The sequence below is a fragment of the Hordeum vulgare genome, chromosome 1H, assembly GCF_904849725.1.
Source record: "Hordeum vulgare subsp. vulgare chromosome 1H, MorexV3_pseudomolecules_assembly, whole genome shotgun sequence".
NCBI classification, from domain to species: domain Eukaryota; kingdom Viridiplantae; phylum Streptophyta; class Magnoliopsida; order Poales; family Poaceae; genus Hordeum; species Hordeum vulgare.
Genome location: NC_058518.1, coordinates 264999888 through 265071976, shown reverse-complemented (window position 1 = coordinate 265071976; position 72089 = coordinate 264999888). Strand labels below are relative to the sequence as shown.

General features: G+C 43.4%; 2 protein-coding genes across 2 annotated transcripts; one reads left to right on the top strand and one right to left on the bottom strand.

Annotated features, from left to right (window-relative positions):
* Positions 1–25272: 25272 nt before the first annotated feature.
* On the top strand, positions 25273–38315 carry LOC123409473. Its single transcript, XM_045102365.1, has 3 exons — positions 25273–25310; positions 25404–25548; positions 38049–38315. Exons 1-3 carry the CDS (start codon positions 25273–25275, stop codon positions 38313–38315), a joined length of 450 nt encoding a protein of 149 aa, XP_044958300.1.
* An 862-nt stretch (positions 38316–39177) lies between these two features.
* On the bottom strand, positions 39178–50791 carry LOC123430611 (acyltransferase-like protein At1g54570, chloroplastic). The gene is made up of 13 exons (XM_045114465.1): positions 50334–50791; positions 50112–50163; positions 48769–48824; positions 46679–46837; positions 46382–46486; positions 46004–46110; positions 45326–45447; positions 45115–45223; positions 44863–44996; positions 44418–44787; positions 43867–43980; positions 39816–39901; positions 39178–39709 (listed from the first exon to the last, which is right to left on the bottom strand). The coding sequence occupies exons 1-13, from the start codon at positions 50683–50685 to the stop codon at positions 39409–39411; spliced, it is 2067 nt and encodes a 688-aa protein (XP_044970400.1). The 5' UTR covers positions 50686–50791; the 3' UTR covers positions 39178–39408.
* Between the last annotated feature and the right edge of the window lie 21298 nt (positions 50792–72089).

Sequence of the window (72089 nt, the reverse complement as noted above, 5' to 3'; positions counted from 1 at the left end):
CTATATGTGCCTCACTTAGACCTTTTAGAGCATGGCGGTGCGTGACTTGGTAGTTGGCTTGTCCTATGAAAGTAGTCCCAAAGGTGATAGGTACCCAAAGAGGATACAAAAACCTCCATCTTCATGTGCATTGAGTAGAAAGAGAAGTTTTGATTCCTCTCAATTAGTTTTGAGACGTGGATTTGGTAATATTAAGAGTTATGTTAGTAGGGTGCTATGAATCTAGAAATACTTGTGTTGAAGTTAGTGATTCCCGTAGCATGCACATATCATGAACCGCTATGTTAGGAAGTCGGGGCATAATTGATCTATTGATTGTCATCCTTTGTGTTTCGGTCGGGATCGCGCGATGGTTAACACCTACCAACCCTTCCCCTAGGAGTATGCGTTTAGCACTTTGTTTCGATTACTAATAAAAACTTCTGCAACAAGTATGTGAGTTCTTCATGACTAATGTGAGTCCATGGTATAGATGCACTTTCACCTTCCACCATTGCTAGCCTCTCTAGTGTCGCGCAATTCTCGCCGGTGCACAAACCCACCATATGCCTTCCTCAAAACAGCCACCATACCAACCTACTATGGCACTTTCATAGCCATTCCGAGATATATTGTCATGCAACTCCCACCGTTCCGTCTCATGACTTGTGTCTTCACTCTCATATTGCCATTGCATGATCGTAAGATAGCTAGCGAGATGTTTCAACGTCATACGCCAAGCTAGATCGTTGCACATCCCGGTACACTGCCGGAGGCATTTCCTATAGAGTCATCATCGTTCTGAGCTTTGAGCTGTGAGTAAATAAAAGTGTGATGATCATCATTATTAGAGCATTGTCCCATGTGAGGAAATAAAAAAAAGCCAAAGAGCCCAAATAAAAAAGAGAAAAAAAGAGGCCCAAGAGCCCAAAAAAATGAGAGAGAAAAAGAGAGAAGGGACAATTCGACTATCTTTTTCCACACTTGTGCTTCATAATAGCACCATGTTCTTCATGATTGAGAGCCTCTTGTTTCGTCACCACCATATGCTAGTGGGAATCTTCATTATATACCTTGGCTTGTATATTCCAATGATGGGCTTCCTCAAAATTGCCCTAGGTCTTCGTGAGCAAGCAAGTTGGATGCACACCCACTAGTTCTCCTTTTGAGCTTTCACATACTTATAGCTCTAGTGCATCCTTTGTATGGCAATCCCTACTCATTCACATTGATATCTATTAATGGGCATCTCCATAGCCCTTTGATACGCCGAGTCACTGTGACCATCTCCTCCCTTTTTGTCTCACAACCACCACCACACTCTATTCCACTTATAGTGCTATATCCATGGCTCACACTCATGTATTGCGTGATGGTTATAAAAAGTTTGAGAAAGTAAGAGTGCAAAAACAATTACTTGGCCAATACCGGGGTTGTGCATGATTTAAATTAGTTGTGTGAGGATGATGGAGCATAGCCAGACTATATGATTTTGTAGGCATAACTTTCTTTGGCCTTGTTATTTCGAAAGTTCATGATTACCTTGCTAGTTTGCTTGAAGTATTATTGTTTTCATGTCAATAGCAAACTATTGTTTTGAATCTTATAGATCTGAACATTCATGTCACACGAAAGAAGTTGCAAAGGACAACTATGCTAGGTAGCATTACACATCAAAAATTCAGTCTTTATCACTTCCCTACTCGAGGACGAGCAGGAGTTAAGCTTGGGGATGCTTGATACGTCTCCAACGTATCTATAATTTTTTATGGTTTCATGCTATTATCCTGTCAAACTTTGGATGTTTTGTATGCCTTTTATATCTTTTTGGGACTAACTTATTAACTCAGTGCCAAGTGCTAGTTCCTGTTTTTTCCGTGTTTTTGACCCCTTTCAGAGGAGGATTTTAAACGGAGTCCAAACGGAACGAAACTTCCAAAAAGATTTTTTCAGAAACAAAAGAAGATCGGGAAACATGAGAACCAAGGCAGGGGGGCACCACAGACCCCACAAGCCCCCTACCAAGGCCAGGGGGGCCCGCGCCTCCCAGGCTTGTGCGCTCCATGGGCCACCTCTGCCCTAGGTCTTTCGCCTATATATTCCCAATAATTCCAGAAAAATCAGGAGACCATCTAAAGTACTTTTCCGCCGCCGCAAGCTTCTGTCTCTGCAAGATCCCATCTGGCGCATGTTCTGGTGCCCTGTCGGAGGGGGGATTCAGATACGGAGGGCTTCTTCATCAACACCATGACTTCTCCGATGATGCGTGACTAGTTCACCATAGACCTACGAGTCCATAGCTAGTAGCTAGATGGCTTCTTCTCTCTCTTGGATCTTCAATACAAAGTTCTCCATGATCTTCATGGAGATCTATCCGATGTAATCTTCTTTTGCGGTTTGTTTGTCGAGATCCAATGAATTGTGGATTTATGATCAGATTATCTATGAATCTTATTTGAGTTTCTACTGATATCTCTTATGCATGATTTCATATCCTTGTAATTCTCTTCGAGTTGTGGGTTTTGTTTGGCCAGCTTGATCTATGATTCTTGCAATGGGAGAAGTGCTTGGTTTTGGGTTCATACCGTGCGGTGACCTCACCCAGTGACAGAAGGGGTAGCGAGGCACGCATCGTGTTGTTGCCATCAAGGGTAAAAAGATGGGGTTTTCATCATTGGTTTGAGTTTATCCCTCTACATCATGTCATCTTGCTTAAGGCGTTACTCTGTTCGTCATGAACTCAATACACTAGATGAATGCTGGATAGCGGTCGATGTGTGGAGTAATAGTAGTAGATGCAGAAAGTATCGGTCTACTTGTCTTGGACGTGGTGCCTATATGTATGATCATTGCCTTAGATATCGTCATGACTTTGCGAGGTTCTATCAATTGCTCAATAGTAATTTGTTCACCCACCGTAATATTTGCTATTTTGAGAGAAGCCTCTAGTGAATACTATGGCCCCGGGGTCTACTTCACACCATATTTCCAGCCTTACACTTCTTCTTCCTTGCACTTTCCTCCTTCAGATCTCACTTTGATATCAATCTTGAAGGGATTGACAACCCCTTTGTAGTGTTGGCTGCAAGCTCTTTTGTGTTTGTGCAGGTACTCTGGACTTGACGAGATTCTCCTACTAGATTGATACCTTGGTTCTCAAACTGAGGGAAATACTTATTGCTCCTGTGCTGCATCGCCCTTTCCTCTTCAAGGGAAAAACCAACGCAAGCTCAAGAGACGACAGAAGATTTCTGTCGCTGTAGTAGGGATGTGCTTGTTGCCACCAGGGAAAAAACAACGGTGCTTGTGACCAAGGTTGCAAGGATTGTTTACGTTACGCATAGTTCGTTAATGCAGTTGTCCGTTGCTTTGAGTTTACACTTTGGGTGGGGCTCGCTACCGAAGAGATTTTCTGGATAGATATCTCAAGGTGGATGATTAGTAAGTAGATGCTGATTAATAAACGGTCTACTTGTCTCGGCGTATTGCCCATTACTATTGAACCTCTAACTATCAAGGAGCATAATTAGCATTGCGGTGCGATCATAATTCTGTCAATTGCCCAACTGTCATTTGTTTACCCTAGAATAGTTGTTTATCGTCTTTGGGAGAGAGACATCACTAGTGAACGTCATGTCACTCCGGTCCATATCACCATCATTGCCTACACCTCCACTATTTACCGATTTATTTACTTTTCCGTTGCAATCACTATTACCTTCCCCTTGTGTATTGATCCTTTGCAAACTTTAAAGTGCGTCATATCGACTAGAGGGGGGTGAACAAGAGATTTTTAGAATTTCATCACTGAGGAAATTCCTTTTGAGGAAATTCCTCACTGATGAATATCTTGCAGCGGAACAACAAACGATCAGGGGTGCAAAGTATCACTACAGCAGTTTTTAAGATGAGGAATATGAAAAATAGTTTGCACAGTAAGAAGGTGATGATTAACTCGCGTGAAGAATTTGAGGTTGACGAAATTCAGAGAAAGTCTTCAGCAAATTCTTCAAACAGTCACAATGAAAATATTCAACATACAATATTGAAGAATTGAAAGAGTTGAAGAAATAGAACCCGTATCAGAATGAAGACTGTGGTTGATGACTCAGTTCCAACTGTTGTGATAGTTGTACATCTGGTTTGGAGCGGCTTGGTATTCAAACCAAAAGACACACAGTCCCTACCGTATTCTCCTTGAGCAAAGGACACACAGTTCTCACTCAACTCTCGTGGTAAGTCTTCAGGGCAGACTTCCAAACCCTCACAAACTTGGTCACCTGGCGATCCACAATTGACTGTTCTATTGCTCTAGACCATGACGCCAAACCGTGTGGAGGATGCACAGTCCTCAAAGGTAAAAGGCTTCAGTTCCACACAGGAACAAATTCTTCATGATGCTCAATCACTTGGTTTTTGGTTTGTGGTTTGGTATTTGGGGTATTTCCTCACACATGATTTAGTCTCGAATACTCTGTGGAATTTGGGTTGCTCTCAATGACAAGTGTCAGTTTCTCGTGGAGCAGCCAACCAGCTAATGCTTGTCGGGGCGGCTATTTATAGCCTGGGAGCATCCCGACATGATTTGACATTAATGCCCTTAAATAATATCACTGTTGGTGTGTATAAGATCGGTGATGTGGCGCGAATTGCGGCAACGGTCGAGACCCTCAACTATGAGAGTCATCATGTCTCTCATATTCCTCACTTGAGGCTTTTGGTAGGATTAGGCTCGGGTTGAGCATCATGAGGAAATTCATTCTGAAGAGTTACCTCGACCCACTTTAACAGTACGGTGTTCCTATGACTCAAGAGTGAAGAAAATGAAACAGAAAGAATAAATCTTCACCCTTCAAAGTCTTCGGATCGTTTTTCTTGAAGACACACCGAATTCCTCGTCTTCAATATCTTCATGAGGAATATCAATTTCATCGCAATTTCTTCGTGATCAAAATCTTCAGCAGAAGACCAATTTCTTCAGCCAAAGATATACATTTTTAGGGGTCGATATTCATCGTATATTTCAAACTCCTCGACGACTTATAGATCTTGTGTACACTCATGAACACATTAGATACTTAACCTATAAGTCTTCAAACCACCAAAATCACTAAGGGGCACTAGATGCACTTACAATCTCCCCCTTTTTGGTGGTTGATGAGAATTAGGTTAAGTCTTCGATGGGAATAAAAATATGAAGTGTAAATACTCATTTTGAGGAATTTGAAATCAAGATACTGAGAGACACCCCCTGAAGATGTGCATATTTTGAGGAATTTGCTTTTCACAGCAAATGCACATTGATGATTTATATCATGGAGATCTCCCTTGTATCTTGTAAGTCATGCATACATTTGACATATAACATGAGGAATTTGAGAATGCATGATGACAGATGGTATCTGACGAATTTCAGCATGCTTGCATTAAAATTTTGAGAAATAAGCATGTGAAGAAAAACGTTCAAAAGCGTCAGAGTACCATCGGGTTTAAGTTACAACTCATTACCTAAACACTTCAGAAGAGCCAAGAGTTTGTAACTTAATAAAGTTCATAAGCCCCAAAATATATCCCGCGTGAAGACTAACTCTTAGATTCCCCCCCCCCCTTTGTCATCAAGTGACGAAAAGGGACAAAACTGAGGACTAACACCCCTTGAAGACTTTCACTTCTTGGCTTATAAAGAAGACATGTGAGGATTCTTGGGGACGGGCTTCCTCCTTGGGCCAGTGGCAGTGTCTTCTGGTTCTTCATCAGATTCTGCAGTGCGGAATGAAGAGAAAGAACTGTCCTCAAGGTCTAGAACTGGAATTGGCTTGAATTTCCTCTTGGGAGGCCACGACCAGTCGAAGTCCTGAGTAAACTCCAATTCATCAAGTTCTTCTTGAGTCTTTAGATGAGCCAGAGTGGCCCAGGTGCGATCAAAAACCTCATGAAGATAGTAGTGACTTCTTCACTGCATTCTGAGTCTCATTGAGGGTTTTCACAATGGCACTGAATTGACGTTTGACCCATTTGTGATTGCGATCGACCTTCTCATGAAGACTGAGGAGTAGTTCTCTGTTAGTCATCACCCTTGGGGCAACTGGGCTAGGCGACTCCTGAGTTTCAGTATCATCCCATGAAGAATATGCATCTAGTTCATGAAACTGGCCATCAAGGGGTCGACTACCTTCATCGATGATAGATTTTCCTTTTCCTTCAACAGGCTCAAAAGTCTTCTTGTTGACTCTGATAGGAGGCATATATCCAATGCGGTTGTTGAAATCACCATGATAGTTGATGCCTGACTTGCGTCTAATGAATCTCATGATCCATGGAGCGTAAATCTTCAGGTCGAAGAGTGACATAGCATTGTCAGCCAGAGTCCTCAAGAAGAAGTCATGAAGGTTTATTAGGATGCCATGGATGATGTTGAAGAGGATATTCTTCATGATGGCTACAACATCTTCTTCATCATCATGGCCCTTGATTGGAGCGATGACACTGCACAGAATCCTGTAGACAGTCCTAGGTTCATACTTCAAGTCTTGAACCAGAAAAGTCGTTCTTGGAGGTTGATCCTTGGCCAAAGGCTTCATGAGGACTTCCATCAGTTTGTTGGGCAACTCCCGTTCATCATACATTATCACAACATGTTCTGAGGGAATTGAAACCGGAAGCAATCGTAGCAGCTCAGTAGCAGGGGCTTTGTAATGTGTGTGTTGAGTCATCTAGTCCAGCACCCAAGTGTTGATATCCTTCGGGTCTCCAGAGATATGCAAAGTAGCATAAAACTAAAGAATGATATTAGTGCGGAGAGGCAGCAGTCCGGCTTCATGAAGAACGTTGAGGACTGGGGCGAAGCAAGGGATTTCTTCTAACTCAACATGAGGAATATGCATGTGCTGAAAGATTTGGTTTCTTCCACAGAGCACAGAGGCATAGTAGTTGAGCTGAGTCCTTGTCCAAAACTTCCTGTGCCTGATGCGAAGCTTGTCATATGGATTGTCGCTGATGAAATACATTCGTTCTTCATAAAATGCTTCCTTCTGAAGCTTTGGCCTCTTTGAGAAAGGCTGATTTTCCATTGGCTGAAGATTATGCTGCTTCTCTTGAGGAGATACTATCATTGCAGTCTCAGTGTTGGCCACCACAATAGCAGTTTAAGTATTGGTTGCACGCGCATTTTCTTCAGCCTGTACCTCAGGTTGAGGATTTTCTTCAGCCTGTGCCTCGGGTTGAGGATTTTCTTCAGGTTGAGGGTTTTCCTCAGGTTGAGGATTTTCCTCGGGCTGAGGATTTTCTTCTGGGTTTTCCTCAGCTTGAGGAATTTGCTTGGAGGAGGAGGCAAAATCTTCAGCTGTTGCAACTGATCCTTGAGCAGGTTCATGAGACGTTTTGAGAGGAATGAAGGACTGAGGAATATCATCAATTTGAATTTCATCATCCATAGTTTCTTCAGAATCATCATCTTTCATTTACTCATCAATCGGAATCTCCTCATCTTCTTCAGGAATGACATAGTCAATTCCAAAGGGAATCATAGTATGTGATGGAGCTATCTTAAGAGGCACATCATCCAGTGAAGCAGTTTCATCAAGTGTTTTGAGGCGCTTGGCCTCTGATGATTCTGGGGTTAAAGAAGCTTTTCTTTTCTTCGCTTCTTTCTTAGTAGCCTTGGTTTTCTTCACGTATGATGCAGACGGAACCATTTTCTTATCCTTTGAGGATTGAGGTGAAGGAATTTTCTCTTGAAGAGCTGGTGCAGTATCAGTCCTAGCGGTTTCCTCAGCTGCAGCATTTTCTTCAGCTGGAGCAGATTCATCAGCTGGCACAGATTCATCAGCCGGAATGTCCTTAGGTATTTCCTCAATTATCGGTTCATCAACACGGCTTTCTTGAGGCATTTCCTTAGCAGGAGGTTCTTCTTCTTCATCTTCCTCAGTGAGCTGAACAGAATAGATGGGCTCGGGCTGCTTTCGTTTTGCTGGAGGAGCAGCTTTCTTGTTATATTCATCAACAACATCAGTTGCAAACTTGATGAAATTTGACTTGAGACTTTGACGGTCAGATAGTTTTGAGTACTTGTCGGTCAAAGTCTTCAGTTCATCCTGGGTGGACACAAGATCTTCAGGCGTTAGGTGAGGAGATTCTACCTGAGGAATTTCTCCTTCTTCAGTTTTGCAGCCTTTGCTTGCTTGGCTTGCGTCTCTTTCCATTTTGCCTCATTAATGAATGTAGCCACCATATGACTGATACCTGGGGGAAGCTTCAAATCATCAGTGGGTGTGTTTGGGTCATCATACCAGACATTGATGTAGTCCAGCAGAACCTTTGGATCCATGGCAAGAGAAATAGAGTGCATGAAGCTTGTGCAACTCGTTCCTGCTTGTTCCTGATGATGGCTTGAAGAGTTTCATCATCAAATTCATCACTTCCTTCTGATGCAAAGGGACATTGATGACTTTGCTTGGGCTGGGCCTGATGCCCCTTCCAGCAGTCATTTTAGTCTTCAGAGGTGTAGGTGAAAACTTTGTCTCTGAGCTTGTGGCAGAAGGTACACAGGAGCTGGAGTGAGCAGGCTGGTGCTTGACAATCTTCTTGTGTTCAGGCTTTGAAGCATGTGTGGTTGCTGAGGGGTTTGGAGCTGGAGCAGCCTTCTCAGGCAATTGCTCTTTAGGCTTTGAAGCCTTTGATTTCTGTGGCACAGACTTTACTTGAGGAATAACTGTACCAGAGGCTTCAACAGCAGAAGAGGTGGCCGCAGTGGCAGCAGCAAATTCCTCATTGAATTTCCTCACTGCAGCTTCTGCTTTCTTCTGAAGTTTAGACAAGTGTTTGTCTTTCTCCTCAGGATAATCATCAACGGTTTTGATCTTTGAAGGATGTGCTACCTGATGATCACCGAGAGGAGGCCTTTTGCAAGGTGTCTTGACGGGAATTTCTTCGCATACTTGGGAGTGACGAAGCGATATTCCTTCTGCTCCTTAGTCCACCTGCGTTCTATCCTTTGAAGCCTGATTTTCCTTTTCACCATAGGTTCTTGCTCATCTAGCGTACAATAATCAAGGTATATATCCTCAGGGATATCAATTGCAGTGTTATATTCCAGTTTCTTTCCACCCTTTTTCTTTCTGTCATCTTCTATTTTCTTCAGCTGAGGCTTTTGCTGAGGAATTTTCACTCTTGAGGATTCTAATGACACTGGCAAAGTTTCTTCGAGAAACGCTGCAAATGAGTTAAGTTGATGAGAACCTAGAGATTCATCAGCTGACATTTTGTACCTGTGAACAGAGTATAGGTGCGAGGAATTTGGAGATGTCATATGCGTTCTCAAAATTGAAGAAATTGAAATTTTAAAAGTTGAGGAATTTTACCAGTGGGTTGAGGAATTTGTCTAAGCAATTTGTACCTGTGATCTTGGGTTCCAGAGTTGTGCAAATTCGAAAATTTCCACAATTGAGGAATCGCGTGAAGAATTTTAGTGGCTTAGTGAAATTCATCAAGTGTTTGAGGAATAGAGTGTGCGAAGCTGATAGACACTGAGTAAAAACAGATTTCTCGAATCTAAGGTAAAATAGTAGATCGAAAGGGACAGTAAAAATAGGATTTTATTTACCCTGTAAGGCAAGCACGAAGAACAGAGGCAGCAAGAGTAGATGCTCTTCGGTTTGAGACCGCTGCACCCTAACTTGGCGGGAGAAGACGACTACGGCGGCGGCGGATGTAGATGTTCCGCTTCCGACGTGAGTTCGATGACGGAGAGGTCAAGGCAGTGAAGCTGTTCCTCGCCGGCGACGAGATTTTTAGCGGCGGCGCTAGGTTTTTCTTGAGGCGGAGAGAAGGTCGAGAGAGAACGGAGAGTTTGGAGAGAAGGGGTAAGGACGTATTTATAGCTCAGGTGAAAACTGTCCGGCCGATACTTTCGGACCGACCGCCCTTGCCCATTCGTCTCCGCACGAGACGTGTAGCCAGAGTTTAAAGCGGTGGAGATCGTGCTTACCTGATCGTGGGAAGTGGGGTTCAGTTACTATGTAACAATATAAAAATCATTTATGAAGATTTGAGGATTTCGTTGCAAAATCCTCAGCTCACAAGGACACGGTGAGGATTTTGAACAAAGTTTCAAGTAGAACGCATATGAAGAATTGAATAGACTGGGTGAGTATAGCATAGAGGGGAGTAGGGTCCGATCACATTGACTTAGATGAAATATCAAGTTGAAGAAATAGCTATAAGTGAATGTTGTTGAGGACTTTGAAATCACAGTCTATATATGTATATATCTAGGAAAATGAAAATCATCAAGTATTTTGAGGATTTTGAAGATTTGCAAAACTTGAGGATTTTGTGACAAAATGTCACGTTGATGAATTTCAACTTTGAAGAAAAACAACTTGAAGAATTTTGGGTGGTGGCGTGACCCACCATATAAGAATGATGATTTCAGGCGCCGCGTACAATTGTCGTAGGGCCCTGAGAATCAGATTCTTCATTGATTTCCTCACACAAGAGTGATATTCTTCATTGATTGAAGAAAATCGATTCTTCGTGTGTTGCACATCTAAGTCATCAATTTTGCACAAGTGTTAGGATGTGTGCATGTTTTTACAAAACATTTGAAGATTCTAAGATATTTAGCTCACACCGCAACTTGCAAAACCTTTTCTCATCCAAGGGCTTAGTGAAAATATCTGCTAGTTGATCGTCAGTCTTCACATGGTCGATGAGGATATTGCCCTTGAGGACATGGTCCCGAAGAAAATGATGATGAATCTAGATGTGCTTAGTCTTTGAATGTTGTACTGGGTTGTATGAAATCTTCATTGCACTCTCATTGTCGCAGTAGAGAGGCACATTCTTCATGTTGATGCCGTAGTCCTTCAGGGTTTGCTTCATCCATAGCAATTGAGCACGGCATGATCCAGCAACAATGTACTCAGCTTCGCCAGTGGAGAGAGAAACGTTGTTCTGCTTCTTTGAGGACCAGCAGACTAATAATCTTCCGAGGAAATGACAAGTGCCAGAAGTTGACTTGCGATCCACACGGTCACCAGCACAGTCAGAATCAGAATATCCCACAAGATGAAGATTTGAGCCCTTGGGGTACCATAATCCTAGTGTTGGTGTGTGAGCTAAGTATCGAAGAATATGCTTCACAGCCTTATGGTGTGATTCCTTCGGTTTTGCTTGAAAACGTGCACACATGCAAACACTAAGCATTATATCTGGCCTAGATGCACACAAATACAGTAAAGAGCCAATCATTGAGCGATATACCTGCTCATTGAATTCTTTACCATTTTCATCAGTGCAGAGGTCGCCGTTGGTAGGCATGGGAGTCTTGGCGCCTTTGCATTTATGCATGTCGAATTTCCTCAGAAGATCCTTGAGGTATTTCTCCTGTGATATGAAGATGCCATTGCGTTGTTGACGAATTTGAAGACCTAAGCAGAATTTTAGCTCCCCCATCATAGACATGTGATATTCTTCAGTCATCATGTAAGCAAATTCATCACTGTAACGTTTGTCAGTACAGCCAATTATGATGTCATCGACATATATTTGACACACAAATAGTTCATTGTCATAGGATTTTGTGAAAAGAGTTGGATCAAGTGAACCAGGTTTGAAGCCTTTCTTCATGAGGAATTCCTTCAATGTATCATACCACGCTCGAGGGGCTTGCTTGAGGCCATAGAGTGCCTTTTTGAGTCTGAAGACTTTGTCTGGATTCTTCGGATCCTCAAAACCTGGGGGCTGAGCAACATATACTTCTTCCTCGAGCTTACCATTGAGGAATGCACTTTTCACATCCATTTGATATAAGATAATGTTATGATGATTAGCATAAGCAAGTAGTATTCGAATAGCTTCAAGTCTAGCAACAGGTGCAAAAGTTTCCTCGAAATCAATTCCTTCAACCTGTGTGTAGCCTTGGGCTACAAGTCGTGCCTTATTCCTCACCACTTGACCATCCTCATCTTGCTTGTTTCGAAAAATCCACTTGGAGCCGATGATATTGTGCTTGCGACGATATGGTCGTTTGACGAGATCCCACACGTCATATAGCTTGAATTGAAGAAGTTCATCTTTCATGGCTTGAATCCATTCAGGTTCCATGAAAGCTTCAGCAACTTTTGAAGGTTTGTTGATATACACAAAAGAAGAATGCCCACAAAAGTTAACTAAGTGTGAAGCTTTTGAGCGAGTGAGAGGACCTAGCGCATTGATGTCATCGAGGATTTTGTCAAGTTCTACCTCATTTGCAATCCTCGGATGAGCTGGTTGAGGATTTCGTCTGGGCTGAGGAATTTGTTCTGGAGCAATTTCCTCAGGTGCATCTTCTTGATTTTCATTAGTGTTGGGTGTGATTTCTTCAGCAATTTCCTCAGTGGGAACAATGTCTTCAATAGCTTTGAGCTTGATTGCTTCCTCAGGAGACAATTTATCTGGATCAGGAGGCAATTGCTCTCTTTGCGAGCCATTAGTTTCATCAAACCGCACATCTACAGTTTCAACAACCTTGTTGTGATAGTTGTTGAACACTCTATAGGTGTACGAGTCTTTTCCATAACCGAGCATAAAACCCTCATGTGCTTTTGGTGCAAACTTTGAGCTATGGTGAGGATCTGTAATCCAGCATTTTACACCGAAGACTTTGAAATAACTTACATTCGGTTTCTTGTTAGTGAGGAGTTCATATGAAGTTTTCTTGAAGAATTTTTGAAGATATACCCTGTTGATGATATGGCAAGCAGTGTTGATTGCTTCAGGCTAGAAACGATGAGGAGTCTGATATTCTTCAAGCATGGTTCATGCCATCTCAACCAGAGTCATGTTCTTTCTTTCGACGACGCCATTCTCCTGAGGAGTATAAGGAGCAGATAATTCGTGACTAATACCAAGTTCATCAAGATAATCATCAAGACCAATGTTTTTTATTTCTGTCCCATTATCACTCCTGATGTGTTTGATCTTGACACCGAAGTTCTTCGAGGTCCTTGAGGAAAATCGTTTGAAGACTTCCTGCACTTCAGTTTTATACAGAATGATATGCACCCAAGTATATCTAGAGTAATCATCAACTATAACAAAGCTGTATAGAGATGTTGAATTTGATAGAGTGGCATAATGAGTAGGTCCAAATAGATCCATGTGAAGCAATTCAAATGGACGAGTAGTAGTCATGATAGTCTTCGAGGGGTGTTTGGATATGGTCATTTTTCAGACTCACAAGCACCGCAGAGGTGGTCCTTGAGAAATTTGACTGATTCGATGCCAATGACATGCTTCTTCTTCGGCAACGTGTGCAAGTTCCTCATGCCTGCATGACCAAGTCTTCGATGCCATAGCCAGCCTTCTGAGGTTTTTGCTAATAGGCAAGTGGCTGGTTGAGGACCTGTAGAGAAATCAACAATGTACAAATCCCCTCTTCTGACACCTTCGAAACTTTGGATCTGTCAAATTCCATGATGACAACACATCTATATTTTCCGAAGATAACAACCATATCAAGATCACAAAGCATTGAGACTGACATGAGGTTAAACCCAAGGGATTCAACAAGCATCACTTTATCCATGTGCCTGTCCTTCGGAATAGCCACTTTGCCAAGTCCCAATACCTTGCTTTTACCTTTGTCAGCAGAAGTGATTTGCTTCAGTGGTGATGGAGTCAATGGCATATTCATCAGCAAGCTTTTGTCACCAGTCATGTGGTGTGTGCAGCACTATCAAGAACCCACTCAGTACTCTTGGGTTTGTCATCCTGCAGATGAGTTAGTACAGCTTACCATCTCATATGCTTCAAACTTGAAGAATATGATATCAATTTCATTAGATAGGAATTTCATCATAAATAGTAATTTTGAGGACGTATGAAATGTTTTCATTTCATCAATGTTAGCTTGCGTCCTATCAAGCATTTTCCTCAGGTCTCCAGCAAATTCTTTATATGATGATTTTCATCTGGAGACCTGACCTGCAGAAGTGATTAGTTCAATTTCTTCACCACCCACATCTGAAGGGGTGGTAAAGAATTCATCATCCCGCGAGCATCATATGAGAAAGGGGCATTGAAGCTAATGCACTTCTCTTTACAGTAGGGGGGTTAGAGTACTCAAATGAATAGGCAGAGGAGTTCTTTGAGGATTTATGAACATAATGATTTGAAGAGTAATGCGCATATTCATGTCCCTTGTAATTTCCCTGCATATTAGAAGCATTAGCACGGGTACGAGCATAGTTTTGACAAGTTGAGGATTTTGATCCTCTTGAAGACTTTGGTCCTCCTTAGGAATTTGATCTGGGGTTCAAATTCTTCACACGTGGTGTCATGAGGACATTCACCTGAATATTTTCAAGACAACTTTTGGGGACCCTGATTTTCCTCAGGGGTGGTCCATTCCTGCAGTTGGTTCCAACATATCGAGCAAATACTTCACGAGATTGATTTTTGAACAGTTTATAGTTGGAGTCAAATGACTCATCTGAGGAATAGCATAATTCACATGCAAAGCCTGTTACTCCCTCCATTCCTAAAAATAAGTCTTTTAAGAGATTTCACTAGGAGTCTACATACAGAATAAAATGAATGCATCAACATTCTAAAGTATGTATATATACATCTGTATGTAGTCTTGTAGTGTAATATCTAAAAAGACTTATATTTAGGATCGGAGGGAGTAGATTGGATGGATCAACAGGAGGCCCTTTAGCAGCAACCCATGAGGTCTTGGGGTACTGCTCAGGTTTCCAGTATGATCCATCTGCATTCAGTTTCCTTTCAAAGGCAGTTCCTTCTTTCCTAGGGTTCCTGTTCAAGATCTGCTTTTTGAGCACATCGCAAAGGGTTTGGTGCCCTTTGAGACTTTTGTACATGCTTGTCACATACAATTCCTTCAGCCCTGCATTTTCATCAGTAACATTTGTGGTTTCCTCAAGTGAGGAATTTGATACCACATGAGCAGTTGAAGAATTTGTAGCAATAGACGCATTTGATGATTCTGGTGAAGAATTGGCAGTTTCACGTTCGATGCATTTAAGACATGGAGGAATGAATTCAACCTGAGCGGCACTGATCTATTGAGCGAGTAATGAATCATTTTCCATTCAAAGATCATCATGAGACATCCTCAGCTTCTCAAGATCAAGTTTCCTTTGAAGGAATTCATAGGAAAGTTTCTCATGATCAGCGAGGAGTGTGCCATGACGATCTCGTAGATTATCAAATCTGGACTGAAGACTTTTCATATCTTCAGTGAGGATTTGGGTAAAATTCATTTCATCATTCAACAGGTCATCGCTTCTGTCTAGCAGTTTCTGAAGCTTTTCAAGGGCAGTTTGTTGTTTAGTTGCAATGATTGCAAGTTTGATGTAACTGGGTTTTTTATAATCATCAGGTTCATAGTCACTTGAATGAGAGGAGGAAGTATCATTCGGTACCTTTGAACCTTTTTCCATGAAGCAATAGGTTGGAGCGAAGTCATCAGCATAGTCATCAGTATGGATGGAGTTGTTGTTTTCTTCAAGGTTGAAGATTGACTTGCTGACGAATGTGGTAGCTAGTGCAAGACTAGCCTGTCCAAATTCCGAGTCTTCTTCAGATCCCTCCTCCTCATCACATTCCTCGGATTCTGCCTCAGAATCCATTTCCTTGCCAATAGGTGCCCGAGCCTTTCTGAAACTTGTCTTCTTGTGCGATGAGGAGTTTGAGGATGAGGATTTTGAAGATTTATTCTTTTTCTTCGAGTCATCAGAACTTTCATCCTTGTATTTCTTCTTCTTTGATTCCTTCACCCAACGAGGACAATCAGCAATATAGTGGCCTGATTTCTTGCATTTGTGGCAGGTTCTTTTCTTGTAGTCCTCAGATGAAGATTCTGATTTCCTCGTATCTCTTCTTGAAGATTTACCAAACTGGACACGTCTTTAAAACTTCTGGAATTTCCTCACGAGCATTGCAAGATCCTGTCCAAGTTCTTCAGGATCACCAATGCTGCAATCTGAGTCTTCTTCTTCAGATGAGGAAATTGTTGTGGCCTTCAGTACACGAGGTCTAGAATAGCTTGGTCCATATAGATCTCTCTTTTCTTCCTATTGGAATTCATGAGTATTCAGTCTTTCGAGAATATCAGCAGGATCAAGCATCTTGTAGTCTGGTCTTTCTTGAATCATCAGAACCAGTGTGTCAAATGATGAATCCAAGGATCTTAGCAGTTTCTTCACAACTTCATGGTTAGTAATGTCTCGAGCTCCCAGTGCTTGCAGTTCATTTGATATGTCAGTGAGGCGATCAAAGGTATCTTGGCAGCTTTTATTGTCAAGCCTCTTGAAGCGATTGAAGAGATTGTGAAGAAAATAAACACGAGAGTCACGCTGAGTTGATACTCCTTCATTGACTTTGGACAGCCTTTCCCAGGTTAGTTTTGCTGAGCCCAAAGCACTCACTCTGCCATACTGACCTTTGCTCAGATGGCCACAAATGATATTCTTCGCTTGAGAATCAAGTTTCTTGAATTTCTTCACATCAGCGGTAGAGAAAATAGCAGTGATGAGGGGAACACCATGTTCCACAATATACTAGAGATCATTGTCAATAGCTTCTAGATGCATATGCATCTTGGTCTTCCAGAAGGGAAAGTCCTTTCCTTTGAAAGTAGGACATCCTGCAGTAACCTTGATGATGCCTACAGTCGATATAACTAAAACTCCAGGTGGTTAAACCAAAATCACACAGAACAAGGGAGTACCTTGCTCTGATACCAATTGAAAGTGCGTTATATCGACTAGAGGGGGGTGAATAGGATATTTTTAGAATTTCATCGCTGAGGAAATTCCTCACTGATGAATAGCTTGCAGCGGAACAGCAAAGGATCAGGGGAGCAGAGTATCACTACAGCAGTTTTTAAGATGAGGAATATGAAAAACAGTTTGCACAGTACGCAGGCACAGAGTAAGCAGGTGATGATTAACTCGCGTGAAGAATTTGAGGTTGAGGAAATTCAGAGAAAGTCTTCAGCAAATTCTTCAAACAATGACAATGAAAATCTTCAACATACAATATTGAGGAATTGAAAGAGTTGAACAAATAGAACCCGTATCACAATGAAGACTGTGGTTGATGACCCAGTACCAATTGTTGTGACAGTTGGACATCTGGTTTGGAGCGGCTTGGTATTGAAACCAAAAGACACATAGTCCCGAGACACACAGTCCCTACCGTATTCTCCTTGAGCAGAGGACACACAGTCCTCACTCAACTCTCGTGGTAAGTCTTTAGGGCAGACTTCCAAACCCTCACAAACTTGGTCACCCAGAGATCCACAATTGACTGCTGGATTGCTCTAGACCATGATGCCTAACAGTCTGGAGGATGCACAGTCCTCAAAGGTAAAAGGCTTCAGTTCCACACAGGAACAAATTCTTCAGTGATGCTCAATCACTTGGTTTTTGGTTTGTGGTTTGGTGTTTGGGGTATTTCCTCACAGATGATTTACTCTCGAAGACTCTGAGGAATTTGGGTAGCTCTCAATGACAAATGTCGGTTTCTCGTGGAGCAGCCAACCAGCTAATGGTTGTGGGGGCGACTGTTTATAGCCTGGGAGCATCCCGACATGATTTGACATTAATGCCCTTACATAATATGACCGTTGGTGTGGATAAGATCGGTGAAGTGGCGCGAATTGCGGCAACGGTCGGGACCCTCAACTGTGAGAGTCCTCATGTCTCTTATATTCCACACTTGAGGCTTTTGGTAGGATTAGGCTTGGGTTGAGCATCATGAGGAAATTCATTCCGAAGAGTTACCTCGACCCCCTTTAACAGTATAGTGTTCCTATGACTCAAGAGTGAAGAAAATGAAACAGAAAGAATAAATCTTCACGCTTCAAACTCTCTGGATCGTTTTTCTTCAGGACACACCGAATTCCTCATCTTCAATATCTTCATGAGGAATATCAATTTCATCGCAATTTCTTCGCGATCAAAATCTTCAGCAGAAGACCAATTTCTTCAGCCGAAGATATACATTTTTAGGGGTCGATATTCATCGTATATTTCAAACTCCTCAGCGACTTATAGATCTTGTGTACACTAATGAACACATTAGATACTTAACCTATAAGTCTTCAAACCACCCAAATCACTAACGGGCACTAGATGCACTTACAAAACTACAAGGCCGGAGAGATTCACAACCTCTATGTACTCGTTGGGAGCAAAGTTATTTGTTATATGTGCAGTTCCACGTCTTCTGCTAGCGCAAGGGTGGAAGACACCTACTTGTTTAGCCTAGGAATCCTCTTGGTTCGATAAACCTTACAGTCTCCGTGTAAGGGAAATTTGTTGCTAACTACATCTCCACCTTCCACTTGGGGTCCAACGAGGGGTGAGAAGCATATACATCACCTCGTCATCAAGCGAATTTCTGGCGCCGTTGTCGGGGACTCCACTCTTCAAGATAGGGGAGTTGCACACTATCTTTTACCTTTGCTTTTTAGTCTTGATAGTTTGCCTTCTAGTTTTTGCTTTAGAGTCCTATACCAAAAACCACAAAACAATTAGTTGCTTTGCTCTTGCTCGTTGCCGTTGCTATGGGTTCCACTGAGAACACCAAGTTGTGTGACTTCACTAGTCACAAGAACAACGATTTTATCTGCACTCCTATTGCTGCTCCCGCCACTGGAGCCACGTCCTATGAGATTAAACCTGCTTTGCTGAACCTAGTTATGAAAGATCAATTCTCCGGTGCTAGAGATGATGTTGCCTTGCACTTGAACAATTTTGTTGAGCTCTATGATATGCAAAAATATAAAGAAGTAGATGATGATATTGTTAAACTTAAGCTTTTTTCCTTCCTCCTTGAGAGGAGGAGCTAAAGTGTGGCTTCAATCTTTGCCTAGGAATAGCATAACATTCTTGGGATAAGTGCAAAGATGTTTTTATTGGGAAGTATTACCCGCCAGCTAAGATTATCCAGTTGAGGAGTAACATTATGAATTTTAGGCAATTGGATAGTGAACATGTTGCTCAAGCTTGGGAACGAATGAAATCTCTTGTTAAAAATTGCCCTACTCATGGTTTGACTACTTGGATGGTTATCCAAACTTTCTATGCAGGATTGAACTTTACCTCGCGGAATCTGTTAGACTCGTCCGCGGGAGGAACCTTTATGTCAACTACACTTAGTGCTGCCACAAAACTATAGGATGAGATGATGACAAATTATTCTCAATGGCACACCGAGAGAGCTCCAACAGGTAGGAAGGTAAACTCTGTTGAGGAGATTTCCTCCCTTAATGATAAGATTGACACGATTATGACTCTACTTACTAAGCAAGCTCCTATTGATCCTCATGATGTTCCTTTAAATTATTTGGTTGCTCACGAAAGAGAGCAAGTGGATGTTAATTTTATTTCTAGGACCAACTTCAATAACAATGCCTATAGGAGTAATTTTGGTAGCAATCCTAGACCGTTCTCATCCAACAACTATGGGAACAACAACAATTATCCTAGCACCAAAAACTCCACTTATGACTTAGAGAGCATGCTTAAATATTTTATCACTTCTCAAAAAGCCTTCAACAAGAGTGTAGAAGAGAAACTAGAAAAAATAGATAGTCTCTCTTTGAAGGTGGACAACATAGCTCATGATGTGGAGATGCTTAAAATTAGAACTTCCCCACTTGAGGAAAGGAACACCACACCCATGAATGCTATCCAAGTCCAAATTAATGAGAACATAAGGATGCTAGACAAACTTAAAGAGAGATGGGCTAGAGAAAAGGAAGAGGAAGAGAGAATTACGATCCTTCCTACACACACTACCATTGCTACTATACAAGTTGTTGAGGATCTCAAAACTTTTAGCACCCATCGCACTCGTAGTCCAAGTGGACCTATTAATGGTGATGATAATATCTCAAATATAGGACAAGAAGGTTCTATGATTTAGAGACTACCAAAAGAATGAGCCTAGATGACATTACTACCACTTTAATTAATGGTAGTAACCTTGATTTTGACAATTGTAGTCTCTCCGAAGTCATCACCTTTTTGCAAAGAATGGCTAAAGACCCCCACACTAGCACACTTAATATTGCCTTCACCGAGCATATCACGGATTCTCTTATCAAAGCTAGGGAGGAGAAGCTCAAGCTAGATACTTCTATTCCTAGGAAGCTAGAAGATGGTTGGGATCCTATGGTCAAAATTAAATTGAATAATATCTCTTGCTTTGCTTTGTGTGATGTTGGAGCTTGTGCCTCCGTTATGCCCAAAAGAATGTATAATATGCTTGATTGGAAACCTTATGATCCATGTTCTTTTGGTGTTCGTCTTGTTTATTCTTCCATAAAGAAACCTTTAGGGATAATTAATGACGTGCTTATTATTGCCAATGATAATTATGTGCCCGTTGATTTTCTTATTATGGACATTGAATGTGATCCTTCATGTCCAATTATTTTGGGACGTCCTTTTCTCCGCACCGTTGGTGCTATCATTGACATGAAAGAGACAATTATTAAATTCCAGTTTCCTCTTAAAAAGTGAATGGAACACTTCCCTAGAAAGATCATTAAGTTGCCTTATGAGTCCGTTACACGGGCAAGCTATTCTTTTGGAGTTGATAACACTTGATCTTCTTGCATTATGCCTAGCTCAAAGGCATAAAAAAGCGCTTGTTGGGAGGCAACCCAATATGTTTTTACTTTCTGTTTTAGCGGTCTTGGTGTGTGTTACTATTGTAGCAACATCATTGTATCTTTATTTTTAAGCTTTGTGCCAAATTATAGCCTCCGATTGCAAATTGTGACATTGTTGTCCAGAAACAGGTTATGTCTGCTTGACGGAAACAATCACCAAAAATCACCAGATCATCTTTTTGATCTGAATATGTTTGACAGCATGCTCTATATAATTGACTTTCTCGCATCTGTTCTAAGTTTTTTTAGTTGAGTTGCAGAACTGCCCCGAATAAATTATTTGCTACCTCATGTTTTGTTTTTCACAGATTCTGCCATGTTTTGCGTTTTCATTGTTTTGTGAATCCTAAGCTTGCTTTTTATTTGCAAAAATCTTTTGGCATTCATTAGAAGCAGTAGCTTTTCATGAGAATCTTTATTTCCAGTAGGTATTGAATTATTTTATTAAGGGAACTAACTACTCTAATCAGCTTATGATGAGTTTTGTATGAAGGGAGTTTTCAAGTATTGCGATGGGAGAGACGATGAAAGAAGATAAAGGAGTGTCAAATGCTCAAGCTTGGGGATGCCCCTATGCATCCCAAGAAATATTCAAGGAGACTCAAGCGTCTAAGCTTGGGGATGCCCCCTTGCATCCCCTTCTCTATCAACAATCATCAGGTCGTCCATCTCCATGTTATATTTTTATCACTTCATATAATATGTGCTATGCTTGGAGCGTCCCGCTATTTTCTTTTTAGTTCGTTTTAGTTTTGCTTGCTGTTCATAACAAGTCGGAACCTAGCCTACCTTGTTTGGGAGAGAGACACGCTCCATTCCACTCTAGAACACAACATAGGTTTTCATGCTTATTCTTTTTGTGTGTTCTTCATCTTTTCGTAGCTAGTGTCATGCTTAGCTCTTAGCTTTCATGCTTATCTTTTTAAGAGCTTTTACTTAGGTTGATTTTGGAACTCTCTTGAGTTATCATGCTTATCTTGTTTAGAGAGTTGGCTTGTTGCACTGATTTGTGTGTCTTGCATAAGTAGGTAATTGAGGTTGCTATTTAAGTATAGTAGTAACTTGCAATAGTTTTGAGGTATTGATTTGAGTAATGTTTGGACTATTGGTGCCAAGAGCTTGAGCCTATTAGTGATAGGTGTCGTATTTTGGGAAATCCGTGTGTTTTTCAAAAAATAAAAATTAGTTGAGAACTCTAGCTACTAAATTGATCGCTAACCTCTGGAGGGGTTCGAATATATAGAGTACTCTCACGTTACCATGAGTCGAGGATGCGCAAGGATAACCAAACCCCCAAACATTCCTCTCGGGGTACTTTTATTTTTGTGAATTTACTAACTAGATAGAGAGTTACCGATAATAAGTGTATGAGTTCTTCGGACTAATGTGAGTATTCGATTGTTGGCACTTCCAGCATCCATATTTTGCTAGCCTCTTCGGTACCGTGCATTGCCCTTTCTCACATTGAGAGTTGGTGCAAACTCCGCCGGTGCATCCAAACCCATGACATGATACGCTCTGTCATACATAAGCCTCATTATATCTTTCCTCAAAACAGCCACCATACCTGCCTATTAAGGCATTTTCATACCCTTTTCGAGATACATTGCCATGTAACATCCATCATCTCATGACTTGATCTTCATGTCATACATGCTTTTGCTTGATCATAGAGTTGCATGCTAGTTGGGCCTTGCCCTCATTACTGCTACATGACGCACTAGTATCATTGCATATCCTCCTACACTGGCATAGGCATACATTTGCATACATCATGATAGTTTTCACTTGTCTTTATGTTGAGTACTTCTTATAAAGTGTGATGATTTTTCTTTCTATTCATGTAAAATATAGAGTGTTGGCCTTAAGTGAGGAAAAGATCCCAAAGAGGACAAATGAGAGATAAAAAGAAAGAGCCAAAGAGGCCACAAAAAATAAAAATAAAAAGAGAAAAATAAAAAGAGAGAAGGGGCCAACGCTACTATTCCTTTTTAAAGATCCACACTCGTACTCCATTACTATATTGGTACTACATAGAGATTATCATTCATGCATAACTATGTGGGGATCCTTACACTATAGAACTTGGTTTGCATATTCCAATGATGAGCCTCCTCAAATGAGCTCTAGGTCTTCATGAGCAAACAAGTTGGATGCACCCCCACTAGTTTCATTGGAGAGCTTACCTTAGCTCATATGTGCATCCGTTACATGGCAATCCCTACTCCTCACATCATATCTATCATTTGGCTTTCTCTCGCCTATGGTTGTCCACATTGATGTGAGCCTTTCACACCTTTTTGTATTCCTTCCCCATCATTATTCTATTTGCCATCCTAAGTGCCAACATATCTTGCTTACGCTCATCCATTGCCTGAGTGCTCAAAATCGAAAGGGAGAGGATCATTTTGACTTGTGCCTGACAAGTTGTCTGGGGATGAGTCAAAATAAGATTCCAAAGGAGACTAAGTGTGAGGTTTAGTAGATTGAGTTCTCAATTAAAAAATATTTGTATCTCTGAACCCATCTCCCACTTCTTGCACGTAAACACCATTTGGAGACATTTGAGTCACGGACAGCGAGAGCTCTTGCACCTTTATGTTCTTACTTTACTAAATTCAATACTAGATATAGACTCTTGCTTGTTATTGTCTTGACTTAAATTGGATATCTCACTTACTTTACTTTGAAGTTCTTATATGTGTGTTAGCATGTCACCCTAGAAATTATTGGTGTTATCATTTATCTACTCGGGAACGAGCACTAATTAAGCTTGGGGATGTTGATACCTCCCAAACGTATCTATAATTTCTGCTTGTTCCATGACCTTTTGGGTGACATTGTTATATGTTTTGCTACACTTCTATACCATTTTACACATATTTGGACTAACCTACTAACTCAGTGCACACAGTGCCAGTTTCTGTGTGCTGATGTCTTTTTTGCATGGGGCTTTTACCCAATTTTCCGAAGCCCGAAAAAATCCAGAAAAATATATAAAAAAATAGCGAAACAGAACTTCGGGATCACCGAAGGAGGGCCAGAGGGGGGCCACGGGCCTCCTAGGCGGCTTGCTGGCGCGGCCAGGCCCCAGGCCGCACGAGGAGGTCGCCTAGGTGGGGCCCACCTCCTCCAGTTCCCTCCTTTGGCCTATATTTAGTGTTCCGTGAGGAAACCTTCGCAGACTTTCTGGAATCGCGAATTTCTCCATCGTTCCGCCGCCGCAGTGCTTCCGAGATCGGGAGCGTCAGGAGACCTCTTCCCGGCACCCTGTCGGAGGGAGGATTGACCTTCGGGAGATTCTCCACCACCATGGACGCCTCCCGGATGTGTCGTGAGTAGTTTCCCTTGGACCATGAGTCCATGACCAGTAGCTATGTGATGTCTTCTCTCCAATCTTGTGCTTCAATGGTTAGTCCTTGTGACCTGCCCTACATGATCAAGGCATCTATGTAATTCTCTTGCTATTGCTATGGTCGGTTTGTTGGGATCCGATGGATTATGAGATTATGTTTAGATTGTTATGAGTTATATATTTTATTATCCTTTTATATTATATTCCTTAGTGATTCATGCATGTTCTCCATTGCTTTTTATTGGTTTGGCCAAGTAGTAGATCGTAACTCCAAGAGGGAGCGTTATGCATGATTGTGGGTTCGGGCCCCTCGATGTCTAGCTTGAGTGACAAAAACATCAGAATAGGGGATGTGCTTGTTGCCACCAGGGAGAAAACAACGGTGCGATCTGCGTTCTCTTACACGGTGATTCAAATCGCTTCACCCGCAAAAATAAAGGGGACTGATCTGCGTCGGCGCGCCGGTCCAAACTTTCGTCCGGCCGCGCGCGAGCCGCAGGATCCACCAACCCCGCGTCGTCCGCACCGTTGGATCCGCATGTAACATTTTCCCCCCTATGCAGCAAAATTTCGATGCGATGCAGCAATTTTTTCAACAATTGTAACAAAAACAAAATTTGTAGCAAAAAAATTATATCTACGTGATCGTAGCAAAAAAACGAAGCTGATGGTACGTGGTAGCAAAAGTCAAACGCCAGTTGTAACAAATATTTACGTGACGTGTATGCAACTTTTTTAGTGAACGGTTGGAGCAAAACATGATGCCGGTTGTAGCAAAAAGTAAAAAGCATCGATTGTAACGAAAAATCCGACGAACAGAAGTTGCAACCAAACATATATGCAGCTTTTTTACTGAGACAAAAAATAGTAAAAAAAACGCTTACAGCAAAAAGACGCTGGTTGCAACATATTTAGACGAAAAATATTGCATCCATTGACCAGAGAAGCGTGCGGGTGGGAAAAATGTTGCAAGGGCCCGCGCGCGCGAGAGGATGACCGACGCGTCTGGTTGCAACATATTTAGACGAAAAATATTACATTCATTGATCAGAGAAGCGTGCGGGTGGGAAAAATGTTGTAAGGGCCGCTACGCACGAGAGGGCGACCGGCGCGTCGCTTCGGCCGGCGCGGTGGTGGAAAACGATTCCAAAAATAAATCGCTTCACCAGCAGATATACGCCTACCTGTTCGACGAAATGCCGCACTGAAACCCTCTTCTCTTCACCTTCCTCCCGCAGGTGACGCGATGCCGCGCAGCTTCCCTCAGGCCCGTCGTCTCCTCGGGTAAGCGGGCGCGAGCATCCCATACCCGACTCTCCCTCTCCGCACGGATTAACCATTGATGTCGTCTCTGTTCTTGTTGCTTTTGGGGATCAGGGGGATGGGGTTCGAGAGGAGGGATGCCTACTTCTTCAAGCAGATGGGCAAGGGCATGCTCTGCACCTACGGGCTTTTAGCCGCAGCATGGCTCTGGAATGATACGTCGCCGCTTGGTTGGTGGACGCTCAAGCCACGCCCCAAGGTAGGTACTATGGCTGGTGACCCTTGGTTGAGGCAGGTGCCACCTTTTGTTTTACTGCAAGATTCTATCGAGTACAATGAGTTAATCGATTCAGAACTTCCAGTAGATAATGTCAGTGGGTTCCTTACTGTGTCTTACGACATAAGTTGATCCAGGCACTTCCCATTCCACAGTTCCGTTGTATGACATCCATCCATAACTGCATCAGGATGGCCAAGGCAAATCTTGCACATGCCTCAGGTTTTATTGAAACCGTATATTCTAGTCATTGATTATTATGTGACAAGTTATCCTTATATATCACCTTCAAAACTCAAACATGAAGTTATAATTGAAAGGAACTTCTACGGGATGCACTGGATTATACTCCCTCCAACCAAAAATAAGTGTCTTTGATTTAATATTGATAGATTGCTTTGGATCGGATCGGTTTGAACTTCGCGGTACTAGGGAGTAGGAGATGGTGGATTACCTTCTCCTTGGCTCGATGTGCCCGCTCCAGTGGCCATGGCAGAGGGGGCGACGGTGTTGACGGCAGAGAGCGGTCAGGTGGTGGCGGTGCTTCCCGTGAGTACCGCGAAAAGGGATCGAAAAGGGATATCGGTGGGGTGACTGGCAGCATGGTTAACCTCGTACTGCGTGCCCCGGCCTCAAAGTTGTCAGAATCGCGATTCTGAATCAGATAGGAACTTCGTTGCTAGGATCGTGAATCGTAGAATCACAACTATCAGGATCGTAGAAACTTAGATTCTATGAGCAAAATCGTACAATCGGAGGGGCTAGTTTGGATCGTAAGATCTTAAGATTCCAAGAATTGAGTCATGATTCTGACAACTTTGTCCGGCCCCCACCTCTTTATATATAGCGCAGGTCACAGGGGCCCACCAACCATGGTTTGGTTGGGCGCCCCCGATCAGGGCGCGATGCAAAGGGTCCGGTGGACCGTTGGGCCCACACGAGAAAGAGATCATCCTAACATTCTCCCCCTTGATCTTAACTTTTCTTTTAACTTTATATTTTACTAGTTTCATCACCGATTAGTACATAGAGCATGTTTCATCGTCACAGCTCAATTGTCGATAGAATCAGACAGCTACAACATACCTCTCTGTTTTGAAATGAATTCTATTACTTTGGGCCTCTCATGATCCAGGAATCATAGGCTTTCCCTTAAACCCATGCCGGCTAAGTGTTCCTTGAACACACTGGGTGGTAAGCCTTTCGTTAGCGGATCTGCAAGCATATCCGTTGTCCTTATATGCTCGAGACTTATAGTGTGATCCTGGATTTTATCTTTCACAATATAATACTTTATATCTATTGCTTTGGTAGCATTATTCGACTTATTGTTGTGAGCATAGAATACTGCGGACTGGTTGTCACAATACATCTTTAGTGGTTTGTCAATACAATCTACCACTTTCAAGTCGGGTATGAATTTCTTTAACCATATCACCTACCCGGTGGCCTCAAAACATGCTATAAACTCTTCTTGCATCGTGGACGATGCAACTATGGACTGTTTGGAGCTTTTCCATGAAATAGCCCCTCCAACGAGAGTGAATACGTATCCTGACGTGGATTCTCTATCATCTCCGTCTCCCGCAAAATTTGCGTCTGAATACCCTTTTATCTCTAGGGAATCAAATCTTCTGTATGTTAGCATGATGTCTTTTGTGCCTTGCGCATAACACAATGCTTTCTTTACCATCTTCAAGTGCTCTATGCCTGGATTCTCTTGATATCTACCGAGTACCCCGATGATAAAAGCTAAGTTAGGGCGAGCGCACACATGTGCATACTGTAAACTTCCAACAGCCGAAGTATATGACATTGCTTTCATTTGATCGAGCTCGTACTGGTTCTTGGGACATTGGAATTTCCCAAAATTGTCGCCCTTGACTATAGGAGCAGGTGTGGCCTTACTCGCATGCATATTATATTTTTTGAGAACCTTTTCTAAATATGCTTTCTGCAGTAGTCCTAAAAGTCCATTTTCCTATCTCAGTGAATTTCAATGTCCAAAACATATGAAGCATCACCAAGATCTTTCATATCAAAATTTGAGGATAAAAACTTCTTTGTTTTTTGTAGTAGACTAACACCATTGCTAGCGAGCAAGATATCATCCACATACAAGATTAGGAAAATGTATTTCCCATTTTTGAACTTTGCATAAACGCAGTTATCCTCAACATTTTTTTTAAATCCAATTTTTTTAATTGTATCATTAAACTTTAGATACCACTGTCTAGAGGCTTGCGTTAGTCCATAAATGGATCTCTTCAGGCGGCATCCCATATCTTCCTTGCCTTCCATGATAAAACCCTTGGTTGTCTCATGTAGACATTTTCTTCTAAATCCCCGTTTAGAAATGCCGTCTTTACATCCATTTGACGTAACTCTAAATCAAAATGCGCAACTAATGCCATTATGATTCTGAAGGAATCCTTACATGAGACTGGGGAAAATGTCTCATTGTAATCTAATCCCTTCTCTTTGTGTGAATCCTTTTGTCACAAGTTGTGCTTTATACTTTTTTATATTCCCATTAGAGTCATACTTAGTTTTGTAGACCCATTTACAGCCTACTGTTTTGGCTCCTTTAGGAATTATTTCTAAGTCCCAAACATCGTTGGAACTCATCGATTTCATCTCGTCTTCCATTGCCTCCAGCCACTTCAATGAGTGAGGGCTTCTCATAGCTTCTTCATATGAAGTGGGATCACCTTCCATATGAACCAATTATGTGTTATAAACTTTATAATCAGTAGAAATAACTGATCTTCTAGTTCTGTTAGACCTTCTAAGTGCGTCATTCTCTGGCACATCTTCAAAAATGGCTGTTGCACCTCCCTTTCATGTACAACAACAGGTTTAGTCGGATTCTGAAGGACAGGTTCCGAGTCTTCTCCCATAGTTGTCATGGTTGGAGTCACAACAGGTAGTGAGAAAAATGGCTCTTGGATCATCGGATTAGGTGCATGCACCCTCTTCTCCTCAAGATCAATTTTCCTAGCTACCATGCCCCCCTCATCATTTCGTCCTCTAAGAAGACCGCATATCTTGTTTCTACAAACTTTGTGTATCTTTCTGGATAGTAGAAACGAAAACCCTTTGATCTATCAGGATAGCCAATGAAGTGGCAACTTATTGTTTTGGGATCTAACTTTGCAATATTTGGATTAAACATTTTGGCCCCAACTGGGCAACCCCACACCCTGAAGTGTTGCGGGGATGACACTTTTCCTGTCCACAACTTGTACGGTGTTTTGGGCACCGATTTAATTGGTACTTTATTGAGAATGTGAATGGCGGTTTTAAGCGCCTCCATCCATAATCCCAATGGCAAGTTGGAGTAACTCATCATGCCGCGCATCATATCCATAAGTATACGGTTACACCTTTTAGCTACTCCATTTTGCTGAGGTTCGCCCGGCATTGAATATTGGGCGACTATGCCAGTCTCCTGTAAAAACTTTGCAGAAGGTCCAGGGACTTGGCCATATGGAGTGTGGCGACCGTAGTACTCCCCCCACGGTCAGATCTCACTATCTTTATTCTTTTGTCAAGTTGATTTTCAACTTCAGCTTTGAATATTTTAAATTTATCCAATGCTTCATTTCTTTCTTTGATTGGATAAATATAACCAAATCGGGAGTAATCATCTGTGAATGTTATGAACGAGTCATAACCATCCACACTTTTCACAAGAAATGGTCCACACATGTCAGTGTGAATGATATCTAGTGTTCCTGTGCTTCGGTTTGCACCCTTTTTGATTTGTTTTACATACTTTCCTTTAATGCAATCAATGCATTGTTCTAAGTCTGAGAACTCTAGTGGAGGAATAATTTCACTTTTAGTTAGTCTTCCTATTCTCCCCTTTGAAATATGGCCCAAGCGACAGTGCGATAATTTCGATGAGTCGTGAGTTCTCTTTCTTTTCTTTTGTTCTTTGTTCGACGCGGAAACTTGCTCATTCACATTACACACATAATGCACTTTTTCACGAAGTGATAATAAATAAAGCTCATTGTGAAGTAAAGCATCACCCACATAAGCATTATTAAACCATATGGCACACTTGCCATGTCCAAAATAACATTCATAATGGTCTTTATCCAAACATGAAACACTAATCAAATTTCTGTGACATGAAGGAACATATAAAATGTCTCTAAGCAAAAGCTTGAATCCGTCAGCTAACTCCAGGGAGATGTCGTCGACAGCTTCAACTTCTGCTTAAACTCCATTCGCGACTTCAATGCTTCTTTCGCTTCTTTGCGTAGTCCTCGTCGAATGGAATCCTTGTAATGAATTTGCAACATTTGCACCTGAGTCGATCCACCAAGTAGATTTCGAAAACTGTGCATACAGGGATTCATTTACAAAGGAAACAGCGTTGTTACCTCTCTTTGCCATTATTGACTTTAACCAATCGGGGCAATCTTTCTTGTAATGCCCAGTCTTCTTACAGTGGAGACAAGTGTCTTTGTCCACTGGAAAAGACTTCTGCTGATTCTGATATTGCATGGGAGATTTTTCATGTGGCTTTGAAGGGGAACCATTGCTATTGTGATTGTAGTTCCTTTTCTTATCCTTCACATAGTTCAGAAAACCACCATGTGAGGTTTTTGTTAGGAATAAGCAACTTGTATTCCCATGAGGCCATAGGCCGGTATATAACTATATATACATGTACAGGTGATGGACTATATGCAGGAAACACCTTATAGTGGGATAAATACAAAAGGGTACATGACTTATATTATAACTCTAACACCCCCCTCAAACTCATGGTGGATGAACAACACTGAGTTTGGAGAGATAAAAGCCATGCTGTGCTCTAGTCTGGGCCTTCGTCAGGAAATCCGCCAACTGTAACTCGGAAGGCACATACTGAAGAGCAATAACCTGATCCTCCACAGCAGCGCGCACATAGAAAGCATCAACACCAATATGCTTGGTGAGCTCATGCTTCACAGGATCGCGCGCAATGCTAATAGCACCTGTGCTGTCAGATAATAGCAGAGTCGGTGTAGTGACAGAAACACCAAAATCCTGAAGTAACCACCATAACCAAGTCACCTCTGCCGTCAAAAGAGCCATCGCTCGCAACTCAGCCTCTGCACTCGAACGGGAAACTGCAATCTGTTTCTTCGTCTTCCAGGCAATGAGAGAACCACCAAGAAAAACACAGTAAGCAGAAAGTGAACGGCGATCTGAAGGATCACTAGCCCACGTAGCATCCGAATAGGCCTGAAGCTGTAAAGAACCGGAGCGAGGAAAGAATAGACGGTGAGAGATCGTGCCCCGAAGATATCGGAGAACATGGAGGAGATGACTATAGTGAACTGATGTGGGAGCAGAGACGAATTGACTCAGAATATGAACCGGATATGAGATATCCGGACGAGTGACAGCTAGATAAACAAGACTGCCAACAAGATGACGATAACGCGTCGGGTCAGGCAGGGGATCACCATCTATAGCAGAAAGATGAACATTGAGCTCCATAGGAGTCTCAACAATGCGCTCATCAGTAAGAGCAGCACGAGCAAGAAGATCCTGGATATACTTTTCCTGGGATATAAAAAAGCCATCAGAGGTAGAAGAGACTTCAATCCCAAGAAAGTAGCGAAGAGGTCCAAGATCACACATAAGGAACTGCTCACTAAGACGGGCCTTGACAAAGGCAATATACTCGGGGTCATCCCCAGTGATGACCATGTCATCAACATAGAGAAGAAGAAGAGTCCGACCACGAGGAGAAAGGTGAATAAATAATGCTGGATCATGAACACTGGCTGAAAAACCAGCGGCAGTCACCACAGAGGCAAAACGCTCAAACCAGACGCGGGGGGCTTGCTTAAGGCCATAGAGAGAGCGACGAAGACGACATACCATGCCATCAGGAACAGAATACCCAGGTGGTGGCTGCATGTACACCTCCTCACACAGCTCACCATTAAGAAAAGCATTCTTAACATCAAGCTGAGAGATAGACCAGTGGCGTGTAGAGGCCACGACAAGAAGTGTACGAACAGTGGTCATATGAGCCACAGGAGCAAAAGTCTCGTCATAATCACGACCATGCTCCTGCTGAAAACCACGAGCCACAAGACGAGCTTTGTGACGCTCAAGAGAACCATCGGAGCAAGTCTTAACCTTGTAGACCCACTTACAAGTGATGGGACGGACTCCGGGAGGAAGGGAAACAGGATCACACGTACCAGTGCGTTCAAGAGCAGCAATCTCCTCTGCCATCGCAAATTGCCATTCAGGATGAACAACAGCCTGATGATAAGTAGTCGGCTCAAGAACAGCAGCACCAGCGGTGGAAAATCCAAAACGATCAACAGGCGGACGAGGACGAGAACGCAAGCCATAAGTAGGTTGAGACGAAGATGACGACACATCCACAGAACGTGAATGACGAGTGTAACACTGATGAAAAGATGGAACTATGGAAGGAGGAATCGCCAAGGTAGAATCGGGGAGTGGCGACGAAGAAATCACCGAGATGAAGGTGTAGAATCCGGTGACATGCTAGGCGAGGAGACCGTGGAAGATGGTGGCGACAAATCGACTGGAGGTGGAGAAGCAGAGGGAGCGGAACGAATAGGCAAAGGCTCGACGGGTGTGATAGGTGTGTCAGCAAAAGTGAGGAAAGAGATATCCTCCACGGAAAAAGTCGAGGAAGATGGACGTGGGTAGAAGGGACGAGACTCATCGAAAGTCACATCCCGGGAGATACGCATCCGACGACCGATGGGATCCCAAGAACGATAGCCCTTATGCTTATCACTATAGCCTAACAAACACACTCAACAGACTGAGTGGTCAGTTTGGTGCGTTCGCGGGGGGCAAGAAGAACATAGCAAACACAACCAAACAAGCGAAGCATTGAATAGTCGGGAGAACGATCAAAAAGACGCTCGAAAGGAACACCACCCTGTAGAGCAGTGGAAGGCTGGAGATTCATGAGATAGGTGGAGGTGGAGACGGCCTCAGCCCAAAAATGAGGCGGGAGAGAGGCAGCAATCATCAATGCACGAGCCGTCTCAAGAAGATGACGATGCTTGCGCTCAGCCACGCCATTCTGAGCGTGAGCACCAGGACAAGAGAATTGAGAGAGAGTCCCTTGCTCAGCAAGGACACCACGCAACATCTTAGAGAGATACTCGCCAGTGGAATCAACACGAAACACACGAATGGGAGAGGAGAACTGAGTATGAACCATGGCAGCAAAACGCTTATAAATGGACAACACCTCACTACGATAAGTCATGAAACAAAGCCATGTGTAACGAGAGAAGTCATCTATGAAAATAATATAGTATTTATGACCCCCTTTCGAAACGAAGGGAGCCGGACCCCATACATTGGAATGAACTAAATCAAAAGGACGCTTAGACACGGACTCACTATGTGGATATGGTAACTGAATCTGCTTGCCAAGACGACAACCCTGATACTCTAAAGAGGCATCTCCTGAGACAGACCCCAGAAGACCTCGACGAACTAACGACGACAAACGAGAACCACACAGATGACCTAGTCGATGATGCCACTGCTGGAAGGAACCAGTAGCCGAGGCGACCAAAGCGGAAGAACTGGCGATAGAGGGGGCAGCGGAAGGAACATGAAGCCAGTCCAACTCCCAAAGACCCTCAGAATCACGGCGGCGAGGACCAACCCCAACCAGAGTGTGCGTGCGACGGTCCTGGACAGAACAAGAGTCAAGGTCAAGGATGACACGACAACCAGAATCAGCAAGTTGACCAGCGGAAAACAGATTCATGGTAAGTCGAGGAACATGAGCAACATCAGGAACAGAATACGAAGGAGTGGTAAGAGTGCCTCTACTAACGACAGAAAGGGGAGTACCATCAGCAGTGAGGACATGAACATGAGAATCAAGCGATCGAAGAGAGGACAGAGTGGAAGAATTAGAAGTCATATGAAAGGAAGCTCCAGAGTCCAGAACCCATGGGGATGTACCTGACTGTGTAGAAGGTGGTTGCTCAGTGCGGGAAGCCTCAGTCACAGAACCAGCAGTACCCGTCGAGGAAGAACCTGAAGCAGCGAGCGGACGCTTAAGTCTCAGAATATCCTGCTCAGTCAAAGCGGTGGCTGAAGCCGTCGAGAGAGATGACGAAGTCGCTGTAGATGATGATCGCGCCTTGCGCAAGTGTTTCTTCTTCGTGTAGCAGTGGGACTCAATATGATCATCATTGTTGCAGTAGCCACAATGTGAACGGGGGCGACCTGAGCCTCCAGAAGGAGTGGGCAAGAGCGGCGGAGCACTCGAGCGAGAAGGGGTCGGTGCAGCAGGGGGCGTAGAAGTAGCCCGAGCAGCGAGCACCGAGGGAACCTCCAGCAAACCAGCACCACGTAAGCGAGTCTCCTCAGCACGAATCTCAGAAAGCGCCTCCATGAGAGAAATACGGCCACGAGCAAACAACTGAGCACGCCGGGGCTCAAACTCCTTACGGAGCCGAGACAGGAACTCGTAGACGCGATGAAACTCCAAATCGGTCTGGACAGCCTGGCAGCAGGGGCAAGTACGACAACCAGCACTGCGGAGAGAATCAAGCTGGCGCCAGATAGCAGAACTCTGTGCATAGAAGTCATCAACAGTAGAGTCACCCTGCTGAAGAGCATGTGCTCCTGACGGACCACAGAGAGGTATAAGGCATCACCAGAGGGCTCATAGCGCTGACGAAGGCGAGTCCACATCTCAAAGACAGTAGGAAGGCCCAGAAACTCAGAGGCAAACTAAGGCAGAACGCTAGCAGTGAGAACAGCTGCAGCACGAGCATCATCATCAAGCCACTGGGTGTAAACAGACAGAGCACCATGATACACCTGAAGAGCTTCCTCATAAGTCAAAACCTTCTCATCATAAGCACAAATAGCAGCCTCATCAACAACCTTAGTCGCATCCTTCGCAGCCTGCGTAGCATCTGCGGGAAGAACCGGTGGAGTAGGAGTGGGAGCCACAGGAGGAACCGGACGTGGCGGACAACCGCCCTCGCCAGAGAGAACACCCCAGAGACGGATGCCACACATATGAATGCGCATGAAGCCAATGAACTCGGTGTAGTTAGTACCATCGAAGATCACCGAACATCGAGGGATAGCAACATAGCCCGACGCAGTAGACATTTTTTTTAGAACTCACGGGAGCTGCAGATCAGAGAGGGCCGGCGGAAGGCAAGCTTGAGCGGGAGCAAAGCAGACGACGAGGCAGCGGCTTGCGTCCCGATCGAAGTCGCAGCAGTGGGAAAAGCGACAGGCAAGAGAAGGAGGATTCGATCCTATAGGATCGGTAGCAGGAGGAGGCGCTCTTCTCTCTGGATCCCGTCTGGATCCCGTCGGCGCTGTTCCGTCTGGATCCCGTCGGCGCTGTTCCGTCTAGATCCCGTCGGCGCTTTTTTGTCTGGTTCCCATCTGGATCCCGTCTGGATACCAGAAGCGAGAAAAGAGCCGGCCCGTCGACGGCTTGCTTGCTTTACAATGAGTTTCCCAGAGATCGATCCGAGACGGAGCGGGAGTAGAAGCTGGGTTTGATCCGAGACGGCGCGGCGCGGATCCTGGCGGATCGAGGCTGGGCGAGATCCAGGGAGCGGATTGGCGCCTGAAGTCCTGGAACCGCCGCGAGAGCAGAGTCGGTTCTGGATGGGATCCGGTGACGAGGATGACGAGGATGACGAGGAGGAGCAGATCAACAACACGAGTTGCGGCGTGCAAAAGTTAACCTAGCTCTAATACCATGTTAGGAATAAGCAACTTGTATTTCCATGAGGCCATAGGCCGGTATATATACATGTACAGGTGATGGACTATATGCAGGAAACCCCTTATATAGTAGGATAAATACAAAAGGGTACATGACTTATATTATGACTCTAACAGTTTTAAGTCTCTTCTCTTCTTGAACACACATGACTATAGTCTTTTCTATGTCCCATTTTTCAGGCGACATGTTGTATTTGACAATAAAAGTCTCGAACTCTTTTGACAATGAAGCCATAACCAGGTGAACAAGGAGTGCAGGTTTGAGCTCCAAGTCCAAATCCACGGGTTTCAGCTTAGCTGTCATGTTGCTCATCCTGAGGATGTGCTCTCTTATGTCATGTCCACCGCATGTGTACTTTTCTATCACCAGTTGTTTCAGCAACTGAGTGACATAAACCTTTGAAGAACTAGTAAACTGGCTCTTTATCTTTTTAAGATACTCCCCTACGGAAGTACACTCTGCAATTGAGCCCGCAATAGTGTTCTCAATCGTGTTCTTTATAAAGGCCATACACTTTTTGTTTGCGGTGTGTCACTTTTGGTTGTCGAGGATGCATGCCATCTTCAATGGGGCATAACCCCTCCTCTTTTTATCCCATGCAACATCATCATCAGTTGTCTCTCTGACTGGCTCTATAGGTCTGACCGGCTGTGGAGTGTCCACCACCCAGTCCATCTCAACACAGACGAAGGCCATATCGACTTTCTTTCTCCATTCAGAGTAATTGTCACCTCTGAGGGTTGGAATCTCTTTGATGCAGCTCATCAAGTAAAACACTCCTGAAAACCACAATGAAATAAGATCGTGGCAACAATTGCATGCATTAATCCAACGTTGGTCAAAATTAAAACATACAACCATTTATGCAATTTAAATCTATATCACCGTTGGGCAAAAGTAGAAATAAATGCACCTTTTACAACAATAATAGATCATGGTTATGTTATTAACAACGTTGGTCATAAAAAATAACAGAATCATATTTATTTCAATAATCACTTTATCATGTTCTTAAAAAACTAATTTCACTTTGAACTTTTATTTACTTTTAAAAGAGCATTTATATTTATTTGCAGCGGAAAAAACATGAATAAAAAATTCATGAGACTTTATACTTTTCAGAATCTTTTATTTCTGTCACGTTTCTGTTTTTCTAGACAAATTTTTGTTGTATTAATTTGAATAGAAAACTATATTTAATCTGCCCAAAAACTGGACAAAAACATAGACTATATATATAAAAAAACAGTCAGGGCTCTCTGGGCCGAAACCGGTCCAGTTACCCAGCAGCCGAGCCGGCTCCCGCGTGTTGTATGCGCCTCTTTGGACCGAAACCGGTCCAGCAGACGGCCTGTGCCCTGGCCCAGGCCTGTCCTCCATCGATGGCGCTAGGGCGGCACAAAATCCCGCTGGGCCAGCTGCTGCTCACCCCTGCCGTCGGATGCTGTCGGCGCCATCCAACAGCCGCCCGCGAGCATCGCACGATCAAAACCGCGGGCCGAGGGAGCCGAGGGGGAAACCCTAAATCATTTCCCCCTCGCACCGTTCGCCTCCTCTCCCTCGGACGCGCCGCTCGCCTCTCGCTGTTCGCTCGAACGCGGCGACTGCGGGCCACGGGCGGTGCTCATTTCGGCCGCTGGCGACCGGTCGAAGACCTCCGCTCCTCACGCGCCTCTCCTTCCTCCCCTTCCCCTTTCTTTCTTTCTCCACTACCCGCACCTCCTCTCTATTTCACCGTGGACGACGACAGGCGGAGCTCCAAACGGCGCCCCCACGTCCCCTTTGTCGGCACGCGCGAGCACCTTCAAGGTGAATGCGCCGCCGTCAAACGGTACAGTGGTGGTGCCCTTTGCCCCCTGGGGAGGTGGTGTTCTTCTTCTTTGCCCCCCTGGGGAGGTGGTGTTCTTCTTCCCCGCACCTCGGCTTGCCGATGCGTGTGAGGATCGAGAGGAACTGGCGCGGCCTTGCAGCGACGCACTTTGCTGGCGGCCTGAGGCCCTTCTACGGTGAGCTTTTTTTTTTTCCTTTGCCCTGTTCTAGGGTTCTTCGTGGGGAGGGGATTTCTTTTCTTTTCTGTTTCTACTACCGAAAATCAACACCGAATGGCTCTGATACCATTGATAGATTGCTTTGGATCGGATCAGTTTGAACTTCGCGGTAGTAGGGAGTAGGAGACGGTGGATTACCTTTTACTTGGCTCGATGTGCCCGCTCCAGTGGCCATGGCAGAGGGGGCGACGGTGTTGACGGCAGAGAGCGGTGAGGTGGTGTCGGTGCTTCCCGTGAGCACTGTGCTAACCCTAGATCGGAAGGGGATATCGGTGGGATGACTGGCGGCGCGGTTAACCTCGTACTGCGTGCCCCGACCCCCACCTCATTATATATAGCGCAGGTCACAGGGGCCCACCAACCATGGTTCGGTTGGGCACCCCCGATCAGGGCGCGATGCAAGGGGTCCGGTGGGCCGTTGGGCCCACACGGGAAAGAGATCATCCTAACAAATACAACTTTAGTACACCAAAATTGTCACTTGGGGAAATATGATTATATATAACGACCTCTTAATGTGAATATCTCTTCTACAATACCGTGATAAATAGCCTTGGGCGTTCTATTTGCTAATGTTCACCCTTTCACTGACTCATGCCTTTTCAGTTTATAGTTTCCTAAAAACCATCTTAAATATTTTTCAGGAAGAAAAAAAAAAGGCACATCTTTATGAGCGCAGGGATTTTCCCTACCCTGGTGATGAGCATGCAGTTGAGGAGTTCATAAAAAGTGGGGGCGCTCTAGGTACCACGATCGGACCCAAAGGTTTTGCGGATACTAACGTCGACTCTGATAACATGCAGAAGCAACTTAAGTCAAAAAAGTTTGACCAGGAAGCACTGAAGCTCTGGTTCCGGGTGAGGAATGAGGTTGTACAGGAACTCCAAGAGAAGGGATTTGATGTTGAATGAAGTTTTATTCTTGTGAAAGGAGAAATGGTGTCTCAGCTCTACTAATTGACACAGCAGCTAGTAACTTAGAATAAATGCAAATATTAAACATGGAGCTTATGCTACGATTATCCTCTTTTTTCCCGCTACCTGCCCGGGCCTGTATCTTATTCCACGGGAAATGTCTTTGCAGAGCATCTACATTGTGTTGTGTCCATGCCAATATTAATCTTGTTGGCTTGTTCCATTTCTTTTGTTACCGATTTCTGATCTTTAAGACATGTTATCAACCAGTCATTGAGCCCTTATTTTCCTGTGTTCACAAACTTAAGAGTTATTTTCTGTTGTTTACAAACCAGGCCTTGAGCCCTTATTTTCCAGTGGTTTTCTGTCAAACATTAATGGTGGCGCTCTTGTTCTCTCAGGCCCCTGAGATCACAGCTTTTGGCCATCTTTTTGATAAATCATAAATAGGTCCATGCAATAAGGTAGAAACGTTGAAGTGTGGAACAGTGGAAGTCCCAAGGAGTTCTCTGAAGTAATTGCAGTAACTTGCATGTTTTTTCCCTTTGAAATCTATGGCATCTTACTGTGTCAAACCACCTACATGTGAAATCTTTTCAAAACATGCCAGGTAGCCAGCATGTTCAAAAAATCCATAGGTCTAAATTCCTATTTTGCCTCTGCCTACCAGCCCTCAAGGCTAAGCGTTCTGCTGTCGCCTAGCGCCTAGGCATGGTTAAGCGCACGCCTAGCAGTGCTTTAAAAAAAATTGTTGGTAAACAGTATAACATCTTCTCCTAAAAGAAGTTGTCGCAAAAGTGAACACATCTGATGCACCTGTCACTTTAGGTGGTGTGTTTTCACATTGACTACATACTAGTACAGAGATAAAAGAGACCCTTTATTGTGAACAAGTATCAAATAATCAGTAACATTTTGGTGTTAATCAATCACCATCTGTGAGTAAGTAGCATGTACATTGAAAACATAAAGTATTCAGATACATTTGTTAGCTACACACTATGTACTGTGTTATACTCTGCTATAATGGATTTCTTCTATCTGCCAATGTGCAGTCACGCTATCACAGGAATATACTTGCACCTAGTCTTCATGGTTCAAAAGTTGGGACTTGAGCAGAAGTACCCTGAGTTGCCTGGTACACAGCACGCTGGGCTATACTCCTGTAAGGATCTTCCTCCCTCTTCCTCTTTAAGTATGCCATTGCGTTCTCGACTTCTGATTTGATATGTAAATACACTTCATTTGCGCTCTCCCTATCCCTCAGAACATTGTTCATCCCATCCATTTTGATTGGTTTGCCAAAAAGGTAGTAGAATCGTCCGGGTACTTTGGGAATAATAGCAGGTATGTGCATGTCCTGATTCCCTTCCTCTCCTTTGACGCTATCTCTGAAATGAATAATATTGACAGCAGAATGAAAAAGAGTCCAAGGAAGCAAGCACACAAAGGTAAGACCAGAACACTTGATTCATTTGTTTGGAAATTAAATCTGACCTCACTCTCTGGCTGTCTTTGTTGATTGACTCTATCCACTCACGAAGGTACGGAATGTTCTTTTGATCATTGTAATCCAGAACCAACTGCAGAAAGAACGCAAAAATACATTTGGTTTAGCTTTCCCCAAAATGCACTACTTCACCTTGGTCACAAATGTGTTATCACCACACATGTCCTGCGGAGATCTAGAGCTTGTGTCTTTTCGTAAATCTTCAAAGTCATTTTCTGTGCCAATGCTTTCATGTTATTTTTTCTTGAAAAGAACATGCCTCCATCTTTAGGCAATCGATAAGTTGACTTCTGAAGACTACAAAATTTCAGGCCTCCTTTGGTTCATAGGATAGGATTCTAAAAAAAAAGGTATAGGAAACTTGTAGGAAATGAGATGACATGTATCTCAAATCCTATGAGTAGGGTTAGGAAAAGAGATTTCAGTTTGTTCACATCATATGAATTTTTCCATAGAGTCTAGGCTCATGTTTGTTTTCCTTTGAAATGTGGAGGATAGGAATCAATCTTACGTAGGAATAGGAATCCATTCCTATGAACCAAAGGGATCTAAAGAAAAAATTCCTACAAGAATCATATTTAATAGAATTCCTGTGAAATTCCTCAAAACCAAAGGAGGCCTCAACTTGGCTGGGGCTACAGCGGTATTTTAGTATATTTGGCTATGCATAAATGAACTCCGCCTATGTTGTCTCAACATAGCCGGTCCCAAGCCCGGGTAAAGGAGGAGGGTTGTGATAGGCTTGGCGGGCCAACGTAACTCAGCCACTCTCATGGAGATGAAACCCAAAAGATTTTCCTTGGGGCATAACCCTCTCAGCGACGCGCCACATCGGAACCCGAGTGTGGTGGAAAATGGGCAAGGGCTGGGCCGTCACCCCCTAGGTAACGCGCCGTATCGTGATCTGGATACGGTCGCAAGTGAGCAAGGATCGGGTCGTCGCATCCATAGTGGCGCGCTACATCGGCGCCCGTGTGTAGTGGAAAATGAGCAAGGGTCTTCGCATTTGACTCAACGAGTGCGAAGGGTAAGGGAGCTAGCCGAGCCTAGGAGGATCCGCTTAGCTAGCTGGAACGTAGGGTCTCTGACAGGTAAGCTTCGTGAGGTAGTTGACACAGCGGTGAGGAGAGGCGTTGATATCCTTTGCGTCCAAGAGAACAACGACAACATGGAGCATTTGGCTATGGCATCAGGAATCAAGAAGGAGAAGACGTCTTAAGCTTTGCGCTAGCCTACAACATGATCATAGCTAACACCCTCTTTAAGAAGAGAGAATCACATCTAATGACTTACAATAGTGGGCAACACTCTAGCCAGATTGATTTCATCCTCTCGAGAAGAGAAGACAGGTGTGCATGCCTAGACTGTAAGGTGATACCTGGAGAGAGTGTTGTCCCTCAGCATAAGCTTGTGGTTGCTGACTTCCGCTTTCGGATTCGTGTCCAGCGTGACAAGCGTGCCGAAGTCGCTAGAACGAAGTGGTGGAAGCTCAAGGGGGATGTAGCTCAGGCGTTTAAGGAGAGGGTCATTAAGGAGGGCCCTTGGGAGGAAGGAGGTGATGCAGACAACATGTGGATGAAGATGGCGACTTGCATTCGTAAGGTGGCCTCAGAGGAGTTTAGAGTGTCCAGGGGAAGTAGAAGAGAACCTAAAGATTGTCCAAAAGGCAAATAAGGAGAAGAAAGATTGTTTCAGACGCCTATATCTGGATAGGAGCGTAGACAACATAGAGAAGTACAAGATCACAAAGAAGGCCGCAAAGTGAGCTGTGAGTGAAGCAAGGGGTCGAGCATATGAGGACCTCTACCAACGGTTAGACACGAAGGAAGGCGAAAGGGACATTTGTAAGATGGCCAAGATTCGAGAGAGGAAGACGAAGGATGTTGACCAAATCAAGTGCATCAAAGGCGGAGCAGAGCAACTCCTGGTGAAGAACGAGGAGATTAAGCATAGATGGCGTGAGTACTTTGACAAGCTGTTCAATGGGGAGAGTGAGAGCTCTACCATTGATCTGGACGACTCCTTTGATGATACTAGTAGGCGTTTTGTGCGGCGAACCCAGGAGTCGGAGGTCAAGGAAGCTTTAAAGAGGATGAAAGGAGGCAAGGCGATGGGCCCTGATTGTATCCCCATTGAGGTGTGGAGAGGCCTCGGGGACATAGCGATAGTATGGCTAGCCAAACTTTTGAACCTCATTTTTCGGGAAAACAAAATGCCAGAAGAATGGAGACGGAGTATATTAGTACCAATCTTCAAGAACAAGGGGGGTGTTCAGAGTTGTACTAATTACCGTGGAATTAAATTGATGAGCCATACAATGAAGCTACGGAAGAGTCATTGAGCACCGCTTAAAAAGAATGACAAGCGTGACCAAAAATCAGTTTGGTTTAATGCCTGGGAGGTCGACCATGGAAGCCATTTTCTTGGTACGACAACTTATTGAGAGATATAGGGAGCATAAGAAGGACTTGCATATGGTGTTCATTGACTTGGAGAAGGCCTATGATAAGATACCGCAGAATGTTATGTGGTGGGCCTTGGAGAAACATAAAGTCCCGGCAAAGTACATTGCCCTCATCAAGGACATGTACGATAATGTTGTGACAAGTGTTCGAACAAGTGATGGCGACACTGATGACTTTCCGATTAAGATAGGACTCCATCAGGGGTTAGCTTTGAGCCCTTATCTTTTTGCCTTGGTGATGGATGAGGTCACAAGGGATATACAAGGAGATATCCCATGGTGTATGCTCTTTGCGGACGATGTGGTGCTAGTCGATGATAGTCGGACAGGGGTCAACAGGAAGTTGGAGTTATGGAGGCAAACCTTGGAATCGAAAGGTTTTAGACTTAGTAGGACTAAGACCGAGTACACGAGGTGCGCTTTCAGTACTACTAAGCACGAGGAAGAGGGGGGTGTTAGCCTTGATGGGAAGGTGATACCTCAAAAGGACACCTTTCGTTATTTGGGGTCAATGTTGCAGAAGGATGGGGATATCGATGAAGATGTGAACCATCAAACTGAAGCTGGATGGATGAAGTGGCGCCAATCTTCTGGCATTCTCTGTTACATGAGGGTACCACAAAAGCTAAAAGGCAAGTTCTATAGGACGACGGTTCGACCCGCAATGTTGTATGGCACTGAGTGTTGGCCGACTAAAAGGCGACATGTGCAACAGCTAGGTGTGGCGGAGATGCGCATGTTGAGATGGATGTGTGGCGCCACAAAGAAGGACCGAATCCGGAATGATGATATATGAGATAGAGTTGGGGTAGCGCCAATTGAAGAGAAGCTTGTCCAACATCGTCTGAGATGGTTTGGGCATATTCAGCGCAGGCCTCCAGAAGCCCTAGTGCATAGCGGATGGCTAAAGCATGCTGATAATGTCAAAAAAGGTCGGGGTAGACCGAACTTGACATGGGAAGAGTCCGTAAAGGAAGATCTAAAGGATTGGAGCATCACCAAAGAACTAGCCATGGACAGGGGTGCGTGGAAGCTTGCTATCCATGTGCCAGTTGGTCACGAGATCTTATGGGTTTCACCTCTAGCCTACCCCAACTTGTTTGGGACTAAAGACTTTGTTGTTGTTGTTGTTAGCTATGCATAAATTATGTTTTTTCGAGCAACCAATAGGAGCGCTGCCTTTTCATTATGATGTTTGTGACAACAAGAAGTTCAATCATGTAAGCAGGTGTTATTCTCGTGTGCGAGTTGGATGTAGTCATGTCCGTTGTTACAGAAGGCGCAGCTCAAGGAACCTATGGAGCTTGGAGCCAAGCGGCTTGAATGTATTACCAAGGGGTTTATGTCCCGGTTTGGATGGCGTGCCATTGATAGGTTTGTTAGTCTCTGCATCTATGATGGAGGGGCCGGGGCAATAAGGCGTCCATTATCGAAAAAATAAATAAAAGTTCAACTGGTCAAGATTTCAAATGATATGGCATCTGAATGCATTTTTTTTTACGATATTTTTAGAAATAGATATTTAACAGTGTTGATTTTTCCTATAGAAACAAAATAAGGATTAGGAAACTTACCTCTAAAATGTCATCTTCTCCGACAAATCCAAATGGAACGACTGTAACACCAAACCTTGCCGCCATCCTTACAAATTCTGGCTGTTCTGGCCAAAACAACTTGTATTCTTCACCCTGCCAAACCCAGCTCAATTATTACATTAGAAAAGGCGGGCGGACGTAAAATCTACTAGGCTTACTCTCAAATACCATTCTTTTGTCTGTGTTTTAAGTGGCGGCCCTTGTGGAATACTTAGTTACACACTAACCATGATCATACTATTTTTGTACATGTGAGCACACTCCTAATAACAAAAGCTGATGTGCTAAATTAGTTGTTTACAAAAATAGTTCTGTGTGGTGAAACTCTTAAGAGCATCTTTGGAAGAGTAGTATTCTATCCTAAACTTTAGGAATATAGTTCAAATTTGACTAATACCAGTTCTTTACCAAGAGTTTTTTTGAAATGGTTTACCAAGAACTATCTCCTAAACTGCTCATAATGTTTTCGCAGAACCTGCCCCTAATGGCCATGCCAAGGCTTAATAGAGATATGGTGACATTAAGCATACCTTCCTATGTAGAGCTTCCCGAGCACCACCAGGATAGAGGAGAACATATTGATTTCTCTCAAAAAGCCTGTACATATTGATTGGAGTGACTGGTAATCCGCCATACATAGAGACTGTATCAAACCGAGACAACTCCTGGCGCGAGGTCTCATAATTTGATCCAAACAAGATTGGATGAGCCATGCCACGAACAATCGTGTTTTTCTCCTTCAAAAACTCTTCATACAATGGGCTTAACTCGATCCCCATCAGTGCATGGTAACCCACAAACAAGACAGGACCTTGGTCAGGAACACCAGCGAGGCCACGGACAATTTTTCCATTTGCCAGAGTAGACATCATAACTGGGCTCAGTGCAAGGTGAAACAATCTGCAAAAGGTTATAGGTTTTTCACTTACTAGATCTATGCAAATAGGGAAGCACTCTCAGAAGTTGAATACGTACTTGTTGTCTTCATCAAATGTTTTCTTGAACTCACTTATTGTAGGGGGAAGGTAGTCGGTCACAAAGTCCCGTTGCCTGCCACGGCGGTACATATTTGCACCTTTTATAACAGATAACAGATTCACACCATCCTCCTGTGCAAGAAAGACATGAATTTCGAAATTGTACACCAGAAAATACAGTGCTTGTCATGAATATTATAAATGAAAATATCGGACTGGCCGCGAAACTTTTGATGAATTGCGAGTGTACCAAGAGTAGTGTATGGCCATTGTCCTTGAAGTATCGAACCCTGCAGTTTTTCAGTGCCTTGAAGAGTCGATCCGCCTCTTCTCCACTCGGAAGAAGATTGTCTTTGCCACTAAATAAATTAATATGGACAGTATCAGACCAAACAGTTAGACATAGAATGTCAATCGAGACTAGAGAATGAGAACTTAGACGGCACCATTATAGTGAGTACCTGGCAATAAACAGAACTTCAGCTTGTACAGCATGAAGACGAGAGTTCGCATAGGCTGCTCCTGACTTAAGAAGCTTGAGCTTCCACAAAAGAGCATCCCTTGGTATGATATCTGCCAATTGCTGTTAAACGAAAGGGATGAAATCTAAAATAATAAGAAGAAAATATTTCTAGGTGATTAAATAGCTATATAAGAGGATATAAATGATTCATCACAGGACTAAGAGCACAAAAAGGACTTCTGAAAATAGTGACATAATGAAATGAATACTTTTCCTTTCTAACAAATGCAATTGTTCCCTAAAAAAAAGCAACTGCAGCCTCATGTTTTTTCTAGACGTTCAAAAACATTTTCTATAGTAGAGATCTCCTGAAAAAGATCTACTCCCTCCGTTCCTAAATACAAGTCATTTTAGAGATTCGGATGTATATAGACATACTTTAGAGTATAGATTACTCATTTTACGTCGTAGTGGAATCTCTAAAAAGACTTGTATTTAGGAACGGAGGGAGTAGGAAGCAAGTCTGTTTAACTAACATTGGCAGATAGAGTAACAGTAGACCAAGTAACGTTTAGGAAGTTTATAACAATATATTTGAATAGGAGGTCACATAAAAATGAGTGTGTGGGATAGACAGAAGAGAAACTTAAAAAGAGGAGGAGTTATGGAAACATACTGAAAGCAAAGGCAGCAAGGAAGTGAGACTTTCTGACAGCTTTTGAAGAGTTTCTGGAGGAGAAAGGTTGTTCTCAATGCTAACCATAGCCATCTTCAGAGGGTCAGCTGCTCATAAACATTTTTGGCTCATCAAAAATAAGTGGAACAAGATATAAATTTTAAAAGTACATGCAGCGAGGTAAAATTCTGCCTGGATATGCTTTTATTGTCAAGCAATAACTCAAACTGAAGAACATGTATTCCAAGTTCTTTAGTTCATATGAAAATAATTAGAAAAAAATGTGACAAGCATATCAGATCAGACAGTTGGAAAAATGATGGACAGAACAACTGGAATAAAGTACAGATCAGGTAATTAACAAGCTAGAAAGCATACCCATAACAAAACTAAGAAGGTACGGAACTGTAACATGAAGGTCGCTTGGCATTGCTTCCAAAAGGGGCAATATTGGCTGCAATGGAGTCCTTGCAAATGATGTTGCTGCAGAAAAAAGAAACATCAGGTTATTTTATACTCCCTCCGTCCCAAATAAGTGACTCAAAAGTGACTCTACTTTGTACTAAAGTTAGTACAAAACCGAGTCATTTTTGAGTCACTTATTTTGGGACGGAGGGAGTATATTTTTTAGAAGAACTATCTCATCACATTCTAAAGTACAACATTTTCACTTGCCTGGGTTTACCAGTAGGAGGACCAAATCAATGTCTGGATTACGAGCTGCCGCTGCAAGTGCCAGACATCCACCAAAGGAATCTCCAACAAGATATATTGGTCTGTTTGGTGATAAATCATGCTCATATTGGATAGATTGTTCAACAATTTGTAGTAGCCCTGTAAGCATTTGTTATATTCATTGCTGTTAGACGAATATATAGAAGCTTTTGGGACTTATCTCTGATTTTCCTTCATAATTCAAAACGGTAATTTTATTTTAGTCATCCTTCTGCGGTGAGGGCTCCACAGGGGCAACGGGGTGCGGCGGATAGAAGACCTCGCCAAAAGGTCCACAGGGGCAACGGGGTGCGGCGGATAGAAGACCTCGCCAAAAGGACATCCCAGATACGAAGACCAAGCATGTGAATGCTCATGCGAATCTTTGTAGTGGGACTTTTCTTTTTTAGCTTCTTCTTCGTTTTTTAGGCTGTGTGCATCCGTCATGCCATTAGGGCATTGCGTTGTTGCAGAGGTTGGGTGTAATTGGTATCTTTGTAATATTAATATACTCTTTATAAAAAAATAATTTAACACCGTCAAGAATCACCTGGCATCGAGAGATGGAAAGTGGCCCGACGACAACATTATGCCTTTTTTTGGCTCTTTTTACAGACCGAAACTGGCTGCTCGTAAGGATACCACCGTTGCCTCAGTCCTCGGAGTGGAGAACTTGCTGGTCAATTCAGTAGACTGGAATGAGATCATACTGAGAGTGCAGGGGTGCAACTAACTCAGGAGCAGGACTGGGATCTTCACACCATTGGGTGTTTTCTGTACACTCAATGTATTCGGCATTAGTGGATATGCTGGTCAGTTTTAGATCAAGTTATGGCGTCTGAAACTAGCTTTAAAAACTAAAGTATTCCTCTCGTTTCTCTGCACAAAAGTCGTTCTTATAAAAGGACAATTTGATTAAGCGGAAATGGCAGGGGGATACACGTTGTAGCTTTTTTTACTGGTTGAAAACTATACAACATCTTTTCTTTTATTGTGGTTTGTCACATATAGCTTGGTGCACTGTGTACTTGGCCTTTAATATCACAACACTTTGAAGTATTTATCATACTTTTGGGTCTTGATTGTGGGAGTTGATGAATCTCTAAGACCACTGATTTTGGTCGGGGTTGCAGCACTGTATTGGTCTATTCGTCTATGCAGAAACGATGTTCTTTGTTGACACAAATGAAATTCAATCTTGTATGCATGTGCCATGGGCGTTATTACAGAGGGTGCAGCACAAGGAGCCGATGGAGGTTGGCGCCAAGCAGCTCGAATGCATTACCACTAATAGGCGCTGGTTTGTATGGCGTGCCACTGATAGGCTCCTTAGTTTTTAGAGTTTTCTTCGTTGGCATGTTTCTACCATGTACCAACTGTGGTTGGGATGTATTGATGTTTTGGTCTTTCTCTTTTCCTGGTCAGGCAATTGTCTGGTGAATTTTTGTAATAAATGATGTAATAGTTGCGGTTGTATGCATCGATGATGTGGACGTGGGTAATACTACCTCCATCACGGTTTAGAAGGTTTAATTAAACTTACGTGCATTTTCATAATAGATAAGGTTTAAGGCGCATTGCATTTACTCCTAGCAGCTAATTAGTACTCCATTGTACTATTTTTATATGCACGCGTAGTGTGAATGCTATTTTTTATCCCATGTGACAACCAATCAATGACCACTTCCAGAGAATTTCCAAACACGCCTTTTAAACCGTGACGGAGGGAGTAAAAGTTTCATTATTGGAAGAAAAACTTGTGCAAATTTCTGAAGTTAGACCTGGATGAAACTGTAGTCCTAATGAGATACATATATCTCTAGAATCGCTGCATATTTTCTATGTTCCACTTTGTTGTGAGTTGTTATTTAGAAAATAGTTGCAGAGAAAAGTTGGTATGTCGATGATTATCCAAGTAAAGAATAGTACTCCCTTCGTCTTAAAATAAGTGTCAACTTTATACTAGCTCTAATACAAAGTTATACTAAACTTGAAAGAGTTATTTTAGGACTGAGGGAATAATAGTGAAGCCGAATAACGACAAGTCATACCTTCAAATGGTGTACGATCATTTACTGGTATATGCAAACAACGAACTTCGAAGGCCCTGCAAACGAGAAACATGAGGTTTTATTAGACTTGAAAGTAGAAAACGACAAACAAAAGGAGGCAGACTACTTTGTCACATTGGGCAGTTTTAGACTAAGGCACTGTTTGTTTCAAGAGTTCTAGGACTTTTTTAGTCCCAGTTAAAAAGTCTCTAGTCCCTATCCGTTTATTTTTATGGACTAAACAGGGACTAGAGGTCATTAAATGACATGTAAAAAGACAATGTTACCCGTAGTAATATACTAGAATTATTAAATGACATGCTAAAAGTAAGGACACTGTTGGAAAAAGTGTCAAAAAAGTCACAAAAAGACCCTCACATACGAACTTCTTCCTTTAGTCCCAAATACCCTCTTTTAGTCTCTAAAAGTCCCTCCTGTTTGTTTCAAATGAGACTAAAAAAGACTTTTTTAGTCCCTATACCAAAAAGTCCCTGAAAACAAACACCCCCTAAATAAGAAGGAACATGTAAACATATCGCAGGTCACATTCCGTAGGCTTATTCCTTCCTTTCAGGTTTATTGAACTCATCTTGCAAATAACATCAACCAAAGAAGATCTACTTATGTATTGGAGAACATATTAATGCTATATGCATGGCCCTCTCACTTCTTCATCTATTGGTTGATTCTACATCGAGAACAAAATTTTGACAGAATTTAAGGTGAACATAGCTATATTTGATCCTTATATAAATTAAAAATTTATGTTCTTTTAGGTAGGAGAGGCCACGTCGGACCCAGAACCACTTGCGCCAAAAGGTACAGGTTCGACGTGGGCTCTTTGCATTGCACTGTGGGGAAAGGCTTGCCTTGTACTCCCTCTGTTTCTAAATATAAGTCTTTCTAAAGATTCAACTAACGAACTGCATACAGATGTATATAGATATAATTTAGAGTACAGATTCATTCATTTTGCTCCGTATGTAGATACTTAGTGAAATATCTTAAAAGACTTATATTTAGGTACGGAGGGAGTATGATTTTTCAGCGATGCTCACATCAACCCGCATATAGGTGTTCTAAAAGTCTAATTTATGTACATCTCATTTGATATCGGCATATATTTGACTTTTAATATTCTTATTATATCTAGGCTTGTTGTGTGTTTGCGTCCCTACTGTTTTAGCCCTGATTAATTTGATAAATAATGACTTCATGGAGACTAGCACACTAGTAGTAACGCTGAAAGCAGGCTTTTCCTGCTTGGCCGGCAATAGTATTTCGCTAAAGGTGATAGCAGAGATAAAGTATATACTGTATGTTGAATACAACAGCATACTCACTTGCCCAAAGACTTGTGGTGCAAAATGAGTCCCATCCCAACACCGTCAGTTCCTGCAGTCCAGTCAATTCGAAGCACACTCTTAGAACAGAAGCAAACTCTCCATTTAGCCATTCAGGTCACCGCAAACATGGAGGTGATCTCGCGCTGATGAGCTGCCTCCATCATGCAGTGACCAACCTGAATGGAGAAGTTGTTTATTGCGAGAGATTGGACGACCAACCTGGCAAGAAGAGCAGCAGGGGCGCGTCCTCCACCGCCGGCTGGCCTGACTCCACGGGGCAAAACCACCGCGGCGGCCCTCCGTCGTCCTTGCACAGGGCCCTGGCGGCCGCGAAGTAGTCCTTGACGGTCACGCCCCCGAACCCATCGTCGTAGAGGGGCTCCAGCCCTCTGTCCTCCTCCTTCGCCGGTTCTTCCTTCTTCCCGCCCTTGGTTCTCGGCCCCACCTCCCCGTTCACAGCGACGGAGCTGGCCCGGAGGCCGCCGCCGAGCCGGGAATGGTGTCGGACCAGGCGGCCGGCCGGCTTCACGCCGTAGACGGCGGGGAAGGAGCGGAGGGCGGGAATGGACATTGCTGGAGAAGGAAGTGGCGCGGATGGATGCCTTTGGTTGGAGAAACGGAGGAGTTAGTTGAAGAAGAAAAGAAGGGCGGGGTCTGTGGAGGGGATGGGGCGGCGAGTGATTGGGGTGGCAGCGGGGCACGTAGGAGAGATCAAGAGCAAGCCACTCTCCGGGGAAGCAGACAAAGGGGGACAAGCTCAGTGCTGACCGCACCAACTTTCTTTTTCCTTTTTCTAATCCCATCCCATGTAGTGTACTAGTATTAGCTCCCACAAACGTATAAACGTGTCTGGATCCCTAAAGAAACAGACGTGTCTGACGTATGTCCTTTTCTTTTTGAGGGAAATGTTGCTCATTTATTCATTGTTCATAGCCCCCTCTGCACGTAATCTTCGAGCTACGAGTCACATGAAACCACGTTTTACACGACGACTTACAGCAACCCGTACAACTCTTAGAGACTTGAAATTGAGAGAGCAGTTCCTTGATTTTTCGAACAACTTGTCCGTCCGCCGATAAGTCCCTTTGTTGACTGACGATCTTTCCCACAACCGTTTGTGAGGCCAACTCCATCACGCGACATCATCTTGTTTGCACGCGTTCGTTCGGAGTAGAACAGACGAATACCACGACCCAACGCGCGGACCCATACAGACAAATGTTCGGATTTCATCCGTTTTCGACCCATCCTCAGCCCAAAGTCTCAAACTTGCGTTCGGTTTGGGAAAAACGGACATCGCGCGGATGCGCTCGCCGCACGCCCTTGTCCGTGCGTGGCCCGCGTGTCGGGGACACAAGCATTCCCAAAAATTCCAACGCCTCCACCCCCTCTCCCGCCCCGCCCCGTCGACGGCGCCGCCGCTATTCTCCGGCCACCTCATCCCCCGACCGTCCATAGCAAACCCCGTCTGGCCATGGCCGCCACCACGCCCGCGCTTTCATCGTAGTTTGGGCGTCGATCGGAGAAGGTTTGACCGTCGTCGTAGCCGGCGGCAGAGTGGATACGGCCGCAGGCGACGTACCACAGGCGGCCGCGACAACTTTCGACGAGTGCTCCAGAGCGGCCAGTAGCCGGCCACCAACCACCCCTGCATCGAGGTGACCATCGCGGCCTCTTTGCCACCACGAGTGCAAGGTGTTCGACACTTTGCCCGCAAAGGTATGGACAGTGGTGATGAGTTTTTCTTCCACCACTTCATCTATTCATCGGACGATTCGTCGTTCGATGATGAAGATATTGTGGTGGCTGAAGTGATGGTTCACGACCACATTCAATGACAGCTTCCTCGGTACAGGGGGTCACTCCCTGGTCGTGCTCCGAACCTGAACCGCAACACGGAGAAAGGTCGAGCTCTGCTCTATGTCGATTACTTTGCGAGCACACCGCTCTTCAAGCCGGATAAATTCCGTCGCCGTTTTCTTATGGCAAGGCATGTGTTCAATCGTATCCAAGAGGGAGTGGTTGCTCATGACCCATACTTCGAGTGCAAGACGGATGCCGTTGGCAAGCTAGGATTCTCCTCTTACCAGAAATGCACCGCGACCATCCGAATGCTTGCATATGGAATTCCAGGCGATCTGGTGGATGAGTATGTGCGTATGAGTGAGACAACATGTCTCATGTCAATGTACAAGTTTTGCCAGGCTGTGATCGAGGTGTTTGGCCTTGAGTACTTGAGGCAGCCAACTGCCGCTGATACAGAGAGATTGTTGGCGACCAACGCATCTAGAGGCTTTCCAGGCACGCTTGGCAGCATAGATTGTATGCACTGGGAGTGGAAGAAATGTCCATTTGCTTGGTAGGGCCAGTACAAGGGGCATGTCAAAGCGTGCACTGTCATATTAGAAGCGGTGGCTTCGCAGGATCTTTGGATATGTCATTCTTTCTTTGGCATGACAGGTTCTCACAATGATATCAACATGCTGCAGCGTTCTCCAGTCTTCGCAAGGCTTGCAGAAGGCCACTCCCCCTATCAACTTTGAGATCAACGGTCACCAGTACAACACGGGATACTATCTAGCTGATGGTATATATCCTGAGTGGTCAACTTTTGTGAAGACAATCTCAGACCCCTAAGATGAGAAGAGAAAGAAATTTTCCCAAATGCAAGAGAGTGCTAGAAAGGATGTGGAACGTGCTTTTGGTGTGCTTCAATCCTGATGGGGTATCGTTCGAAACCCTGCACTATCATGGGATGAAAGGAAGCTTTGGGAGGTGATGACTACTTGTGTGATCATGCACAACATGATCGTCGAGGACGAGCGTGATGACAGTATCTTCGACCAAGGATTTGATTTTCAAGGTGAAAATGTTGAGCCCCTGCACCAAGAACCGGTCACGTTTCAACAATTTGTCCAGTTCCATCGTGAGATGCGTGATTGGCACACTCATTTGAATCTTCAAAATGACTTGGTTGAGCACACGTGGGAACATATTGACAACCAATAGATGTAAAACTATTTTATTTAGAGACAATTTCAATTTGGTTGTAAAACTATTTTATTTAGAGACAATTTTGATTTGGGTTGGTGTGCAAACTTGTTTTGATACGAAAATATGGGCATTTTAGGCCTTGGCAGACAAGATGGGGCAAAAGGATGCGGCCGCACGCTGGGCGCACGGCCAGCGCATCCCAGGACAGGGTCGGACACGACCCCGTCTCCCTACCCAAACGGACAGAATCCGGGCAAAACAGACGTCCGTTTGGGGTCGCGCGGTGGAGTTGGCCTGAGTACATCTCCAGCACCACATTGTGGATGTTTAGTTCCTGCGCAAGTAGAATACCTCGACGACATGCAAAGAGCTCCGCAATTTCAGGACCTGCAGTAGCTAGGAAAAATGGCTCCACAAGTCCAAGGGACGCCTTCATGCGTCGTTGTCGGGCGAGAGCCGCTCGCCGGCATGGTCTCCATTGCCGGCCCGTCTTCGCCATCACCGCCCGGAACATCATCAACAACGTAGCTATCGATTCCGATTTGCGCATCATCCTCGCTGTGGCGCATATAGCGCTACCGTCGTTCTAATCAACCAATCACGCGCATGTCTTCGCCAAGCACGTCCCCGAGCATGCGCCTACCGCCGATTGAGCCACATGATGCCGCCGCATTGTCCCTTCGGACCATTGCGTCGTCGCCCCGAGGTCCACAAATGTATAAACGTGTCTGGATCCCTAAAAAATAGACGTGTCGGATGTATGTCCTTTTCTTTTTGAGGGAAACGTCGCTCATTTATTCATTGTTCATAGGACACTGCTAGGCGTTTCGACCGAACGCCACACAACCATATGATTAACGTCTTTAGGACCACACGATTCAGCGAGCTGCCCCCTCCCCCTCCAGAGTATCCTTTCTTCTTCCGCGCCTCAGATCCATCATATCCCGCGTGGTTTGCTCGTCGCCCCCACCACGTCCCCCGCGGGCTCACCGTGGCCGCCTGCCGGCTCGCAGGCACAACACGTCGTGGGCGCTCGCCCCGCTGGATAGGAGCAACAAAAATCTATACTTCGACCGGTTCCAGCAAAATCAATTGCCGTCGCAGCAAATTCTACGGTTGGTTATAGCAATCGCCGTTTACGGTTATAACAAAAATGTCGCAGCCCCCTCGTTTCCGCCTCGTCTCACCATGGACGACCTTAACCAAAAAAGTCGGTGGTAGCATTTTTTGAAGCGGGTTCCAGCAAAAACCAAATCCGATGAAACCATTTTGGATGGTATGTAACACCCCAAAAATTTAGCCATGATTTTATTTATTAAAACTTGGCCATGATTATTTATATTTTTATTGTTGGGTTTCCTATTGATTTCAGATCCCTTCTTTTGTTTGGATTATAGAATTTTATTCCTTAAGTAAGAGCTTTTGAAAATCATGTTATGACTTGAGTGCTTGCCTCAAATATTTTCACCTTCATTTCCAAATCCAGTGAAGGCCTTTATATAAATATTTTCTTTTAAGTCTCATTTATTCAAATTTTGTCTTTTAGTTTCCTTAAGGGCCCAATTTGAACTGCAACAATTTGGTAACTTCATTTGAAAATTTCACAAAAAGTTGTGGATGACCTATGATGTTCGTGGATCAATTTTATACAAAAACCTAGCAAAGTATTTTGGAAAAAGTGAGCACATTCTCTTCTTTTCTATTCTGGTCCAATTTGGTACTTTGTACTAGAACCCCTTGATATACTATTTCAAAAATTCTACAAAAAATTGGAGTTGTCAAGGAGTTCATATAAATCAGTTTTATGCAAAGATGCACCTTGGTCCTTTGAAAATTTTGAGCACCTCATCCTCTCTCATATTCTGGACCAGTTTAGCAGTTTGCATTGCAACCCTATTGTTTTCTAGTCCAAATCTTTTGAATTTTTTACTATCCATAGAGGGCCCTACCAAACTCTTAATTCCAGGAGATCAGCCCTATATGGATATATTAATCCCCTATTTTGATCTTCCTAAGTTGCTACCCAAAATTGTTTTTCTCAAATTAGTGCACTAACAAAGTTTCTACTTTTCAAAAACTAACTATGTCATCCTTGTAGGCATCCAAAGAGACCTCAACCTGGAAAATTTGCTGGCTAGAATGACCACCAAGAGGCCCCTCGCATTTTACCAAACACTTGAGGCGCATGACCTAAATTGACATGGTTCTATGTCTGCATTGGGAACTTGCCTCCCCGACCATACCAGCATGTCCCTCAGCCCCATTTAGCTCTCCCACCTAGTCATGTGAAGTCTCATAGGCAGTGGACGCCTCTGGCATGCATCAACATTTTGTCGAACACCTCCCATGCGTGCCGAGAGCACGCCCGGAGCGCGCGTTTTGCACGTGTCATGCAGGGAGTCGCCACGCCCACGTGCACTGCTCCAGTGGCCCCCCATACAGTGGTAGCCTTCAACCTGCCTCTTCTAGCACTACCAACCCCCCTCGCTGCGTGCCTGAGCCACTGCCGCCATGCTGGCCGCCGATGCGAGTAGCTCCTGCCAAGGCGATGTAGCACCACCCCACACCACAACTACTCGCCAGCTCACCCCTACGGCCGATGCCCTCTCGTCCGCTAGCCAAACCACCAGCCAGGACCTCCTTTGACCACCTCCTGCACCGCCACGTTCCCCTGCAGCTACAGAAGTGGCCGGCCGGTGATCTTATCGCCACCACCTCGGAACCGACCTCGAGGCTCTATAAAAGGCACCCCGAGCTCTACTAGCGACGACAACCTCATCTACACAGCCATAGGATACCTCCCCTTCCTCCAATTTTGGCCAGGGCCTTCATCTTCCCCAACTCCGGTGAATTCGACCGCCGCTGCGTTTTGGTCAAATTCAGCCAAGGCGAAGCACCCTAGCCCCACTTGAGCCGCCCCTCGACTCCCCTCGACCCCACGGAGCCACCTCACCTCTCAGACCCGACCTAGAGCCATCCTAGCTTGAACCCCATCTAACCCAAAGCTACCCTCCGCCATGGATGAAGGGATGCTCGCCCTCGAGCTCCGCCGCGTCCCTAAGCCCCCAAAATGGATGCTGCATCTCCTCCCGGGCGTCTCCATGTGAGGAGCGCCCCGAGTGATCGCCTCTGTCACCGGGAATCTCCACTAGAGTCCACCTCTATCCCTGCCTAGGCACATGAGAGGTGAGGGATGAACTTGACAGGTGCGTGATACGTCTCCAACGTATCTATAATTTTTGATGGTTTCATGCTATTATCCTGTCAAACTTTGGATGTTTTGTATGCCTTTTATATCTTTTTTGGGACTAACTTATTAACTCAGTGCCAAGTGCCATTTCCTGTCTTTTCCGTGTTTTTGACCCTTTTCAGAGGAGGATTTTAAACGGAGTCCAAACGGAACGAAACTTCCAAAAAGATTTTTTTCTGAAACAGAAGAAGATCGGGGAACTTGAGAACCAAGGCTGGGGGCCACCAGGGACCCCACAAGCCCCCTAGCCGTGACCAGGGGGCGCGCCTCCCAGGCTTGTGGGCTGCCTAGGCCACCTCTGCCCTAGGTATTTCGCCTATATATTCCCAAAAAATCCAGAAAAAATCAGGAGATCATCGAAAGTACTTTTCCGCCACCGCAAGCTTCTTTCTCCGCAAGATCCCATCAGGGGCACATTTTGGTGCCCCGCCGGAGGGGGGATTCGGATACGGAGGGCTTCTTCATCAACACCATGACCTCTCCGATGATGCGTGAGTAGTTCACCATAGACCTACGGGTCCATAGCTAGTAGCTAGATGTCTTCTTCTCTCTCTTGGATCTTCAATACAAAGTTCTCCATGATCTTCATGGAGATCTATCCGATGTAATCTTCTTTTGCGGTGTGTTTGTCGAGATCCGATGAATTGTGGATTTATGATCAGATTATCTATGAATCTTATTTGAGTTTCTTCTGATCTCTTATATGCATGATTTCATATCCTTGTAAATCTCTTCGAGTTGTGGGTTTTGTTTGGCCAGCTTGATCTATGATTCTTGCAATGGGAGAAGTGCTTGGTTTTGGGTTCATACCGTGCGGTGACCTCACCCAGTGACAGAAGGGGTAGCGAGGCACGCATTGTGTTGTTTCCATCACGGGTAAAAAGATGGGGTTTCAATCATTGGTTTGAGATTGTCCCTCTACATCATGTCATCTTGCTTAAGGCATTACTCTGTTCGTCATGAATTCAATACACTAGATGCATGCTGGATAGCGGTCGATGTGTGGAGTAATAGTAGTAGATGCAGAAAGTATCGGTCTACGTGTCTCGGACGTGATGCCTATATGTATGATCATTGCCTTAGATATCGTCATGACTTTGCGCGGTTCTATCAATTGCTCGACAGTAATTTGTTCACCCACCGTAATATTTGCTATTTTGAGAGAAGCCTCTAGTGAACACCATGGCCCTCGGGTCTACTTCACACCATATTTTCAGCCTTACTCTTTTACTTCGTTGCACTTTCTGCCTTCATATCTCACTTTGCAATCAATCTTGAAGGGATTGAAAACCCCTTTATAGCGTTGGGTGCAAGCTCTTTGTGTTTGTGCAGGTACGCTGGACTTGACGAGATTCTCCTACTGGATTGATACCTTGGTTCTCAAATTGAGGGAAATATTTACTACTCCTGTGGTGCATCACCCTTTCCTCTTCAAGGGAAAAACCAACGCAAGCTCAAGAGACGACAGAAGGTTTCGGTCGACGTAGCAGAAGGATTTCTGGCGCCGTTGCCGGGAAGGATCAAGTCAAGAACTCATCCAAGTAAGTGTCGCGAACTCATCTCTTGCATTTACTCTTTTGCCTCTCGTTTTCCTCTCCCCCACTTCTGAAAAACAAAAATTACAAAAAGATTTGCCCTTTTCTTCGTTTTCCTCTTTTTCGTTTGCCTTTTTCGTTCGCCCTTTTCTCTCGCTTGCTCTTTGTTCGCTTGTGTGCTTGCTTGCTTGCTGAAGTCACCATGACTGAAAACACCAAACTTTGTGACTTCTCGAATACTGATAATAATGATTTTATTAGTACTCCGATTGCTCCTGCCACTAGTGCGGAGTCATACGAAATCAATGCCGCTTTGCTGAATCTTGTTATGAAAGAGCAATTTTCCGGCCTTCCTAGTGAAGATGCCGCATCCCATCTTAATACCTTCATAGAACTTTGCGATATGCAAAAGAAGAAAGATGTGGATAATGATGTGATTAAATTGAAGCTTTTTTCCTTTCTCGTTGTGAGATCGAGCAAAAACTTGGTTTTCGTCTTTGCCCAAAAATAGTATTGATTCTTGGGATAAGTGCAAAGATGCTTATATATCCAAGTATTTTCCGCCGGCTAAGATTATCTCTCTCCGTAATGATATCATGAATTTTAAGCAACTTGATCATGAACATGTTGCACAATCTTGGGAGAGAATGAAATTGATGATTAGAAATTGTCCCGCTCATGGCTTGAGTCTTTGGATGATTATACAAATCTTCTACGCTGGCTTGAATTTCGCTTCTAGAAATATCTTGGACTCCGCCTCACGTGGAACGTTCATGGAAATCACGTTAGGAGAAGCCACAAAACTCCTAGACAATATCATGACGAACTACTCTTAGTGGCACACTGAAAGGTCACCTACTAGTAAGAAGGTACACGCTATAGAAGAAATTAACTCGTTGAGTGCTAAGATGGATGAGTTGATGAATTTGGTTGCTAGTAGAAGTGCTCCTTTAGATCCTAATGATATGCCCTTGTCTTCCTTGATTGAGAGTAGTAACGTTAGCTTGGACGTTAATTTTGTTGGTAGGAATAATTTTGGCAACAATAATGCTTTTAGAGGAAACTATGTTCCTAGGCCTTTTCCTAGTAACCCCTCTAATAACTTTGGCAATTCCTACAACAATACTCATGGAAATTACAATAGATTACCCTCTGATCTAGAGAGTAATATCAAAGAGTTTATCAACTCGCAAAAGATTTTCAATGCGTCCACAGAGGAAAAACTACTCAAAATTGACGATTTGGCTAAGAGCGTTGATAGAATGTCTAGTGATATTGATTCTTTGAAAGTTAGATGTGCTCCTCCCAAGATCAATATGGATGAAACTTTGAAAGCAATGCATGTTTCCATGAGTGAGAGCAAAGAAAGAACCTCCCAAATTCGTGTTAGACATGAATGGCTTAAAAAGGCGTGTTCTCGTGATAAGAATCACGAAGATCTTAAAGTGCTTGGTGTGAATCCCATTGAATCTTTGTTTTCTTGTGTCAAACCTAATGATGATGGGGCTGGATATGAATCCACTTTGGTTGAAAAACGCCCCAATGATTCGGAGTCCACCTATCTTGATGCTAAAAGCATTTAAAGTGGAGTAGAAGATATTAAAACTTTGAGTAGTAATGAAATTACTACTTTGGATTTCAAGGAATTCAATTATGATATTTGCTCCTTCATTGAATGCATTTCCTTGATGCAATCCATGCTAAACTCTCCACACGCTTATAGCCAAAACAAGGCCTTTACCGATCATATCGTCGAAGCTATGATAAAATCTCTTGAAGAGAAACTTGAATTGGAAGTCTCTATCCCTAGAAAGCTTCATGATGACTGGGAACCTACTATCAAAATCAAAATCAAAAACTATGAATGCAATGCTTTGTGTGATTTGGGTGCTAGTGTTTCCGCAATTCCAAAGTCTTTATGTGTTGTTCTGGGTTTTAATGATATTGAAGAGTGTTCTCTTAATTTGCATCTTGCGGATTCTACTGTCAAGAAACCCATGGGAAGGATAAATGATGTTCTTATTATTGCAAATAGGAACTATGTACCCGTGGATTTCATTGTGCTTGACATTGATTGCAATCATACATGCCCTATCATTCTTGGTAGACCTTTCCTAAGGACTATCGGTGCTATCATCGATTTGAAGGAAGGGAATATTAGATTTAAATTTCCTTTAAAGAAGGGCATGGAGCACTTTCCTAGAAAGAAAATAATATTGCCTTATGAATCCATGATGAGGGCTACTTATGGTTTGAGCACCAAAGACGATGATACATGATTCTATCGCCTTATGCCTAGCTAAGGGCGTTAAACAATAGCACTTGTTGGGAGGCAACCCAATGAATTTATTTCTTTTTCTTTCTGTTTTGTTGAGTCCACACCATCATAATTCTGTTATGATTGTGTCTTTTGTGTTCTTTTTGTGTTTGAGATAAGCAAAACCTTTATGACTAGTCTTGGCAATGGTTGTTTGATCCTGTTGGAAAAAGACAGAAACTTTTCGCTCACGAGATCATTTTTCATGTTTTTTCAGAAAGAGCTCTTGAGTTGATTCTTTTTTGCTTCTGGTTGATATTCCTTTTTCCCACGCAGTCGTAATTTTTCAGAATTTTTGAGGTACCAGAAGTATACGAAGTATACAGATTGTTACAGACTGGTCTGTTTTTGACAAATTCTGTTTTTGTTGAGTTGGTTGCTTGTTTTGATGAAACTATGGATAGTATCGGGGGGGGGGGGGGGTACTAGCCATGGAAAAGTGATAATACAGTAATCTAACACCAATATAAATAGAAATCAAGATTGCTATAGTACCTAAAGAGGTGGTAGTTTGTTTTCTTGTGCTAATGTTATCACGAGTTTCTGTTTAAGTTTTGTGTTGTGAAGTTTTCAAGTTTTGGGTGATGTTCTCATGGACAAAGATATAAGGAGTGGAAAGAGCTCAAGCTTGGGGATGCCCAAAACATCCCAAGCCAAATTCAAGGACACCAAAAAGCCTAAGCTTGGGGATGCCCCGGGAAGGCATCCCCTCTTTCGTCTTCTATCCATCGGTAACATTACTTGGAGCTATATTTTTATTCACCACATGATATGTGTTTTGCTTGGAGCGTCTTGTATCGTAGGAGTCTTTTCTTTTTGTTGTGTCACAATCATCCTTGCTGCACACCTTTTTGAGAGAGAGACATGCACTCATCGTGATTTTGTTAGAATGCTCATCGTGCTTCACTTATATCTTTTGAGCTAGATAATTTTGCTCTATGTGCTTCACTTAGATCTTTTAGAGCACGACAGTGCATGACTTGGTAGTTGGCTTATGCTATGAAAGTAGTCCCAAAGGTGATAGGTACCCAAAGAGGATACAAAAACCTCCATCTTCATGTGCATTGAGTAGAAAGAGAAGTCTTGGTTCCTCTCAGTTAGTTTTGAGACATGGATTTTGTAATATTAAGAGTTATGTTAGTAGGGTGTTGTGAATCTAGAAATACTTGTGTTGAAGTTAGTGATTCCTGTAGCATGCACGTATGGTGAACCGCTATGTTAGGAAGTCGGAGCATAATTGATCTATTGATTGTCATCCTTTGTGTTGAGGTCAGGATCACGCGATAGTTAACACCTACCAACCCTTCTCCTAGGAGTATGCGTTTAGCACTTTGTTTCGATTACTAACAAAAACTTTCGCAACAAGTATGTGAGTTCTTCATGACTAATGTGAGTCCATGGTATAGATGCACTTTCACCTTCCACCATTGCTAGCCTCTCTAGTGCCGCGCAACTTTCGCCGGTACACAAACCCACCATATGCCTTCCTCAAAACATCCACCATACCTACCTACTATGGCATTTTCATAGCCATTCCTAGATATATTGCCATGCAACTCCCACCGTTACGTCTCATGACTTGTGCCGTCACTCTCATATTGCCATTGCATGATCGTAAGATAGCGAGCAAGATGTTTCAACGGCATACGCCAAGCTAGATCGTTGCACATCCCGGTACACTGCCGGAGGCATTTCCTATAGAGTCATCATCGTTCTAAGCTTTGAGCTATGAGTAAATAAAGTGTGATTATCATCATTATTAGAGAATTGTCCCATGTGAGGAAATAAAAAAAGAGGCCAAAGTTGCCCACAATAAAGAAGGGGAGAGATATGGAAAGAGGCCAAAGAGCCCAAAAAAAGAGAAAAAGAGAGAAGGGACAATGCTACTATCTTTTTCCACACTTGTGCTTCATAATAACACAATGTTCTTCATGATTGAGAGCCTCTCGTTTCGTCACCACCATATGCTAGTGGGAATCTTTATTATATAACTTGGCTTGTATATTCCAATGATGGGCTTACTCAAATTGCCCTAGGTCTTCGTGAGCAAGCAAGTTGGATGCACACCCACTAGTTCTCCTTTTGAGCTTTCACACACTTATAGCTCTATTGCATCCTTTGTATGGCAATCCCTACTCATTCACATTGATATCTATTAATGGGCATCTCCATAGGCCTTTGATACGCCGAGTCAATTTGACCATCTCCTTCTTTTTTGTCTCACAACCACCACCACACTCTATTCCACCTATAGTGCTATATCCATGGCTCACGCTCATGTATTGCGAGATAGTTATAAATTTTTTGAGATAGTAAGAGTGCAAAAATAATTAATTGGCCGATACAGGGGTTGTGCATGATTTAAATTAGTTGTGTGAGGATTATGGAGCATAGCCAGCCTATATGATTTTGTAGGGATAACTTTCTTTGGCCTTGTTATTTCGAAAGTTCATGATTACCTTGCTAGATTGCTTGAAGTATTATTGTTTTCATGTCAATAGCAAACTATTGTTTTGAATCTTAAGGATCTGAACAGTCATGTCACACGAAAGAAGTTACAAAGGACAACTATGCTAGGTAGCATTCCACATAAAAAATTCAGTCTTTATCACTTCCCTACTCGAGGACGAGCAGGAGTTAAGCTTGGGGATGCTTGATACGTCTCCAACGTATCTATAATTTTTGATGGTTTCATGCTATCATCCTGTCAAACTTTGGATGTTTTGTATGCCTTTTATATCTTTTTTGGGACTAACTTATTAACTCAGTGCCAAGTGCTAGTTCCTGTTTTTTCCGTGTTTTTGACCCTTTTCAGAGGAGGATTTTAAACGGAGTCCAAACGGAACGAAGCTTCCAAAAAGAATTTTTTCTGAAACAGAAGAAGATCGGGGAACTTGAGAACCAAGGCAGGGGGCCACCAGGGACCCCACAAGCCCCCTAGCCGTGACCAGGGGGCGCGCCTCCCAGGCTTGTGGTGGTGCCCGGCCGCCGCAAGTACTTTTCCGCCGCCGCAAGCTTCTGTCTCCGCAAGTTCCCATCTAGGGCACGTTCTGGTGCCCTGCCGGAGGGGGGATTCGGATACGGAGGGCTTTTTCATCAACACCATGACCTCTCCGATGATGCGTGAGTAGTTCACTATAGACCTACGGGTCCATATCTAGTAGCTAGATGGCTTCTTCTCTCTCTTGTATCTTCAATACAATGTTCTCCATGATATTCATGGAGATCCATCCGATGTAATCTTGTTTTGCGGTGTGTTTGTCGAGATCCGATGAATTGTGGATTTATGATCAGATTATCTATGAATCTTATTTGAGTTTCTTCTGATCTCTTATATGCATGATTTCATATCCTTGTAATTCTCTTTGAGTTGTCGGTTTTCTTTGGCCAGCTTAATCTATGATTCTTGCAATGGGAGAAGTGCTTGGTTTTGGGTTCATACCATGCGGTGACCTCACCCAGTGACAGAAGGGGTAGAGAGGCACGCATAATGTTGTTGCCATCAAGGGTAAAAAGATGGGGTTTTCATCATTGGTTTGAGATTATCCCTCTACATCATGTCATCTTGCTTAAGGCGTTACTCTGTTCGTCATGAACTCAATACACTAGATGCATGCTGGATACCGGTCGATGTGTGGAGTAATAGTAGTAGATGCAGAAAGTATCGGTCTACTTGTCTCGGACGTGATGCCTATATGTATGATCATTGCCTTAGATAGCGTCATGACTTTGCGCGGTTCTATCAATTGCTCGATAGTAATTTGTTCACCCACCATAATATTTGCTATTTTGAGAGAAGCCTGTAGTGAACACTATGACCCCCGGGTCTACTTCACACCATATTTTCAGCCTTACTCTTTTACTTCGTTGCACTTTTCGCCTTGAGATCTCACTTTGTAATCAATCTTGAAGGGATTGACAACCCCTTTATAGCGTTGGGTGCAAGCTCTTTATGTTTGTGCAGGTACTCTAGACTTGACGAGATTATCCTACTGGATTGATACCTTGGTTATCAAACTAAGAGAAATACTTACTGCTCCTGTGGTGCATCACCATTTCCTCTTCAAGGGAAAAACCAACGCAAGCTCAAGAGACGACAGAAGGTTTCTTTCGACGTAGCAGCGCCCCCGTGTCGATGAGTCACCCTCCCCCTTGGCCGGGTCACGGAGCTGGCGCGCCTTCCCTGCATGGAGGCGTATTAGCTGTGATTACGCTTTCACCCTTAAGAGGCGCCCTTTCACCCGAGTCGTTTTCTTTTCTCATTTAGTTAAAAATAGATTCTTTGACCAAACTTTGACTGGCCCTAACTTCTAAAATAAAACTCCAAATGAGTTGATTCTTTTTCTCACCTCTTTCAAATTTTATTTAGTTTATTTTAGTATTTATTTGTAAATTTTCCAAATAACTTTTGAGTGATGTTTGTATTGAATGTTGATTTGAGCATTTTCTTTAATTAGGAATTTGAAGGAAGATCAAAACTTTCAAAAGTTATGATGTGCACCTCACCTACCTACACATTGAAGGGAAGCATTCTGACCTTGGACTTAAATTGTTGTCTGGTTTGTTGTGATGAAGAAAACTACTGTTGTGTTGAATAAGTTTGATGGTATTTCATGTGGTGGTATAACCATGCACATGGGTACATGGTGAGAAAATATACCAGTTACAGTTGTGATGCTTGTGACAGTAGTCACTCTCTTCTGCCACACATGCCTCTCCGGATGGGATCTGAGAAGAGTCGGTTTCTCGGGAAGACACGGCAGTGGGGACTAACATCTCGAAGAATGAGGATGGTCATTGAGGCAGCTTGGGGTATGAAAGGTGGTGATTGTGTCAGGTATTGTGAAACAATTTTGTTGTAACAACCAATGAGGGAATAATTTAAACCTCCTAAGACTACCGTAGATCGAGTCTTGTGAGTGTGTCACCTTACCCGTTCATGCTGCCACATGTCTTCGTGAAAAGGAATATGGTTTAGTAGGTCGTAAACCCCTATTACCAAGCACATACCAAGTAGAGGGGCCGAGATGAAGGTATCTAGGGCACCAGAGTAAATCCAGTCATCCAGTCAGGGGGCATGGGTGTTTCCAGTCTAGGACCGAGAGGGAGGGCACTCCCTTGTAGCACGCGGTATAAATTTGATCCCATGCTAGTCAAGGTTGGAGCCTCCCTGTCTTATGGTTTTTCCCTAGAAGCGTAGTCCGAGTGATACGGGTCTTCGCAGGGGGAAAATGGGCTCAAACTAATAGCTTCCTTGGTCTCTGAACAGAGCACTACACTAGATGAGGCTTCATTTCAGGTTAAGAAGATGGGAACGCGCCTTTCTGGGACTGGTAAAACATGGGTGCCCAATTTGCTTTTTCGTGCTCTGCCTTAGTGCCCTTATGAAGGCGGCGGGGAGTCCTTAGCCTTTGAACCAAACTCTAGGGAACGCTCAATTGCCCGACGTGTACTGGTTCTGAGTGTTTACTTCTAAGATACCGTACGAGGGATTAGTCCGAGTGACTATTGAAACCTGTGGGTTGTGGGAAAAGAGTACACCCTCTGTAGAGTCAAAACTATTGGAGTCGCTGTGCCCACGGTCAAGGACGACTGGTTGACTAGTCAAGTGTCGGTCTTCGGAGGAAGTTAGCGAAATAGTGAGACAAATCTTGAAATACGGTGGATGTTCATGACTATTATTTTACTATGGACCAACCTTTATGATTATGAATGTTGAATATCCCTGGGACGGTTTTACCTCCTGGATATTCATTGTTATTATTTCTTATAGGCCCTTTATGTGGTGTCGCTCGGACGCCCAAATGTGGCAGGTGTGTTACCATTTCTTATAAGCCCTTTATGTGGTGTCGCTTAGACGCCCGACTATGGCATGTTTGTTATCATTTCTTATAAGCCCTTTATGTGGTGTCGCTCAGACGCCCGATTAAGGCATGTCATATATCTTACCCGTCAAACTTTCCTCTCATTGATTGCTTATTAAATTCTCAGTATGGTTATATTACACGGTTACCAGTACTTGAGGATTTAAGTTATGATTGATTGAATATCGTTGGATTATTACAAGTGCATATTAATCACCAGCTATTTTGTGTCTGATTTCATGATGTTTGCGAGTACATTCAAAGTACTCACTGGCTTGTCCCTGGCTATTGTCTTGGCCAAATTGTGTGCTTGGAAAGGAGGATCCCGACGATAACCCCGGAACCTAGGCACCGAAAACAGCAACCGCGTGAGATAGGAATTATCCAAGTCAACTGTTGGTGTGAGAAATGGAGTCCCATAGGCGCTGGAGATCCTCGAGCCACTTCCGCCATCAACGAGTAGAACCTTTTTGCTGTACACCATAGACAACCTTGGTCTTGTACCTCAAATTTGTAATTTTCTTGGACATTTGTATCAAGGAATTGTGTACCAGCTAACAACTATCTTAGGGCTCGTACACACAAGGGCCATTTTGAAGGGAGATTAAAATCCCAGAAAATCCGGTCCTGACAACCTTGGTTTCACAGCCAGGCTAACCATTGGCTTAGCAGGGTCAATAAACCCTAGTTGACCAACCAACCGCGCCGGTACCATAACCACAACCAAGCCTACCCTGCCCAACCTATCAGACTAGCCGTGTGGTCACACGGTAGTGACTGATGGCTAACTTGTCCTTGTCGCAATCTTGCGAGGGAAGACCCGATTTTCCTTTTCTATAGAGAGAACGATGACCCCAACACAACACAACACAACCACAATTGCCTTCCAAGATGCCAGGCCCCATTGTTCACAACGAAACCACTGCTGCGGAACAAGGAGGTTTTGTAGCCATCCTGACCAATCTCACCCGTCGTGCCTTTGCGATGCAAGAGCCCCCAGAGTATGTGGTGTACCAAGAGCACACGAGTGATGCCATCTGTCACTTATGGGCCACGGTACACATCTACGGCAGGAGTATCACCCATGAGCGTCCCCATCGGTTCACTGGAAGAACAACTTCCTACGAGTCACAAGCCATCCAGGTAGCAGCTCGAGAGGCAATAGTTCAACTCCGACACCTGTCGCCGAGAGTTAACTGCCACTCGTTCTACTACTACCCTAGTCGTGAAGGTTATGGTAGGCTGCCCCAAGTCGCCAGTGAAGACCATGAGACTGACCCCGCGCTGTTGCATCTCATGCGCTACACGAGAGCGCAAGAGGCATTGTACGAGCAGGTCACCCTCGACCTGATTGCAACTCGTGGGGAGCTGGCTCGTCTGAACCCAAGGAGGAGAGAAGCGGAGCCCAACGTGAGCAACCTTATAGTGCTGTTTGGGAAACCGATTGAGCTCCTAAAGTCTAGCCCAGCCGCTGAACCAAATCATGCACCTATCTCCCCTAAGGAGCTTCGCCTCATTTTGGGGATTTCCTCCAACGGTGCGGTAGCTACAACACCCAGCAATGGACACCACCATACCCCAACATTGTAGGCCCACCTTCTCCGAGCAACCACGGCACTGTGGTTCCTACAACCTTGACGTCTGCAAGACCACCCACCTAGATGTAAACGAAGTATACTAAGCCATCAACCGCCTTAGTGTTCGCTTGCGTGTAATGTATGAGCTGGTGCTAGCTCTTGAGCTTGCGTTGGTTTTCCCTTGAAGAGGAAAGGGTGATGCAGTGAAGTAGATAAGTATTTCCCTCGGTTTGTTGAGAACCAAGGTATCAATCCAGTAGGAGGAACAAGCAAGGCTCCAATAGTAGTACCTACACAAATAATCAAACACTTGCACAAAGCGCTATAAAGGGGTTGTCAATCCCTTCAGAGTTATTTGCAAGGATGAGATCTAATAGAGATAGCTATAAAATATTGCAAAAAAAAGTAAATAAATTGAAGGAATATATTTTTGGTATTTTTGGTTTATAGATCTGAAAATATAATATGGAAAATAGACCGGGGGGCCATAGGTTTCACTAGAGGCTTCTCTCATAAAGGAAAATAATACGGTGGGTGAAAAAATTACTGTCGATCAATTGATAGAAAAGCAAATAATTATGAAGATATCCAAGGCAATGATTATGCATATAGGCATCACGTCCGTGTCAAGTAGACCGGAACGATTCTATATCTACTACTGTTACTCCACACATCGACCGGCTCCTGCCTGCATCTAGAGTATTAAGTTCATGAAGAACAGAGTAACACATTAAGTAAGATGACATGATGTAGAGGGATAAACTCAAGCAATATGATGAAAATCCCATCTTTTTATCCTTGATGGAAATAATACAATACGTGCCTCGCTACACATACTATGTTACTCGGTGAGGACACCGCAAGATTGAACCCAAAACTAAGCACTTCTCCCATTGCAAGAATTGCCAATCTAGTTGGCCAAAACAAACAAATAATTCGAAGAGACTTGCAAAGATATGAAATCATGCATATAAGAATTCAGAAGAGGCTCAAATAATATTCATAGGTAATTTGAACATAAACTCACAATTCATCGGATCTCGACAAACACACCGCATAAGAGTATTACATCGGAAAGATCTCCATGAAGATCATGAAGAACATGGTATTGAAGATCAAAGAGAGAGAAGAAGCCATCGAGATACTAGCTATGGACTCGTAGGTCTGTGGTGAAATACTCACACATCATCGGAGGGGCAATGGAGTTGATGTATATGCCCTCCGTGATCAATTCCCTCTCCGGCAGATTACCGGAAAAGGCTCCCAGATTGGATCTCTCGGGAACAGAGGCTCCCAGCAGCGTAAAAGTATTTTCGTGGCTCTTTTTGGTGATACCGGAATATTTGGGATTTATAAGGCCGAAGAATAGGGTTAGGAGACCTCCAGGGGGCGCACAAGCCAGGGGGGCGCGGCCACCCCCGAGGGTGTGCCCTGCAGGCTTGTTTTCTCCCATTAGTTGCCCTGCCCCCTACTCCAAGTCTGTTGCGTGTCTTCTGGTCCAAGAAAAATCTTTTCGGATTTTTTATTCCATTTGGACTCCGTTTAATATTCCTTATTTGCAATACTAGAAAACGTGGAAAAACAGAAACTGGCACTAGGCTCTAGATTAATAGGTTAGTCCCAAAAATAATATAAAACATCATATAAATGCATATAAAACATCCAAAATAGATAATATAATAGCATGGAACAATCAAAAATTATAGATACGTTGGAGACGTATCAAGCATCCCCAAGCTTAATTCCTGCTCGTCCTCGAGTACGTAAATGATAAAACAGAATTTTTGATGTGGAATGCTACCTAACATATTTATACATGTAATATTCTCTATTGTGGCATGAATATTCAGATCCATAAGACACAAAACAAAAGTCTAATATTGACATAAAAACAATAATACTTCAAGCATACTAATAAGGTAATTGCTTCCTTTCGAAATAGCATGGTCTTAGAAAGTTATCTGTACAAAATCATATGTGTCTAGCTATGCTCCATCTTCACCACACAAAGTATCTAAATCATGCATAATCCCGATGAAAATCAAGCAATTGTTTCACACTTTTTATGTTCTCAAACCTTTTCAACTATCACGCAATACATGAGCGTGAGCCATGAATATAGCACTATAGGTGGAATAGAGTGTGGTGGAGGTTGCAAAAAAGGAGAAGATAGTCTGACATCAACTAGGCATATCAACGGGCTATGAGGATGCCCATCAATAGATATTATTTTGAGTGAGTAGGGATTGCCATGCAACAAATGCACTAGAGCTATAAGTGTATGAAAGTTCAAAAAGAAAACTAAGTTGTCGTGCAAAAGATGTAGTTCCACTAGTTATATGAAAGTGACAAAATAGGAGACTCTCTATGAAGAACATGGTGCTACCTTGAAGAACAAGTGTGGAAAAATACAGTAGCATTGTCCCTTCTCTCTTTATCCCATTTTTTTTCTCTTTTTTTGGTGGGCTTCTTTGGCCTATTTTATTTTTTATGGGCTTCGCTGGCCTCTTTTTTTTGTAAAGTCCGGATACTCATCCCAACTTGTGAGGGAATCATAGCTTCCATCATCCTTTTCTCACACAGGACAATGCTCTAATAATGCAAATCATCACACTTTTATTTACTTACAACTCAAAGATTACAACTCAATAGCTAGAACAAAGTATGACTCTATAAGCAATATGGAAGTGATGGTGCATGTCATAAAAACGGGATGGTGGTGTTGCATGGCAATATATCTCGGAATGACTATGAAAATTCCATAATAAGTAGGTATGGTGGCTGTTTTGAGGAAAATATATGGTGGCTATTTTGAGGAAGGTGGGTTTAATGCACCGACGAAAGTTGCGCGGTACTAGAGAGGCTAGCAAAGGTGGAAGGATGAGAGTGCATACAATGCATGAACTCAACATTAGTCATAAAGAACTCACATACTTATTGCAAAATCCTATTAATTATTGAAGCAAAGTATTAGACGCATGCTCCTAGGGGAAGGGTTGGTAGGAGTTAACCATCGCGTGATCCCGACCTCCATACAAAGGTTGACAATCATTAAACAAGTCATGCTCCGAGTTCATCACATAACGGTTCAACATACGTGCATGCTACGGGAATCACAACCTTTAACACAAGTATTTTTTATAATTCACAATTACTTACTAGCATGACTCTCATATTACCATCTTCACATCTCAAAACTATATGCAAGGAATCAAACTTCTCATCATATTCAATGCACTTAATATGAATTTATTATTATATACCTCTTGGATGCCATTATATTAGGACTAAATTCATAACCTACACCAATTACCATGCTGTTTAAAGAACTCTCAAAATAATATAAGTGAGGTACGAGAGTATATTAATTTCTATAAAACAAAACACCACCGTGCTCTAAAAGACATAAGTGAAGTACTACAACAACATTGCCTAGCTCAAAAATATAAGCGAAGCATAAAGAGTACTCTAATAAATTCACAATTCAGTGTGTGTGTGTCTATCAAAATATGTGTGCAGAAAGGATGAGTATGGAAAACTAAAAAGTAAATACTCATATCATACAAGACGCTCCAAGCAAAACACATATCATGTGATGAATAAAAATATATCCTCTAGTAAATTTACCGATGGATTGAAGATGAAAGAGGGGATGCCTTCCGGGGCATTCCCAAGCTTAGGCTCTTTGATATCCTTTAATATGACTTGGGGTGCGTTGGGAATCCCAAACCTTAGGCTCTTGACACTCCTTATTCCATAGTCCATCAAATCTTTACCCAAAACTTGAAAACTTCACAACACAAAACTCAACAAAAAACTCATGAGATCCGTTAGTATAAGAAAAATAAATCACCACTTTAGGTACTGTTGTGAACTCATTATTTATTTATATTTATGTAATATTTACTGTATTTCAACTTCTCCATGGTTCATACCCCCCGATACAACCCATAGATTCATCAAAATAAGCAAACAACACAAAGAAAACAGAATCTGTCAAAAACAGAATAGTCTGTAGAAATCTGTTTACTTCGAATACTTCTGTAACTCTAAAACTTCTGAAAAATTAGGAAATTCTGGGAAATTTGCAAACCAATATTTTGTAAAAGAAGGATCAAAATCATGTTCCAGTGATTTTATAAAATTCCTGGACCGAGAGCAAAAGTTTCTGTTTTTCAGCAAAATCAACTTGCAAACACCATAGACCACCCCAAGGGTCTTACTTGTCTCAAACACTAATTAAAACAAGAAAACACAATTATTACTGTTGTAATAATGTGTGCAGAACTCAACAACATAAGTGAAAACGAAAGCAAAACAAATAAAATTGGGTTGCCTCCCGACAAGCGCTATTGTTTAACGCCCCTAGCTAGGCATAAGTAATATATCCACGTATTGTCATCTTTGGTATGCAATCCATATGTAGCTCTCATAATAT

What these genes read in the sequence shown, in the direction of transcription:
- LOC123409473 (XM_045102365.1), top strand. Translation starts at nt 25,273, where the DNA reads ATGCCGCGCAGCTTCCCTCAGGCCCGTCGTCTCCTCGG. An exon ending in CAGGCCCGTCGTCTCCTCGG is followed by an intron (nt 25,311 to 25,403) that starts GTAAGCGGGCGC and finishes TTTGGGGATCAG; the next exon opens with GGGGATGGGGTTCGAGAGGA. An exon ending in CGCTCAAGCCACGCCCCAAG is followed by an intron (nt 25,549 to 38,048) that starts GTAGGTACTATG and finishes AATATTTTTCAG; the next exon opens with GAAGAAAAAAAAAAGGCACA.
- LOC123430611 (XM_045114465.1), bottom strand. Translation starts at nt 50,685, where the DNA reads ATGTCCATTCCCGCCCTCCGCTCCTTCCCCGCCGTCTACGGCGTGAAG. An exon ending in CCTTGCTGCCTTTGCTTTCA is followed by an intron (nt 45,448 to 46,003) that starts GTATGTTTCCAT and finishes TTCGTTTAACAG; the next exon opens with CAATTGGCAGATATCATACC. An exon ending in GGGAAGCTCTACATAGGAAG is followed by an intron (nt 43,981 to 44,417) that starts GTATGCTTAATG and finishes TGGGTTTGGCAG; the next exon opens with GGTGAAGAATACAAGTTGTT.